Source organism: Homarus americanus, unplaced genomic scaffold, assembly GCF_018991925.1.
Source record: "Homarus americanus isolate GMGI-L3 unplaced genomic scaffold, GMGI_Hamer_2.0 scaffold16963, whole genome shotgun sequence".
NCBI classification, from domain to species: domain Eukaryota; kingdom Metazoa; phylum Arthropoda; class Malacostraca; order Decapoda; family Nephropidae; genus Homarus; species Homarus americanus.
In genome coordinates, this window is record NW_024753133.1 from 1 (window position 1) to 60000 (window position 60000).

Below are 60000 nucleotides of genomic sequence, written 5' to 3' on the forward strand. Positions count from 1 at the left end.
GTACAGCACTGTACTGAGATTAGCTAAGTTAAGAAGGCCACAGCATACCCTACCATAAAATGAACTTTAAGGACTTGTCTCAGTAATTCATAAAGCAATATCTCCATTAGCTGAAACCCTCCAATACAGAACTGTACCGAATTAAAAATGACTCCAGAATTTTCCGCAACAAATTCTCTCAATTCAGGTCTGTGAACAAGTTTCGAGTTGAAAATCAAGCAAATTTACAGAAAATTCTGAAAACTTCTAGAAACTGGGTCTGAAGGGGTCAAAATTCAGAGGATGAAATAATCGAGCTCTGACAAATTCTGGAAACTTCCCTAACTTTTTCTGGGTCTGGGAGTTAAATTCCAGAGAAATACAGTACGTTTCAGAAAATTCGAAAAGTTTCCCAATACCGAAAAAAATCTGAAATATTTCGGTCGAAGAATCATTCCCGAAATCTCTCATCCTCAGGAAGAGCTCTGAACTAATTATTCCACTAATGGGATATCACTACTGAACTGTACTAAGGAATAAGACAAATATATATTTCAAATGTTAGTGAATTGGACGATGCTCTTATCCTAGTGTTGTATTTCCCTTATAACACACATGATAAACAACTCCACCGTCCCCAGTGAATGGAAAAAAACCATGTGAGTCCTATCTTCAGAAGGGATATCGGCACTCCACTAACAACTATAGACCAGTAAGCCTACCAGCATAAATAAAGTACTTGAAATTATTATCAGAGATGCCAATGGAACATCTAATGAAAACAATCTTGTAAAGGATTGCCAACGCTTTTATGCCAGGAAACCCTGCTTAACACAATTGCTCAAGGTATTGGATATGGATATATTATGAAATGGGGTGGTAATATCTACAATATTTACACTAGATTTTGCCAAGGCTTTACGACAGAAAAACCCCATGAAGGCTGAAAAATCAAACTCAAGGGTATAATTCGGAGAAAATGTCCTTGCATGGATAGAAGACTTTCTACATGACACATAAACAGTGTGTGGTGATTAATAGCACAAAATTATCATACATCACCTGTCACAAGTGGGGTACCACAGGGCAGTGTATTAGGCCGCTGTTGTTTGTTTGTTTCATAAAACTGACATGCCCACATTGTACACTCCTCCTACAAATGTTTGCTATGACGCAAAATTTATTTCATGAAATTAAGAACCAAACTGACTGAAGAGCTGCAGGACCCCAGGGGTTCCAGGAATGGTCAAAGAATGTCTGCTGAGACAATCTGCATAAGTGTAAGAGATACCTAGAATGCCTCCTTAAGGAGGCGATCATATGTTCCAACAGGATGAAAAACTGCACTAGTCGAGACTGAATGTGAGAACAACCAGGTGTAATATGTTGACAATGAGCTGAAGTTTTGGGCCATTGTGAGGAAGAAAAAACCAGGGAAAATAAATTATTGGGTCTTATAAGAAGGTCGTTCAGATATCTGATGGTCCATCACCATTAGCGATCTTCAAGAGTGAAGCGCTTCCTCATCTGGAGTAGTGTCACATCAGTCTGGTCCCTGAGATATGCTATGGACTGTCAGTTGGTTGAAAATGTTCAAAAGAGACCACCAGACTGGTGCCTGCATTTACACAGGCACCTCAGCTACCCTGAAGATTGAGCGCCAGAACTTGCCCAGCTTGTATTACAAACGAGCAAGAGTAACCTAGCTGAGGTGTATAAGCATCTCGGGGAGGCAATAATCAGTCAGTGTCCTTTGAGCTGGCGGACGCTGCTCCCCAGAGGTCACAGCTCAAGATTGAAGAAGCGCAAGTCCAGAAACTGTGAGGGCAAACTTTTAGGAGTAGGGGTTGTAAACTCTGGAACAATCTACCAGAGAGGTGGCGGCACCGAGTGTGAGCTCTTCAAGACAAGACTTGATCAACACTGGCGTGGTTCAGGTATATTCAGGAGCCGTGCATGCCCAGTAGTGAAGAGGATAAATGAAAGGAAAGTAATCAGAGACGACCGAACGCCGCCTGGAGCGGCTAACGGTTTATCAGTGGCTAAGAGGATAAAAGTAAAAAAAAAAAAGGTTAAAAGTGTTACCGAGGGGGTAAGCTTTAGGGAGGCTGAAACTTGCAGTACATAAGAATTCTACATACAATATCTTCTCCCGACTTACGACAGGGTTAGGGGACCCAAATCCAGGTCCTAAGTCAAAATGGTCAAGTCGAATATGTTTTAAATATTACATAGAAAATCTAAAATGGGTGTCTATTTTTTCTCAGCACCAAAAAAACTCACTTTTTAAGCTAGCCAGCCATTTAAAAGTGAATTACAAACAAAAATTTTGTCTGTAATCGACGTTGGGGACTTGAAAAATACACACAATTCTAATCCAAATATTGGTACAACCGAGGCAGGTCAAGTGCGGTAATATAAGTCGAAAGTAGGTCAGAAGTCGGAGAGGAGCTGTACTAATGACAGATTAAAATTTAATATTTTCTGGGTCTTGAAAGATACCTGTACATACTGTAGAATGATTAACTTATGCCTACAAGCTATGTACATTATTGTTGGAACATAGACAAAATCCAAAGAGAGTTTGTACAGGTTTAATAGTAATCTGAAGTAAATGTGAAAATTAGGATGGATTATAGTAAGAAGTTAGCATAAAGTCATAAGAAATAAGTTGGATTAGGATAGTCACCTTAAAGTATGTTAGGGGTTGCTTCTGAACTGCTTAGATGAGGCTAATTCAAATTAAGCTTTATAAGATCAAGTTAAATTAGTTAAAACTTAGATTAGATAAGTCACATAAAAATGCAGATTAAATCAAGCTGAATTTAGTTAAATTAAAAGTAAATTAGACTATGTTTGGTCTGGATTAAATTGCTAGTGCAGTGGTGTGTTCTCTATTATCACATTCAATCAATCAAACTACCATCCTCATATCATGGTATCTTAGTTTTTAATTTCATTCAATCCTTATAATGCGAGAATGCTAAAGTTATAGAGGCTGCTACTGGTATTGCCCTGGACTGTACAACCAAAGTCATCAAGGTTGGTTGAGGATCATAAGGGAAATAGAAACTTATAGTAAAAAAAATAAAAGCTGGACTTCAGGTTACCAAACTAGAGCACTAAGATTAAAGAAGGTTGCCGATAGGATAGGAGGGAGTAGTAGAGAAAAGCTACGCCAGGTTGCAGCAGGGCCTCAGAAGGTGACACAAAGAAATGTAGGATCTGAGACAGGCCTTGCAGCAGCTAGGACTCTACAGAAGTTTTGAAAAGATTACAACCGGTAGGCCTTCTGATATGGGAGAGGGCAACATCAGATCGCTTGAGCATAGGAACAATATAACTGTGTTTGGAGTTCCTAAGAGTCAGTCGGAGAAAAGCTGAAAGTAGGAAAATACATGACAAGATGAAGGTTCTGAATATCTGTACAGAGGCTCTGAGCCTGTATACTGTACTACCCCAATGAAGTGACGATGCTAGGAAAGAAGAGGAGAATAAGTCCCATCCCTCAATACAGTATAACATGAGAATGGAGGAAAAGTGGGAATTTATCAGACAGGCAGGAACGCAGTATTTTGAGACATAGTCATGCAGATCACACAGTAGTGCAGAGAGAACAGCACAAATAACTCTTGAAGCAAAGAGGGAGGATTCAGAAAACTGGGACGGACTTGGGGAATGTAGTAGAGGCAGGTGTATTAGCACAGAACCATGGGACAGCAAGATACCCCCACCCCTCAACTTCCTATCCAGGGAGGAAGTGTGTACCATGTAAACACGTCATCTGGCCACACCCCCCAAAATATGGTGAGGTAGTCAACAAGGCAGTTAAGAGAATGGCGGAGGCCAGAGCTACTCACTAAGCTCGAGTCATAATGGTGACCTATTTCCGTGTTGTGTATTTGATAGTCATCTGACTTGAGTGACAAACTATCCAGCCTTTACCTTCCTGTTATCTCTTCAACGAGTCTTTTTGATTCCTGAGTGCTCCCTGCTGACAGAGAAGCAGAGGGCAGCGAGGATTGCTAGTATCATGAGGTCAGCCAAGAGCCCACCACCCAACACTCAAGGTATACCCCATCTTCTTCAAATCGGGCAAGTTTGTGTTCCACTGCAGCCTTCCTTTGGACACTGCCTGGTGTGAGAATTGGAAAGTCTTAATTAAATTAATATAATTATAAGACCCGCACCACACACATCTGAGTCAAATTCAAGAGATGATTCTTGTTGCCTGGGTCAGGATGCCATGAAAGCGCCCCCATACATCTCCCCACACTGGTAGCGAGAGTCACCACCAGACGAGCCGGTGACAATGTCTGGAGCCTTCAGCTGCTGCTCTTCTGTTTTATAACACTGGAGGCAATGCTGAGTCTGGCATTTTTTTTTTTTGCTGCATTTCACAACCAGATATGCATATAAAATACCTTATATTATATCCTATTACATCATCATCATATGTCCTAATAGCACAGCATAAGTAATTTTTAATATACTCTAGTAGATCTCAATACTGTACTGTGCCAGTACAGCATACCCAATTACAGTGTAATGACCACGGCCGCATTAACGCCAGTTATCGTGAAAATCAGACTAATTCATATTACGCCCATAGCCCACAAAACATGTGTAGCTATGCTTCTTTATTGAGCCTCTGGAGGCATCCTGCTTTCAAGACGCCTGAGTCCCTGTTTTCCCATTTCTTTCTCGCTTCTCCATCATTATTATCTCAGGCACAGTGTGTGTTAGCGAATACCCAGCAGCTGGCTGTATTGGACGTATGTCAGCATCTCGCAGGATTAAACTGTGCGAAAGTCCGCACTCCTGGGCCCGAACCTCACCGTAAGTGTTGACTACAACCAACCTTAACAGCGTTTCGCTTTTGTTGTTACACCCTGGGGCACTCTTTACACTTATATGGGCACAGTATTATTAGAGCCCATATGATTGGGGATTAACTAGCAGAAATATAGTTATCCCAGGTTAAGTATTGAACTCATGAATGTTGGTGTCCCAGCGTACTGTTTGTAATGATTGGTTATCAGACCACAGCTACATCGGAGAATTACATAACACATATAACATTTAGTATAGCCCACGCGGGCAAACAAACATACCAAGTCGACACATCCTACAGTCCCAAGACCTGGACCCCGCCACTAAGTACTTGAGTAACCCCATTACATAACCGATAATCTGTGTTAAGGTAACTAATACCTGGCCGTTATCTGGGGTATTAATTAGGAAGTACTACTGACCCGCGACATGACCACACCCGACAAACAGCTGTCCAGACCTAACCTAAGGAGATCAAGGACCATGAATCAGCCAGCACCCCCTGTTACCCAACCCAACAACCCGTCAAGACACACCCACCTTCAGTAGGAGGTCATCCACAGCTCTTCCTCCAATATATATAGGACCTGTAGCCCTCTCGAGAGAGAGAGAGAGAGAGTCTTGTAACCAAGGAGGGCCAGCAACGACGTCCCCAGTCCCGCTATCAAAGAAGTCTGTCACTAAGGGTAACGAGGTCTCAGCCGGGTCCATCGACAAAAAGGTCAACTCAACGCGGTAAAAAGTAATTGCTGGCTGTGTAGGCGTATAAGTGCGGTGATCCTCAACCTCCCAACATCGACTCTAGAAGTTATACGAAAATATCATAGTCTATCATACCCCAGTACGAACAATCCCATTAATTTCTACAACTAGTAAAATAAAGCTGTAACACACATTTGTGTTTTATATACTTCACTTGTACTGAGCCTGTGTTAATATACATAGTCACCCCCCCCACACCGAGTCACGCCACCTACTTCACTATACGATTCTACTACTATAAACCTCTACCTACTCTTCATATGAGCTTTTGTCTCATTATATGTTGATTATAGAGTTGAGTCCACTAACCAGGTGTACTACCACTGAATGCTAGTTAAAAGTGCCATATTGTTCATTCCGAACTAACAGGTGCTTGATACTACCTTAATTTTGGATTTTGTCGAAAGTGTGTTATGTAATCATCTGTATTGACAACAAATGAAGCAATATCATGAGTGTATAATGTTGTAATCAAGACTGATCTATTTTACTATTAATTTAAAGTAAAAACCAAAGCGTCCAGTCTGATCTGAGTGTAATTAATTAACATCTTATTCCACTCCATATGCTAATAAATATTAAATTAGTAAAACTATATATCACCATTCTATTCCTTCTACACAATGGTTCTCAGAAAATAACTAGTAACTCACGTCGAAGTTCGCGCAGTTATATACCTAACAGTTCCATGAGATATGTTATATTCTAATAAAAGTCTGCAGGCAGGCTACCGCTAAGTATAATAAGTGTTATAAAACGAATAAATATGGCTTCACTAATCCATGGTTTAGAATATAACTAGATCAAAACAGTATACAGAGGAAAACAGGACTTTTACAAATTGGTGACTTAGAAAATATAAGGCAATATATATTGAAGAATAATAACAGAAGAGAATAAATATAAGAAATATTTAAAATAAAATATAAGTATATAACTATATTGAAGAATAAAAAGAATAAGGATAAGAAGAGAGTAGTAAAGGAAACAACTCCCCTTACAATACCAGTACTTTCTAATACTTGTACTGTATACCCTAAAAACCCTAGTACAGGTAATACTGTACATCATAATACAGTCAATTTGTTTACAAAGAACGTTCATTTGCTCCAAAAATGAAGATCAGATTTGAGTAAATCACATTAAAAAAAAAAAAATAATAATATATATATATATATATATATATATATATATATATATATATATATATATATATATATATATATATATATATATATATATATATATATATATATATATATATATATATATATATATATATATATATATATATATATATTCTCATAAGAAAAAGAGCCACAGCCATTAAACGAATATTTACCCTTTTCTCTAATCTTCAGACCACCAAACTATTTTGTAATCCTCTGTACAATATCCCACACTTCTTCTTATCCTCCTTACAGTGTCCAAATGAAATTGCCAGTGGAGGATCAATCATCATCTGGAATAAATCCGAAAATATGTTGACATATAAGCCAAATTATCAGTAGCAACACCAATATACCTGTAGTGCACTCTAGTGGCTAGGTTTCTGCTGTGAGGGGAAGTTCAACTAATTATCCAGTGGGGAATTCCCGGCAGGTAGTGGCATGAATTTATGAAGAAAGTTAGATTTAAAAACATTTATACAGTGGCTACTGAAAAAAACATTGGAAGCAAGAATGAACTCGTTTGGTTTATGTATTTCAAGTGACCTAAAAACTTCATATAAAGGTTCTAGAGAATCACGAATCTTGTTATATACTATAGTGCATCTCCTCCCCGACTTACAACCTACTCGACTTACGCCCACCCGCACTTATGATCTGCCTCAGTTGTACCAAAATTTGGTCAACTTACGTGTTTTTGAGTCCCAAAGTCAGTACACAGACAAAATTCACTTTAAAATGGCTGGCAAGCTTAAAAGTGAGTGTTTTGTGGTGCTGAGAAGAAAAAGAGACACCCATTTTAGATTTTGTGTATAATTTAAGCATTTCCGACTTACGACCTGGATTTGGGTCCCTAATCCCGTCGTAAGTCGCGGAGGAGCTGTAGTTTCACAATATTCTTCCTACAATATGATAACCTAAAACAAACCTACATGTACTGTAGATAGTGTAGTGAATGTAATGTAGAGAGTGTAGTGGATGTACTGTAGATAGTGTAGTGGATGTACTGTAGATAGTGTAGTGGATGTACTGTAGATAGTGTAGTGGATGTACTGTAGATAGTGTAGTGGATGTACTGTAGATAGTTTAGTGGATGTACTGTAGATAGTGTAGTGGATGTACTGTAGATAGTGTAGTGGATGTACTGTAGATAGTGTAGTGGATGTACTGTAGATAGTGCAGTGGATGTACTGTAGATAGTGCAGTGGATGTACTGTAGATAGTGTAGTGGATAGTGTAGTAGATGTACTGTAGATAGTGTGGTGGATGTACTGTAGTGTAGTGGATGTACTGTAGATAGTGTAGTGGATGTACTGTAGATAGTGCAGTGGATGTACTGTAGATAGTGTAGTGGATGTACTGTAGATAGTGTAGTGGATGTACTGTAGATAGTGCAGTGGATGTACTGTAGATAGTGTAGTGGATGTACTGTAGAGTGTGGTGGATGTACTGTGGATAGTGTAGTAGATGTACTGTAGATAGTGTGGTGGATGTACTGTAGTGTAGTGGATGTACTGTGGATAGTGTAGTAGATGTACTGTAGAGAGTGTAGTGGATGTACTGTAAATAGTGTAGTGGATGTACTGTAGATAGTGTAGTGGATGTACTGTAGATAGTGTAGTGGATGTACTGTGGATAGTGTAGTAGATGTACTGTAGAGAGTGTAGTGGATGTACTGTAGATAGTGTAGTGGATGTACTGTGGATAGTGTAGTAGATGTACTGTAGAGAGTGTAGTGGATGTACTGTAGATAGTGTAGTGGATGTACTGTAGATAGTGTAGTGGATGTACTGTAGATAGTGTAGTGGATGTACTATAGATAGTGTAGTGGATGTAGTGATGGTGATGTATGGATAGTGTAGTGTAAATAATGTAGTGGACGTTGTTAGTTGATGTAGTGATGATGATGTAGTATCAATAGTGTACTTGGTGTAGTGCGTGGTGGAAGGCAGACAAGAGTATGGAGGAGGTGGGTTGTGTGTGTGGTGGAGGTGGGTTGTGTGTGTGGTGGAGGTGGGTTGTGTGTGTGGTGGAGGTGGGTTGTGTGTGTGGTGGAGGTGGGTTGTGTGTGTGGTGGAGGTGGGTTGTGTTGGAATAAGTAGATCTTTATGGACACATCTTAGGCTCTATCATACGTTCACTAAAGATTTTTTTTTGAACGGTTCATCATATATCGTTATTTCTATTAACATTTCTTTGGATCATAATAGAAAGCGAGTAGTGTATAATAGTGGGTTAAGGTATCAGAATACAGTTACCCAATGGTGTAAAATAATTGACAAGGTTGTTATGTGATTGGGTAGTTCCGGGTTCAACTGGCATTTGACGCGGCGCGCTGCTACTGGTAAAACCAAAATTCTTTTTTTTGTTTTATATTTTACATCGCTGTTTCTTAACTTTCACTCTGGATTTAAATTGCAAGGGTTAAGATGAATATATTGGTGAAAATCTACATGAAATAGAACAGAAAAACAAGAATAGGGAGTTCACACGTATTATTGTTGAATGCACCTTCACCAACACAACTCCTCCCACCCAAATTGCCACATTTTACTGTTATCTTTGAAATATTAGTGTACCACCAACATACTGAATCAATAAACACATGACAAAAAAAATGTCAAGTAGCAACAAGTTTTGTTCAGAAAATGGCAGCGTCCTCACCTGCAGGAGACTTGTGTACAGCCTGTCGGTGTTTGGGTCCTGTCAATTGCGATTTGTTGACACATCACCACCGTTTATATACCAATAATGTCAGTTATTTCTAAAGTCTCTATTATCATTCACTTCAATAATCCATCAAAACACAGTAGATAAGCCAGAGGCTTCAGTATTGTAAAGAAAACGACGAAATAGTCCGGCAATGAACGAGTTACTCCACCTGTTCCAACGACTGACGCTTTCTGACCACTGGCCACCACACGGCGAGTATTGTTGAAAAAAATACCACGAACGTGACTTGACGCCCTCTTTATTCTCCTATCTTTGAAAGTATATGTTACTAACTCAACGTAACTTAACCTAACAATCCTAGGGTAACTTTCTGTATATAAATAAGGATACACTGTTGATTCAGTCTCTTAGGAAAATGTACAAGAGCTTCTGTTCGTAGTACATCTTTAACATATCATCTTTGATACAAGACGCTATTTTGTCTTTAGTTTTCGAATTTATGGATTCTCTCGGATTCTATTACGCAAAAATACTACTTATATAATATATTGATAAGTAAAGGCATCAAAACTAACCTTTATACAAGTCTTATGTCAAAGATTTCGTAGAATTTACTGGAAAAGGGACCATACTGGCTCCAAGTTGCTGGTGAATGTTGATAACAAACCCTCACAGAAAACGGAATATGTTGGGGAAAACTATACTGTAGATGTTACAGCAGAAGTAAAGATAATATTTATTTATTTATTTATTTATTTATTTATGTATTTGTTTATTTATTTATTTATTTGTGCTTTTATTTTTATCGTTGTTGAATTAGGGTAAGAATACTCTTTCTATTCAAACTTCCGTCTCTACCTCCCTCACACTCTCTCTCCCTCCTGTTCAACCTTCCCTCTCTCCCACTGCCCTTCACTCTCTCTTCAAACTTCCCTCCCTCTTTCCTTCCCTCTTCAACTACCTTCTCTACCTCTCTCCCTCCCTTATCCTCACTTCAAACTTTCTTCTCTACCTTCCTCCTTCCCTCTCTCTTCAAATGTCCTTCTCTACCTCTTTCTCTGCCAGTGTGTGTGCGTGTTACTTTTACTTACCACTGATCGGCTCGTTAGCCGCTTGGGCAATCGGTCACGTCTCTGTTACTTTTCCTTTTCTTTCATCCTCTTTACCAAACGATCGGCTCGTTAGCCGCTTGGGCGATCGGTCACGTCTCTGTTACGCACTGTTGCAAGTACTGGGCATGCACCGGCTCCTGAATGTACCTGAACCTGGTCCAGTGTTGGTCAAGTCTTGTCTTGAAAGATTTCACACGCGGTGCCGTCACAACACTTTCTGGTAGATTGTTCCAAGAGTTCACAACTCTCACTCCGAAAACGTTTGCCCTCACAGTTTTCTGGACTTGCGGCTTCTTCAGTCTTGAGCTGTGACCCCTTGTGGGGCGAGCGTCCGCCAGCTCCAAGTAAGGACACTCGAATGAGTAGTGCCCCTTGAGATGCTTATACACCTCAATTAGGTTGCCCCTTGCCCGTCTGTAGTATAAGCTAGGCAAGTTCAGGCGCTCCAATCTCTCAGGGTAGCTGAGGTGCCGAAATGCAGGCACCAGTCTGGTGGCCCTCCTTTGAACATTTTCAGCCAACTGACAGTCCCAAGCATATCTCGGGGACCAGAAGGTCATAGAAGTTAACCTTAATTATCCTCTACCCGCCCTGGGCCTTAGCCGCTCAACCAACATTGCTTCACTCACAGATACAATTGAGGCTCTACTGGCCACGACTTTTCTACCGAGCCGGAATTTGACAGAGACTGAATGCAGGTAAGCAAGTCTCACCTCAGACACCAGGTACTGTCGTCACCTTTTCGGAGTATATAAGACCATTAAAGTCCAGTTAGCTACGCAAAATTATGATAACTTTACCATTTTCTGAAGATAATTAAAAATGTTGTTTATGAGGAAAAACAGTTCAGCCATTATTACATGTTTAAAGATACAGACAACTGGATTCTATTTCTACAAACTCCACAATACCAAGAAATGTTTCTATAATACATAAATAAACACAAAGTTTAGAGGTGTGATGCTCATTACCCGTTTCTTCAGTAAATGTATTGATGAGAAAATAATGTTTATCAACGTAATACAACACAAAAACAGTGATAAGAGTTGAATATGTTGGCAAACCAGATTGTGGTTCCTGTATTTTTCAGTCTTGATCCAAATAAAGTCCTTAGACCTAATGGTATATCAAATTTACCATTAAAATACGTATATGTGGATATTTTTCTGTTTCCCTCTGACGTTAATATTCCCCCAATACTCTCTCCCCGTCCTTGTTATTACTTAGTATTCAACCTCTCCAATTGTTAACCCACAGCTCTCACGTCAGTCTTCCCCAAATTCATGAAATATATCATAAACAAACACGAACTAAAACTCTTTGAACACCACCACTTTGTCTGACACTCACTATGGTTTCGGTGTTAGCTCGTCCACCACACACCTGTTGGCTCTATTTTGGCTGTTTAGTATCGTCCTTATCTTGTTTATGAGTTTTAATACTGACTATTTTAGCAAAGTGACATGTGGACACAGAACAGTTATCACGAAGCTTCACCACTAAATAGCAATACGTTTTTTTACTTTGTGTATTAACAACTGGATAGAATACTATTGTTACCCATATTGAATTCACTTGAAAACTGCGAGAAAACGAAGAAGTTCATATTTACAGGATAACTATACTAAAAATAAACAATACATTTATCAATATATTCACACAAATACAAACATTCAGTCTTAGATAAAACGCACATACATACACAAACACACACATGTCTGAATTTACGCACACAAAAATATTGCACATAACATAAGCACTAAAGAAAACACATAACTCTATGGACATTAAAATATTATCAGTGTGTGGACGTCAGCGATGTTTGTGTTGGGACGTGGGACATACCAATGTGTGGATAAGAGATCATCACACAAGAAGGACCACTACCACCATGACTCTGAGGACCACTACTTTGGGTTTAGAAGGACCACTACCACCATGACTCTTGAAGGACCACTACTACCACTATCACACACACCTCTTTTAATTTTATCCTCTTCACCACTGATTGGCTCTTTAGCAGCTTGGGCGATCGGTCACGCCTCTGTTACGCACTGTTTTCTGGACCTGCTGCTTCTTCAATCTTAAGCTGTGGCCCCTCGTGGGGCAAGCGTCCGCCAGCTCCAAGTAAGGACACTCGACTGAGTAGTGCCCCTTGAGATGCTCAATTAGGTCACCCCTTGCCCGTCTGTAGTATAAGCTAGGCAAGTTCAGGCGCTCCAATCTCTCAGGGTAGTTGAGGTGCCGAAGTGCAGGCACCAGTCTGGTGGCCCTCCTTTGAACATTTTAAACTAACTAACAGTCTCTAGCATATCTCGGGGACCAGTCGGGGTGACAGTACTTGTCTGCTTGCTCTGGATTCGTCAATAGGTTATTTCCTTACTACAGTTTTTAAGGTTCTGCTTGACAGTCCTAGATTGCATATAGCCTGTTGGTCTTGATACCCAGTAAGCAAGGCTTCATGTGTTTGTGTCTAGCTTCAAAGATAAGTGAGCAATAATCTGTCTTCAACACGTTTCAGGGTTGTGAGTATGGCAAATAGTTCAATTTGTAGAGTGGATGACCAGTTACTAATTCCAGCCCATTTCTCGATTACATTACCGTTAGGCTGAGACACTGTGCCAGCACTTCCAGCCCTCCCACAGACAGTGTTAAGAGAGCCGTCAGTGTAGATGGTCCCACGGGGACCACCACCACACCCCCACACGAGAAAGGACACCACCACCACTACACGACAGGGACCACCACCAGTACACGACAGGGACCACCTCCACCACACAACAGGGACCACTCCCACCACCACCACACAACAGGGGCCACTACCACCACCACACAACAGGACCACTACCACCACCACCACACAGGGACCACCCACCACCATCACACAACAGGGACCACTACCACCACCACCACCACCACCACCACACAACAGGACCACCACCACCACCACACAACAGGGACCACTACCACCACCACCACCACCACCACCACACAACAGGGACCACTACCACCACCACACAACAGAAATACACCACCACCACCACCACCACACAACAAGGACCACTACCACCACCACACAACAAGGACCACTACCACCACCCACACAACAGAGACCACTACCACCACCACCACACAACAGGGACCACTATCACCACCACTACCACCACCCAACAGGGACCATTACCACCACACACAACAGGACCACTACCACCACCACCACCACCACCACCACACAACAGGGACCACTACCACCACCACCACCACACAAAGGGACCACTACCACCACACAACAGGGACCACTACCACCACCACCACACACAACAGGGACTACTACCACCACCACCACACAACAGACCACTACCACCACCACACAACAGGGACCACTACCACCACCACCACCACCACCCACACAACAGGACCACTACCACCACCACCACACAACAGGGACCATACCACCACCACCACCACACAACAGGGACCACTACCACCACCACCATCACACAACAGGGACTACTACCACCACCACACAACAGGAACCACTACCACCACCACACAACAGGGACCACTACCACCACCACCACCACCACCACCACGGAACCACTACCACCACCACAACAGGGACCACTACCCACCACCACACCACCACCACCACCACCACACAACAGGGACCACTACCACCACCACACACAACAGGGACCACTACCACCACCACCACCACACAACAGGGACCACTACCACCACCACCACACAACAGGGCCACACCACCACCACCACCACCACACAACAAGGACCACTACCACCACCACCATCACACAACAGGGACTACTACCACCACCACCACCACACAACAGGACCACTACCACCACCACACAACAGGGACCACTACCACCACCCACCACCACCACACAACAGGGACCTACCACACCACACCAGAGGACCACTACCACCACCACCATCACACAACAGGACCACTACCACCACCACACAACAGGGACCACTACCACCACCACACAACAGGGACCACTACCACCACCACCACCACACAGCAAGGACCACTACCACCACCACCACACAGCAAGGACCACTACCACCACCACCACCACACAACAGGGACCACTACCACAACCACCACACAGCAGGACCACTACCACCACCACCACACAGCAAGGACCACTACCACCACCACCACACACACAACAGGGACCACTACCACCACCACCACACAGCAAGGACCACTACCACCACACACACACAGCAAGGACCACTACCACCACCACCACACACAACAGGGACACTACCACCACCACCACACAGCAAGGACCACTACCACCACCACCACACAACAGGGACCACTACCACCACCACCACCACACAACAAGGACCACTACCACCACCACCACACAGCAAGGACCACTACCACCACCACCACACACACAGCAAGGACCACTACCACCACCACCACACAACAGGGACCACTACCACCACCACCACACAACAGGGACCACTACCACCACCATCACACAGCAAGGACCATTACCACCACCACCACACAACAGGGACCATACACCACCACCACACACAGCAGGACCACTACCACCACCACCACACAACAGGGACCACCACCATCACACAACAGGGACCACTACCACCACCACCACACAGCAAGGACCACTACCACCACCACACAACAGGGACCACTACCACCACCACCACACAGCAAGGACCACTACCACCACCACCACACAACAGGGACCACTACCACCACCACACAGCAAGGACCACTACCACCACCACCACACAACAGGGACCACTACCACCACCACCACACCAGGGACCATTACCACCACCACCACCACCACACAACAAGGACCACTACCACCACCACCACACAGCAAGGACCATTACCACCACCCACCACAACAACAGGGACCACTACCACCACCACCACACAGCAAGGACCACTACCCACCACCACCACCCCACACAACAGGGACCACCACCACCACCACACAACAGGGACCACACCACCACCACCACCACACAACAGGGCCACTACCACCACAACAGAGACCCACCACCATCACCAGAACAGGGACCACCACCACCACCACCACCACCACACAACTGGGACCACTACCCACCATCACAACAGGGACCACCACCATCAGACAACAGGACCACTACCACCATCACACAACAGGACACACACCATCACACAACAGGGACCACTACCACCACCACCACACACAACAGGGACTACTACCACCACCACCACCACACAACAGGACCACTACACCCACACAACAGGGACCACCACCACCATCACAGAACAGGGACCACCACCACCACCACACAACAGGACTACTACCACCACCACCATCACCACAGAACAGGGACACCACCACCACCACCACACACAACTGGGACCACTACCACCATCACACAGCAGGGACCACTACCACCATCAGACAACAGGACCACTACCACCACACACCAGGGGACCTACCATCACACAACAGGACTACCACCATCACACACAACAGGGACCACCACCACCACACACAACAGGGACCACTACCACCACCACCACCACACAACAGGGACCACCACCACGAACAGACCACCACCACCACCACCACACACACAACTGGGACCACTACCACCATCACACAACAGGGACCACTACCACCATCCACAAGGGACCACTACCACCCATCACACAACAGGACCACCACCATCACAGAACAGGGACCACCACCACCCACCACCACCACAACTGGGACACTACCACCATCACACAGGGACCACTACCACCACATCACACAACAGGGACCACTACCACCACCACAACAGGGACCACTACCACCATCACACAACAGGGACCACTACCACCATCACACAACAGGGACCTACCACACAACAGGGACCACTACCACCATCACACAACGGGACCACTACCACCACCACAACAGGGACCACTACCACCATCACACACCACCACAGACAGGACCACTACCACCATCACACAACAGGGACCACCACGACCACTACCACCACAACCAGGACCACTACCACCATCACACAACAGGGACCATTTCCCATCACACAACAGGGCCACTACCACCACAACCGGGACCACTACCACCATCACACAACAGGGACCACTACCACCACAACAGGGACCACTACCACCATCACAGGACCTACCACCATCACCAAGGGACCAATGGTGTTGGTTCACTATAAATATGCTCAATGAAATGGAGATGTAAAGTGAAGGTGTATTACATAAATATTACAGGATATACTGATGCACATGTGGATATATTTCAGACTGGCTTAGTAAATATCATGGAGAATATTACAGAACTAATAACATGTTTTAAGAAATTTATATTGACTGGCTATCGCACATTTTATATTAATTGGAACTTATTTAACATATGCTGACAGCCTGACACACACACGTGAACCAAGTGAAAACTGTATACGAGCCCCACCAGGTATATTACGTGTGCAGATGATGAAGTAACACTTCCTCCGTGACACACCACAGCAGCAGCCACATGTTGTGTCTTACGTCAACAGGTTTCTTCCTTGTTCTTCACTGACATCAGTTTGTGTCACGAGAGTACTGTATTCACCATCTTTATTGAGGCAATCTTTGGCTTTATGATCATAGGCAGAAAAAAAACAGTATTACAGAGGGTAGTAGAGGTAAGGGGGTCGTTGTTGTTGTTGTCGTGGCAGACAGGTTTACTGTGTCGTAAGTGTCTCTGAATTCTCCAAGCTTAAAGAATTTTCCTGATTTGCTAACACACCCTCTGCCACCAATGTCGCATCGGGAAGTACGTGACCTCAGTAATCGCGCAGTTTTGAGGGGGGATTACCTTCTCTGCCAGAGAACTTAAGAACAAATAGATATTGGTCGTTGATTTTTCATGTTCTCTGCTGATTCGATTACTTACTTGAATAGCCCTCTACATTATTCATAAATTCTCGACTTGGTGCAGAGCTGATTATCGGGACGTGTGTTTCACCCCGCCGCCAACAGATGGCATGGGCTGCTCTCTTAGAGGAAGCGGCAACTCGCCTGCGGTCGTCCAAGAAATCCCCAACTTCGCACCAGGAGTTATTTATAACATTAAGTTCCACATCCCTATATCACCCAATTGGACTGACATATTTCTGTGTTTGTTTTCCTTTAATATTTATCTCCTCTGACTTAAGACATGTCTCGGTATTCTGGTTTGATTTATTTGGTCGGAAAAGCCCTCAACCTGGGGTGAAAGCTGCCTCGCTGGTGCAATGAACTGGCGGACCACAGGCCATCGCGACAGAAATAGCCTAAACAAGGGAGCACCAACTTGAGACGGAGGCCACAAAAAAAAACAACCCTCACGAAAAGACGCAAATCAAAACAAATAGTTAACCTTAATTTCCTTTCTCAGTAAAACCTTTTAGGTGAGGAAATAAGACACAAACGAATACAAAAACAAAGAGAGAGAGAGAGAGTGTGTGTGTGTGTGTGTGTGTGTCAGGGCGTGGAGGGAGCGTACCCGGAGCACAGAGAGCCGGGCTGGCTGAGTTGGACCACTGCCAAATTGAGTGCTGTGCAACGGCCGACCCCCACACCACCCCGCCCTGCTAGCTGTTTGTTGCTCTACCTCCCGCTGTCACTCTCATTTGCTGTCTGGTTTGTCTGGCTAAGCTGGCTGTCTAGAGCTGTCTGATTGTCAATTTGCGTGTCTGTCTAGCTACTGTCTTCCTGAGTTTAGGTCTACGTTACTCTTCCTGGCATTTTCTTTGGTCGCCTGGCTGTCTGGAGGTGCCTAAGGCTGTCTGATTGTTAATTTGAGTGGCTGTCTGTAAAGCTGTCTGGGTACTGTCTCTCGGTGTCTGGCTCCATGTCCTTGTTCCATTAGTTGTTTGGTTGTCTAAGGCTGTTTTATTGTCAACTTGATTACCTACTTGGCTGTCTGGATACTGTGTCTGGGTCTGTCACTTTAACTGTCTGTCTAGCTATCTGTCCTTTAGTTATCTGGGTGAGCGTCTCTCTTTAGTTGTCTGGCTGTCTGTCACTTTAACTGTCTGGGCATGTTTAATTGTCTGTCTAGTTCGCTGTCTTTATACCATCTTAGCATCTGTATGGCTGTCATTGTCTGTCTATCTGTCTTATATCTGTCTACATTATATATTTATCTTTACATTATCTGGGCATCTGTCTGTGTCAAGCTGGTCGTCTTTACAGTTATCTGTCTGTATGTCTGTCTGTGTCTTTGCAACTGCATCAGTGTCTGTCTGTTACTCTCTGTTTAACCTTCCTGGTTGATTTTCTGGTGATTAAACGTAAGCCCTTGTTAACATGTCTGCCTGTCTGAATGTCTTCCTGTCTATCTAACTTCCCGTCTGTCTCTCTGGGCCGCTGTCTGTCTACTTGTGACGGCCATTTAGACAGTTCCAAGTTTTCCATATCTGTTCTGAAGTCATTTATTTTAATCCCTGTAGTCCCCTCGTGTAGGATCTTACTATCTGATGAAATGGTTCTTCTGTCTAGCCATCACCCTGTCTGTCTATTGGCTAAATCTGTCATTTTGTCAAATCTCTGTCTGCGTGTGACTGTCTAGTTTGTTTGTTTAGTTCATTAAATTCTAGCGTTTCATACCATCTCCCCACATAGTCTGTCTATCTGTTAAGCACGATTCTTTTCTCTAAATCACCCTGTCTAAGCTTACTTGTCTGTCAGTCAGCCTGTTTAAACACACCTGTCAATATGCCTGTCTACACACACCTGTCAGTCAGCCTGTCTAAACACTCCTGCGAATATGTCTGTCTATACACACCTATCAGTCAGCCTGTCTAAATATACCTGTTAATATGCCAGTCTAAACATAACTGTCAATCAATCAGGCTGTCTAAATCTATTTGTCAGGTTCCTGGGCCTTCGGTTGTATGCTTTTGTTTGTTTACCCAGTCGAGTGTTTGCCTCGATGTCTACCTTCCCAATTATCCATCCTTACCTGGAGGGCCAATTAGTCCCCTTCATTATAGTCTCTTGTTTACTCCCGAGTCATAAGTCAGGAAAAGAAATACTGATAATACCTGCCATTGAGTACATTAGAAACGGATTACTTTACCTGAAGATGAGGCACCCTATATCTCTCACCTGATGATTAAACAACCTAACACTACTTGGAGGGTTGGGTTGGGTTGGGTTGGGTATTTCTTCTCTATTTCTATTAAAGGTGAATCTACTATATTGTTTCTATTCATGTATTCTGTATTGCTATTAACACCTCTGAACTGAATAAAATCGTCTAGAGTTAGTGAAATAAAATATTAAAACTGGCGCCCCTGTAGTTAAGAGTTTAAAATGTACATGACCTTTTAACTTAATTATCCGGTATTACGAAGCCTTAACAAATGATATGTTCTCATAACCTTCAACACCTCAGTAATAATCAAAATACTTAGTAATATCAAAATAAACTAGAATTAAATTATTAACAAAATCAAAACCAAAACTAAGGAAATTTTGTGTTTGAGGAAGAATATTTTCAACGAAGTAGTTCACCTATACATTTTGGACAATGGAAAGCACATTTGCAAACATCCGTGTTTCAGAATATTTTTTAAAGTAATCGTATTATTCTGGGAGTCAAAAAATATTTATTGGAACAAATGGAAATATCTGAAAATTTGGTACCCCAGCTTATTTCACTTTAAGATAAATCATGCTGACCTAATCTTTATCAATAGAATCTCCCAGGTAGTAATGTGGCGCTTAATCTTCAAGTGAAATAAACAGGGGGTAAGGTCCAAACACACTATAACCCAACATGTGCATGACAGAGGGAAAGGTTAGTCACTGAACCTGAAGTAAAGATGAAGAGCAGGCGGGTCACCATGACGACCAGGTGACTTTACAGGAAGAAAAGCGGAGGAACGAGAGTTCAGAGTTTCACTTTCCTGGAAATGGAGAAAATCGTGCCGTTAATTCTCATCACCAATATGAAAAGAGAAACATTGTCATATATTGCTGACTTGGTCACCCCAATTTAAATGAAGTATATTTGGGAATGACACCAAAAACCTCACAAAAAATTTACCTTCTAAAAATTATTAGATTAAAAACGTGACATAAATTTTAAGGGAAAACAGATATCAGAGTGAGGGTCTTACAGTACTGAACACATGTTGCATTACTGAAACATTCTTGTGTACAGAATAATGTGCTAGACACCGTTGTAATACAATACGAACGGGGGATCGTATTGCATCAAGCTGTTACTTAGGTTAAAGTCACTTGAAGTATATTAATGAAGCTAATAATCTGACCCCGGCACAGCCTCCCGACTTAACCATTATCTCTAACAGTGTTCAAGGGACCATCTTCCAAACAAAACTTCCCCTACTTAGAATAAGTACTGTACATAGTAAGTCAAGTTCACGTGTATGTGATGTGTTTGAGATCAAAGTCATAGCAGAGTTGTTATTTCTAGAATATTTTCTTATGTGTATGTTTTAGGGTCTTCAACAGTCGTCTCAGGCTCTAAGTCTTAACATGTACTAATGACGAATCTGTACAACACCTGACGATTATTTCATTAGTAATGTTGTTATGTGCTCGTGCTTCAACAGCTGGGGTCTGAAGCATCTGTCGTTGTATCATTGTTTACACTTAACCTTAGGTAAGATATTATTGTGTTTGATAACGTGAAGAACAGCGTCACTACCACGTGGGCCACCTCTCACCTGCAGACAAATTAAGGAACTAATATACAAATTAGTGGCCCTTAATTTGTACTTGCGACGGTGACATTTATTGACATATTGTTCCTATGTAAATAGTTTTATTTAGAATTTTGATATATTATACACGTTTATTGAAATATTGATATTGTATAAAATTATTGTACACTGAACCATTTATGTATTTTTTAAAGAATATAATCAGATTTGATTGTGAAGTTCACCAGGGCATTCCTTTCAAGAACCAAAACACTGAAATAAACGAAGCAATGATAATAAAATATTACTATTCGTGTTAATAAGTAATCATGGAATAATTACACTAGTTTCTGCACAAACACGTAATGTACTCAAGAAATATTCCCAATTCTAGTTATGATCACAAAGCCGGATTCTTCTGTTTGGCAATCTGACTTTTTTTTTCTGGTTGTCCCCTGTTATTTTACTCTTCAATGGCCAGTAATGTACATCTAAATGGCTTCTCCTTCAACAATTTACATATCACAAAGCAGGAATAGCGTGACACCACAAGTATAAGGCACAGTGTTGGAGGACCTATATTCTTATTAGAAACTAAAGATAAGATACAACTAGTTATGGTTCACCTATGATTGTGTCTCACTTTTTATCAGTTACATAATTTGTTAGGTATTCTCATATTTTTATCTGTTGTTGAGAATGAAGTGTGTACGTACAGTGTTGTTGACCAGTTATACAAGAGGAGTAACTGTCAGACTGCTGTGTAATAATGCCCAGCTCTTATCCTTTATACTTTGTGATTATTTTAAATATATATATATTTTTGCTATAATTAACAAAACTTTTTAAATTAGACTTATTGTGAGAACAGTTTACATTAACTGATCATTTCCGGCACTCAGTGCACGGAACACCTATGATCTTGGTTTATATATATATATATATATATATATATATATATATACACTATAGAGTAAGAATTAGAGCCGCTCACTGACTATTACACACTTATTCATCATTAAATTATTATTACTACTACTGCTACGTGGCCTCCAGCCTCAATAGCCACACCTTCGCCGCCATTTTATTACCGTAAAATTAAATATCCTAATAAAAAAGTAGCTACCCTAGCTGTGTTCAGTTAGTTGAGAAGCACATCTACTACTACTACTACTACTACTTTTTTTTACCGGGGCCTCCAGCCTTCCCCCAATAGCCACTGCTACTACCCCCAACTTAAAATAATTTGGTCATTAATACTCCAGTCATATATTATTCCCCCATATTAAATTTTTAAACTAATCCAACACTCACATTCCACTGTTACTACTTATGTCACCTATATTACACTTAATGCTACTTATGCTTTACTTCATCTAAGACAAAACAGAAGCTTGTTATACGTTTGTTTGTTATTATTGGTCAATATCAATGAACATAAGAACATAAGAAAATAAGGAGTCTGCAATAGGCCGGTTGGCCTGTGCATAGCAGCTCCTGTCGAGAGTTACTACCACTCTCTATCATTCATGAATCTATCTGGCCTCCTTTTAAAACTTTCCAGCATTCCAGCACTTACTACAAAGTTGCTAAGCTTGTTCCACTCGTCCACCACCCTATTTATGAATCAGTTCCTTCCTATCTCCCTCCTAAACCTAAACTTATCCAACTTAAATCCGTTGCTCCGAGTCCTATCCTGCTCGGATATTATAAGAACTTTATCTATATCCCCTTTATTGATTCCTTTCACCCACTTAAATACTTCTATCATATCTCCCCGCACTCTTCGTCTTTCTAGGGAATGCAAGTTTAGTTTCTTTCACCTATCCTGATATGGAAGGTTTCTAAGTCCCGGAATCATTTTCGTCATTCTTCGCTGCACCGACTCCAGTGAATTGATATCTATTCTATAATAAGGGCACCAGAACTGAACCGCATAATCGAGGTGCGGCCTGACTAATGCAAGATATAGTTGCAATAAGACCTCTGCACTCTTATTACTTACACTTCGAGATATAAAACCTAATACTCTGTTTGCCTTATTTCGAACATTAACGCACTGTTTTCTAGGCCGTAGGTGCGGGCTTACAAGTACCCCTAAGTCTCTTTCACAAGTCGACTTCTCTAGGTTGATGTTGTTAAGGCTGTATACATTGACAGTATTTGTTCTTCCAATATTAAGTACGCTGCACATACACATACACACACACACACACACACACACACACACACACACACACACACACACACACACACACACAATTAATCAGACCTTGTTAATTTGAATGTCAACTCAATTATTTTTTTAAGACTTTCAGTAAACAAAACACCGGTACCGTTATGATGACAGGTAAACATTTAAGGTGTTTTAACCAGCAGTGATTAACATCTGTAATATCTTGCATATACAGTAGTTAACACCTATACTATAATGAACACCAACATTTAACAACTGTTATACCTAAACTATCAGTAGTTGCCACCTGTTATATAAAGACTATGTATAGTTAACACCTGTAATGCCAATTATCAGAATTAACACCTGTCACATAAAACCAACCAATAGCCAACACCTGTAACAGAGTCCGCCATTAGTTAACACCTGTTCTGGGGACACGTGTGATGCACCTGTAATACGGTTTATAACACTTAATTGAGGTTAACCATATAATTGGGGGCGCAGGTCAGGTAGCCTGCGGTTGGCTGGCTGGTGTGGTCGTCCTGGGAACTGCCAATTACACTTCTCTTGGTTATCTCTCTCTCTCTCCTTACCGTTTATTATTGGTGATGTCCTTGTTATTCTGTTTGTATTATCTCCTTTGTATTGTACATATGACTCGTTTCCTGAAGCTGTGCAGCAGCAGCAGCAGTAGTAGTCCCAAGATAATATCCAATAAATCTAAATAGTTATATAAAACCTGGTCAACCATCTCTGAAATACGATTGTTCTTAACACCCACACAACAGACAGCCACACCCCTTCCCCCTTCACCAGTAACCTTGACAATACTTTTGACCTCTGACCTTGAGTGTGTACCTTGCCGAGGCTGTCATACACAACTTCTACTTGTATTATAAACATATAACACAGATCACAGGTCACAACATTTCTAGAATTTAATTTGACCTCTGACTTTAACTAACATCATATCACTCATGGAGGATTTATTTTAGAACTTAGACTGAAACCATAGTACCAAATTCTTATTCTTTAACGTGATATTTCCATAAGGACGAAAAATCAACAACTGATCCGACTAGCGAACAACACTTGTCACCCACACACCTTGGCACTAACTGTCGCAGCTGTACTGTTATAATACAGTGTCAACCCGTGCAGAGGTCAAATTTGAAGGTTATGGGGTCAACATTCAGCCTGCCAATCACCATTGGACACCATTAGTTGCAGGAAACACTTGGTATCATGACTCATGTCGCGTACACAGATTTCATATAAAAACTCAAGAAAGATCCTTATTAAAGGATAAACTATCATCTCGATGGTCTGGTTAACACCTTGACTATTTGGCTATATTCTGACAGCAGCAACAGCAGCAGGATGTTAGGTCAAGTCATCTAAATATCGTATATTGTATCCAAATATAAGATAAAGAATGAAGATTGCAGACAATGACTAACATATAAACTATTAAAGAAAAGAATTGATAAGAAAGAACGACTCTGGACTGGTAGGTAAACACAAACACCAATATACAAGCTCATACCTACCCACACGAAGATAAAATTTTACACGAGTACACAAACGCCTACTTTTCCTAGATATTTACCTCGGTTAGCAAATTAGGCAATATCACCTGAAAACATAAGACAATATACGATTAGATGTGGATAAGTTCAACAGATAGGGTCCGGTGTTGTTGTTATAATGCTATTACTGCGTTTCAACAAGCAAGGTCTTTAAGCACGTAACAAGGCTAGCAATTACACTATTCCAACAAGACAAAATCATTGGTAAGAAGCCCAGTTAGTGAGGTAGAAACCACGCAGGAGGAGGAGGAGACAAGTTAAGAAGAAAAACAAAAACAATTGAGAAAATGCAAACTGGGCAAAAGAATATTATAACATCATAAAAATAGTTATTGATGATATGGCTAAAAAAGATACGAAGATAAAGATTTAAGACAACATAAGATAAAGGAGAGAGAATATACTGAAAGAGGAGATAGTAGTTTAGTAAAGTATGGATACATCAAAACAGTTTGACATTTTGTTCGTTGGTGATTTAAATAAGACAAAAAGTCATTGACGAAAGAATGAGAATATCTGATAAACAATAATGGTAGCGTGTTAAGAAAGACAGAATAAATCAGTCAAATAATCAATATAAAAGGCCGTCTCCACGTTTATCCTGAGAAGAAGAAATAGCAAACATAGGCTAAGAAAACGTCCCCGGGTAAAAGGCCAGACTCAGCAGGGCGCTTGAGAAGTTCTTTGATATTTGTGTTGAAAAAAATCCCTTGAGGAAGATCCACACTCAGAAACACGGATACGTACTCTTTCATTTCCTGCATATAACTGCATTTTTCACCTTGTTTACGGTTGTATTTTGCGTGCTGCATTATTTATGAATCTAAATTACAGTGTAAGTGGTAAGAATACAGGTATGTGTAGAAAATTATTTGGGGTGTCTAATCTTCAGGTGCAATGATGGGATCCCGTGAAGAGGCATCCCCGTTTATTTCACCTGATGATTAAATACCTTAACGCTACCTGGAGGATTCGATTAGGTTTAAGTTGTATTAAGTTAAGTTAGTTTATGTTAAGTCAGGTTAACTTATGTCAGGTTAGGTTAGTGTTATGGTATTTAACCCCCCCGGTGAAATAAACTAGGGTGCCTAATCTTCAGGTGGTCCAATGATAGCTACACACTCAATTTTGTATACACAACTTCCTCAGGAAACTCTGTAAGCACAAACATCAAAGGACTTTATAAACACTATGTAATCTGACACCTCGAAGGCAGATGAATTACCTCTAACCCCACAGCCTCGATATATGATCCATGGCGACCAGATACAAGAAACTCAAGGGAAGACACTTAACAAATATCAAATAAGAAAACCTGAAGATATTTAGTAAAGAGCTTGTTGTTGTTTAGTCATTAATATTCCTCAGGGTAACTCTAAACTGGAAGGTCAATAATCACCTTCTGCCTAACCTTGACCGAGCTCCAACAAGGATGACACTCAGAAAGTTATTGTGTAATTCTGAAGACATTCGAGACCTATAACTACCATAAACATACAAAATAAGTCAATGTCATCCCTTGACCCTGGATCATTAACTTTGATAGTGATCTTTAACCTATGACACTAAAACCTTTAACCAACCAGTTCCGTAAAAAAGAGGTCTTCCCGCGATGACCAAATTACAACTAGTGTGAGAGCTTGAAGACAAGCTCATAGGTCTCGCCGACAGCGACTGACACATGGATGACATCATAACACTGACGAATTGTCAATGGGATGAAATAATTTGAGGAAGATTTTATTGGATGGGAGTCATATTATTGCTCCAGAAAAAGTATATAAGTTAGGTTAGGCTACGATAGTTTAGTTTAGGTTAGGTTAAGTTGATTTAGGTTAACTTAGGTTAAGATAGCATAGGATGGGTTAGAATAGATTAAGTTAGGTAGTTTAGCTTACGTGAGAATAGGTTAGGTTAGATAAGGTTACACGCACACATACATACACACACACTGGAATAAATAATACTATGGAAAAATACAATTAAGTATTGATAACATACATAAACTAACAACAACAAAATAACAGTGTAAAGAAACGGAAGAGGGAGATGAAAGGGCAGAACAATAAAGACTAAAGAGAAGAGAAGCCAATAGTTAAGAGGAGGAGAAATACAAAGATAATAAAGAGGAGAAGAGAAGAGGAAGTTAAAGAAGGCAAAGATGAGGAGAGAGGGTGATAAAGAAGAGGAGAGGGAGGGGGGAGGAAGGGGGAGGAGGGGGTGTTCCAGCTGGTCAACAAAGAGCGAGGTGCGGGGTTGGAGGAGTGTGTTGGCAAGTCCCAGGATGCCGCCCCACGCCCTTGCTCCAGTTCCTCCCCCGTCCATGTCCTCCCCCTCCTGAAGAGCCGAGCGACACCAGCAGCAGGCAGGCAGGCAGCGTCACTGTCTTGGTCAAGTAGGGGTTAATGCACGCAATATGTGTCGGTAGGCGTCGGTGGTCGTCACCTTGGCCATGGCGGCAGTGTAGGGACATAGGACTGGCCGCGCCTGCACCTTGGGCCCACACTGGCCGCCTACAGCTGGTGCTTGCCGACCATCTGCACCCAGGCGTGCCCCTGCCAGCCAGCAAGCCTCGGGGAAAGGTTTGTTACACTCGGCAGACTAAACACAGACTTCAGACGGGTCACATTTGGCAACGTTGCACTGCCCAGACGTTCAGACGGACGCTGAAACGTGGCACCGCAGCATATGACGTGCATGGTGTGGCCGTGAGCTGCGTCAGGCTCCGTCTAGGCCACCAGCTTGTTACTTTTATATTTATTGAAGTAACGGGGAATATTGAATGTCAATCATGATAAAGGAACAGAACCCAGGACAGAAGAGTGAAGCGAAGGAAGCAATATCGAGACTCTGGGAACCGACACAGTCTCAAGTCATGAACTCTGGCTGTAACCACAGCCTAAAAAATATTCCAGAGAGCATTGTTGCATTTCTTTTGCAACCCTGAATGATGAACGTAACTCAGACGCCAACTAACTCACCATTAATGGCGTCGTAATATGGTGTAGGCTGTAGCTCACCGCCAGCACAGACACAACACCACAGATCACCGTAAACAGTATAAATGAGAATGTAGGGGATTGTTTTGGTCGTGAGGCAGGTCCGCAGAACCCCCAAAATATTCCAGTGACTATTGTTGCATTTCTTTAGCCAGCCTGAAGGCTGAACGTAACTCAAACCACCAATAACACACCCCCGAGGTCGTTCCTCTATACTGTGTACTTTAACTAACCATCTACGAAGACGCAACACACTCAAAACACTATTATCACACTACAAAAAGTGTAGGGGAACCGCCTAGTGGGTGTAGTAAGGTGGGCAAGGGGGTGTAGAAGGGGGTGTACAGCGGCCCTCACAATGACAAGGACACAGGCGCGGGCCCGCCAACACTCCTGGATAATTATGATACTGCACAACTTTTCTTCACTAGATAAAAAATAGACGCCACAACACTGTTGAATAACGTATACCGTTCATCTGGTGTATGTCCATGTATGGTATATGATAGGGTGATGTATGTTCATGTATGGTGTATGATAGGGTGGTGAATGTCCATGTATGGTGTATGATAGGGTGATGTATGTTCATGTATGGTGTATGATAGGGTGGTGAATGTCCATGTATGGTGTATGATAGGGTAATGTATGTTCATGTATGGTGTATGATAGGGTGGTGTATGTCCATGTATGGTATATGATAGGGTGGTGTATGTCCATGTATGGTGTATGATAGGGTGGTGTATGTCCATGTATGGAGTATGATAGGGTGGTGTATGTCCATGTATGGTGTATGATAGGGTGGTGAATGTCCATATGGTGTGATAGGTGTATGTCCATGTATGGTGTATGATAGGTGGTGTATGTCCATGTATGGTGTATGATAGGGTGTATGTCCATGTATGTATGATAGGGTGGTGTATGTCCATGTATGGTGTATGATAGGGTGGTGTATGTCCATGTATGGTGTATGATAGGGTGGTGTATGTCCATGTCCATATATGGTGTATGATAGGGTGTATGTCCATGTATGGTGTATGATATGGTGTATGTCCATGTATGGTAATAGGGTGGTGTATGTCCATGTATGGTGTAAGGTAGGGTGGTGTATGTCCATGTATGGTGTATGATAGGATGGTGTATGTCCATGTATGGTGTATGATAGGGTGGTGTATGTCCATGTATGGTGTATGGTAGGGTGGTGTATGTCCATGTATGGTGTAAGGTAGGGTGGTGTATGTCCATGTATGGTGTATGATAGGGTGGTGTATGTCCATGTATGGTGTATGGTAGGGTGGTGTATGTCCATGTATGGTGTAAGGTAGGGTGGTGTATGTCCATGTATGGTGTATGATAGGGTGGTGTATGTCCATGTATGGTGTATGATAGGGTGGTGTATATCCCTCCATGATGTATGTCTTAGTGGTGTATGTCGATGTGTGGCGTATGTCTCAGAGTAACGTGTGTGTTAGAGAGGTGTATGTCTTAGTGGTGTATGTCCATGTATAGTGTACGTTTTAGTGTGGTATACTGTATGTCTTAGTAAAGTGTACTCGAAAACATTGTAACTACTGTATGTTATCTTTGTCATAATAAATACTAACAGTATATATGAAAAAAAGCGGAAGAACTAGTGTACAGTGTTTACACTTTGCGTATATATTCACAATGACAACCTTAAGATTTAAGATTCGCCTCACGCAGCACAGGGGCTACTTCATCGGGCACCCCCTTACATTCTGTGTAAGGTGAACCGCAGAAGCATTACAGCGCCCAACAGGGAGATGGTATGTTTTGAAGGTCAAACGGTCAGAGTTCAAGGCTACCACCCGCCGCGTATGACTTTAAAAGGTAAGAGAGTAACAATATTCACACTTACTGTATATACTGTATGTTCACCATGACAACCTCTACACTTATTATGTGCTGGGGTCTAATGGTCGACTATTAAGGTCACAACTTGGAAAACAGCAGCAGCCGGCGTGAGTTGCCACCTCGTTCAAGTGCAGTCCATATATTTGTCGTAGTCACATCTTCTGCTGACGAGAAAATGTTGAGTTTATTTTGTTATTAATTTCCCCTCTCTCTCTCTCTCTCTCTCTCTGAACGATCGCGTGAGTGTCGGATGAAGGTAGTAAGGCACATGACACAGACGAAGAGAAAAAACCGGAGGAAGAAAAGATCAGACGAGAGGTAGAGAAACTAAAGGAGGATAAATAATAAGAAAAAAACGAAGAGGGTGGACAAAGAAATGAACCATCTTTTTGATGATGATGATGATGACAGTCAGGTCTCGTACCTCTAATCTGAAATTTTGAAGAAACCAACCTGATGACTCGTAGATGCATTGTTACGTCTCATAGCTGCCTCTCAAGTTGTGAAGCGTCAGGGACTACCTATTTAAGTGCGTCAGTGCCTCAGTAGTTCGAATGCCAATAAGAAATGTAAGATTGCATGCATGGAGGTCATTTGGCCAGACAGGCGTGTGATTATGACCAGTTGTGCTTGATGGCAGGGAGGCTTCTGGCGGCGTTCCTCAGGGTAACTTCTTGGGTCTTCATTTATTTATTGATTTTCTTTACACTTGAATTGGTAATTTTTCTGTATTTTACTTCTTTAACATTTATGTCTGTTAGTGTCTCTTTCTAGGCCACTTGGCTAGACAAGGTTATTATTTTGATGAAAGGAAAGCTTCAAAGTGATTGTGTTTCTCATGTAACTCTTTTGTGAGTCGTTTTATTTTCTTTTTTTCATATTTACATCGTTAATTTTCCCTATCTCTAATACACTTTTTGTCTCTCTCTTCCGGTCATTTGGCTAAACAATGTGTCATTTTGATCAACTGTTCTTCTTCAAACCAGGAAAGCTTCCGAGACGGTGTTGTTGTTCCCTAAGGTAGAGTTGTGAGTTTTATTATTTTATTCACTTTTAAACGTTAATCTTCTCCGTCTCTACCTCTCTTTATGTCTTTATCTTCCTCTGCGTCTACTGTACTTGATGTAGGAAAGATTCTGAGCTGGATGGCGGTATTCTTCAGGGAAACCTTTTGGATTCTCTTAATTTATTTTCCACCTTTTTTCTTGTAGATGCTCATACCGTGACGTTTCTGCTGGTGCTGTTGTAGTGCTGTGGCGGACTTGATGCTATTAATGTGACGCTACTGCCGTTGTTGAAATGATGTCATGCAGTCAATACCTGGTACGGTGACCCTACTGAAGCAACTTCTGTGGATCGGTGACATTTTATTCAAATAAAATGTTGTATGATCTGAATGTAATAAAAATGCATAATATAAGGATGAGTGAAGACAACAACAGGAAACTCACTATGACAGACACGCGCGAGTCAGAAAATATGCCAAGAGGAAAATTATGGACTTCCTGGAGTCAATGGAACATATAAACACACATTATACTAAAGTTATGGTCGACCAAATACCATCATTGCTTGAGTGCGTTTACCTACCCCAGTGCACGTCCTCTCTGACCTAGGTGATGGTCAGATAGATAGATAGATAGAAAGATAGAATGTTTATTTCAAGGGAAATTTAATATACACAATTGCCAGTTTCTCTCTCTCTCTCAGTTCTATCTCTTGCCTACACTTTTGTCTCAGTTCCCTTTATCTTTCACTGCAGTTAGTATATCATCTCATTTTTCTCTCACTTCTCTATATCTCTTACCCCAACTTTCGTCTATCTCTCTCATCTCAAATTTCTTCCCTCTATCTCTCACCTCACCTTTCACTTGCCTCATACTTCACTTTCCTCACCTCTCACTTCCCTCATTCATCTCTCACCTTTCTCTGCATCTTACCTATGACTTTATCAATGCATTTACCTGGCAAGTACCATAAGTCACCTTCCATGTAACTATAAACACCTGTAGGAGTCTCTAATTGGATAATAGGGTAGATAATGGGCTAATGGGTAGAGGTAATAGAGTAATGTGTGAAGGTAAGGGAGTTAATGACAGAGGGTTGGGTGTGTTGAGAAGGAAGGTTATTTCTTCTTGGTATAGCTAATGCCCGAGGCTACTGGCGGCTACCTGTGACCGGGAGCTGCACACACGCTCACCTACACACGCTCACCTACACACACACACACGCACACGCGAGCGGAGGCTATGTACACACGTTTATACATATATATATATATATATATATATATATATATATATATATATATATATATATATATATATATATATACTGCTTTATGTACTTCTGGTGATTTTTCTTTGTTATTATTATTAACGATGAAATCCAGTCCTGTATTGTGTTGATCTCACCATCGTCCTTCAGTGGATCCCCAAAGGTACAGTACACAACATCCCATCTTTGGAACACCTGTCGAAGGCTGCTGCATCTTGTAGCGGCCACACCAGCTGTTGAAGACTCTCTCCCAGTCTTTGTCTCACTTTTATTTTCTCTATCTCTCTATTTATCTATCTGTTGATCTCCAAGTCTGGCAGCACCTCAGCGTCTGGTACAACATTAGACGGGTGCTGCAGTTCCTTGTTGCAGCCACACAGCAGCTGTTAAGAGTTGGACGGTTGAAAAAAGTGATAGGATGGGGAAAAAGAGAGAGAGAGAGAGAGAGAGAGAGAGAGAGAGAGAGAGAGAGAGAGAGAGAGAGAGGAGAAAAATGCATTATAGAAAAGAATACACAAAGGAAAATAGTAAGACGTCAAACATCAGTGTGTCAGATGTCCAGTTTTCTCTGGGGTTTATATAGTGTGTGTGTGTGTACATGTTATGGTGTCGACGGTAAAAAAAATACAACTTGTGGTCTTTTCTCAGAACCTAGAAGCTAATTTTCTTTTATGTAACAAAATTTCATAATTTTTTTTTTTCGTTTATAATTTTTAAGCAAATATTACAGTCTTTTGAGTTTTTCTTTATTGCACTGAATATTCCATTAAATTAAATCTTTTTTGGTAACTTAGATTTTTGTTGTAGACGTGACAAACTTGTGATCATTGATTATACAGTAACATGTCTGGTGTAACAGCCGATGTACGCTTAGTGAATATATATATATATATATATATATATATATATATATATATATATATATATATATATATATATATATATATATATATATATATATAATTAATTAATTACACTCGTTGTTTCAGAAACACCAGTAGTTGTTATTTGTACTGATGGTGCTCCAAGGTAATGCAAGCATAAGACAAAATGAATTTTCATGAGAGTTTTAGCGACAAAACACTCACTCATTTTACCTGAGCGTAACAGTTAATGAACTTTTGTGCCTGATACAGGTGTTACAAGAGGCTTAATACAAGCTGTCTGCTTTTTGTTTCATATATTTTGACTTGATGCTTTCATCGCTAATACTCTCTCATCTACCCAACATATTTACTCTCTCTACCACAACAAGACTCTACCACAACAAGACTCTACCACAACAAGACTCCACCACAACAAGACTCTACCACAACAAGACTCTACCACAACAAGACTCCACCACAACAAGACTCTACCACAACAAGACTCTACCACAACAGGACTACCACAACAAGACTCTACCACAACAAGACTACTCCACAACAAGACTCCACCACAACAAGACTCTACCACAACAAGACTCTACCACAACAAGACTCTACCACAACAAGACTCCACCACAACAAGACCCACCACAACAAGACTCCACCACAACAAGACTCCACCACAACAAGACTCTACTACAACAAGACTCTACCACAACAAGACACCACAACAAGACTCTACCACAACAAGACTCTCACCACAACAAGACTCCACCACAACAAGACTCCACCACAACAAGACTCTACCACAACAAGACTCTACCACAACAAGACTCCACCACAACAAGACTCCACACACAAGACACCACAACAAGACCACCACAACAGGACTCCACCACAACAGGACTCCACCACAACAGGACTCTACCACAACAAGACTCCACACTACAAGACTCTACCACAACAAGACTCCACACTACAAGACTCTACCACAACAAGACTCTACCACAACAAGACTCTACCACAACAAGACACCACCACAACAGGACTCCACCACAACAGGACTCCACCACAACAGGACTCCACCACAGCAGGACTCCACCACAACAGGACTCCACTCCACCACAGCAGGACTGCACACAACAGGACTCCACCACCACAACAGGACTCCACAGCAGGACTCCACCACAGCAGACTCCACCACAACAGGACTCCACCACAACAGGACTCCACCACAGCAGGACTCCACCACAGCAGGACTCCACCACAGCAGGACTCCACCACAGCAGGACTCCACCACAGCAGGACTCCACCACAGCAGGACTCCACCACAGCAAGATTCCAACATATAATGAGGTAAAACTCGTATAGAAGATATAGGAAGAATTTATAGTTGTGGGATTGTAAAGTGAAGAAGTTTGGTAGCGTGGCCGATAAATTATTTAACTGTTAATAGATTCTTAGGGGAAATCTTCTAAACACCAATTCTAAGTACCGCTATTTATTATTCAACTCAATGACACAGACACATTAATAGATCATTATATTTACGTAACTGGATAATGACTCTCGGACACAAACATGAAATGGATGCACTTCCCACCGTAAGTAACTCACCTTAGGGATCGCTCTCACAATGACTCACGCGTGGCCTGAGGGAGGCCCAGCAGATGCTGCTGAAGAGAGTGCTGGACTATGTCTCCTGTGGGAGAATCTGCTAGCTGGGGCTCGGTGCTGGGGAGGGAAGTTTCCCTTTGGGAAGGAGCTGTCGGTCCCTTCCCTGTTACAATATTAATCCGAATGCTAATGCCCGTGGAAGGAGCTGCAGGCTCCTTATATTGGCGATGACAAGCCGGCAGATGACCTCTCCTAATTAACACTAAACTGGTTAGATCTGGACAGCTGTGTTTGCCCAGGTGCGTGGTAATGTTGCCGGTGGGTAATGTTTCCTAATTATTACCACCCGGGTGTGTCTTGGTCAGGTGAGTTTCTTTAACACGGTCATAATGCCGGGATAACTCATGTACCTTGTAGCCGTGACCTTTCCTGGGTCAGGTCGTAATCTCACTGTAGGGTGTGTCAATTTGCGTGGGTGTACACCTGCTTATCTACTTACTGTTATATGTGCTGTTCTTTCTGGGCTGTAAGCTATGGTCTAATAAACAATCATTACACCTCCCGCCAAGACCAAAGCTTCCATACCAGAGAACTGATGACACATACAGACAGTGATCAAGGTAATATCATGTGCAATATCAAGAATAGCCCCTGAGGCGATAATGCAATCTCACATTTTCCAAACAATAACCTCATAGATACTGGCATGTATGTTGTTCTACTGGCTTGGTTTGATCTGACTATAACCACAACAAGACTCCACCACAATAGGACTCTACCACAACAGGACTCTACCACAACAGGACTCTACCACAACAGGACTCCACCACAACAGGACTCTACCACAACAGGACTCCACCACAACAGGACTCCACTACCACAACAGGACTCTACCACAACAGGGACACAACCACCACAACAGGACTCTACCACAGGACTCTACCACAACAGGACTACAAGGACTCAACCACAACAGGACTCCACCACACAGGACCTCCACCACAACAGGACTCCACCACAACAAAACTCCACCACAACAGGACTACCACAACAGGACTACCACAACAGGACTCCACCACAACAGGACTCTCTACAACAGGACACAACAGGACCACCACAACAGACTCCTACCACAACAGGACTCCACCACAACAAAACTCCACCACAACAGGACTCTACCACAACAGGACTCCACCACAACAGGACTCCTACCACAACAGGACTTTACCACAACAGGACTTACCACAACAGACTCCACCACAACAGGACTCCACCACAACAGGACTCTACAACAGGACTCCACCACAACAGGACTCCACCACAACAGGACTCTACCAAACAGGACTTACCACAACAGGACTCCACCACAACAGGACTCCACCACAACAGGACTCTACCACAACAGGACTTTACCACAACAGGACTCCACCACAACAGGACTCACCACAACAGGACTCTACCACAACAGGACTTTACCACAACAGGACTCCACCACAACAGGACTCCACCACAACAGGACTTTACCACAACAGGACTCCACCACAACAGGACTCCACCACAACAGGACTCTACCACAACAGGACTTTACCACAACAGGACTCCACCACAACAAAACTCCACCACAACAGGACTCTACCACAACAAAACTCCACCACAACAGGATTTCACCACAACAGGACTCTACCACAATAGGGCTCCACCACAACAGGACTCCACCACAACAGGACTTCACCACAACAGCACTCCACCACAACAGGACTCCACCACAGCAACACAGTTAGAGAATAAAGAAATTGAGATTGTTGAATGATAAGTATGTTTATGCTGGCCGACTGGCAACAGTGAAACGTGATCACTCAGATGAAATAACGAGAAGAATAACTGCTGGCAGGGCTGGCCTTAATAATGTGAACTATATACCAACAAGCCAAAGAAAGAGACAAACATCATTAGTGTGTTTTGGTAGTTGTTACTTACGGCGCTGAAACATAGTCGCTTATAGCACAACACTGTAATGGAGAGATGCTTACTTAATGATGGTCAAAAACTAAGACATAGGTAAACCCAGAAATGGAATAATGTCAGTATGAGGAAGATAATAAATACAAGAACAGGTGAGAGACGGAACACACAACACAACTAAATGAGAGACCAAATATCGTGACAAAATATTACCTGAGACACAAACACACCAAGACATAACTTTTAACAGTGCAATTGTCTCCAAGACTCAGTGAGCGACCCTCAAACACCCCGGGCCCCGACGCATCTAAATGTATTAAAACAACAAGAACAATATATTAATCAAGAGGAAGGAAAAGAAACAGTTGGTGCGATGACATCCACAGGTTTGGTTAGGTGACAAACTTACTGCCAGGTGTATGACAACACCTAAGACACGAGTATCTGGTGTCATCGTGGGGAAGCCTCAACCACTACTGTGTAAATTTTCACCATTGTCTTAGTCTATCTTCTGAATGTCCACCTACAAGCCTCTAACTTCATTATATTCTATATTCTGTATTAGAAACATCTTTCTGAAAGGTTGGCAGACTACACATGTGATTGATAGTTATATTTCATAGTTAAAACCGAGATAAGGAAAGCCAAGAGGAATAATGAGGTAAGGATAGCAAGGGAGGCGAAGACAAACCCCAAAGGATTCGACCAAATGTATCAAACTAAAACACGAGAAAAGATTGGACCAATATGGTCAGATACCGGCGAGCTCACTGATAACGACGGAGAAATGAGCAATAATTTCAATAAATATTTTTCAACAGTTTTCACCACTGAAAATTTAAACATGATACCCGAGGCACCGACTCAATTCAGAGATAGTGAATAAAACAAATTAAGCGAGATAGTAGCGACTAGTAACGATGTCAGAAAGCAAATAGACAAACTAAAGCCTAATAAGTCACCTGGTCCCGATGAGATATTTGCCAGAGTATTAAAGGAATGTAAGGAAGAGCTCAGTATGCCCTTAGCAAATTTGTTTAACATGTCCTTAAAAACAGGTGTAGTACCAGAATCCTGGAGGATAGCAAATGTAATACCGATTTTCAAGAAGGGGGATAGATCACTATCCTCTAACTACCGCCCAATCAGTCTAACATCAATAGTAGGCAAATTACTGGAAGCAATCATTTCAAATTCTATACGAAATCACCTGGAGAAGCACAGATTGATCAATGAATCCCAGCATGGCTTCACAAGCGGACGTTCTTGTCTAACTAATCTATTAACATTCTTTTCCTCAGTTTTCGAATAGGTGGAGGAGGGGCACAATTATGATGTGGTATATCTCGACTTTAGCAAAGCCTTCGACGGAGTCCCCCACGAAAGACTAATTAGAAAGGTAGAAGCACATGGCATCAAAGGTAACATCCTTAAATGGATTAGGGCATGGTTACAGGACAGGAAACAGCGAGTGAGCATTAACGGCACTAAGTCCCATTGGAGCAACGTCACAAGTGAAGTTCCCCAAGGCTCAGTACTTGGACCATTATTATTTATTATATACATAAACGACATAGATATCGGCATAGACAGCAACATAAGTAAATTTGCTGATGACACTAAAATAGGACGTGTTATTAAATCTGACGAGGACTCGGCAAAACTACAGGAAGATCTAAACAAATTTTTCAAATAGTCTGAAAAATGGCAGCTGAAATTCAACGTGGACAAATGTAAAGTACTCAATATAGGAGATGTAAACAGGGAAACCAGATACCAGATGAACAACGATGCCATAGAGAAATCCGACTATGAGAGAGATTTAGGAGTAATGATAAGTAGGAACCTCAAGCCAAGTAAACAATGTGTTTTTGCTCGTAACAAGGCTAATAAAGTACTTGGATTCATACAAAGGAGTGTTAGTTACAAGACTAGCGCTTGTGAGACCACACCTGGATTACGCAGTTCAGTTCTGGTCACCGTATTACAGGATGGATATAGAATCATTGGAAAGAATTCAGAGGAGAATGACAAGACTAATCCAGGGCATTAGGAACCTTGAGTATAGAGACAGGTTAAAGCATCTTAATTTGCACTCCCTCGAGAGACGGAGAGTGAGAGGCGACATGATAGAGGTGTATAAGTGGAAGTCAGGGCTAAACAAAGGGGACATTACAAAGGTACTCAAACTATCCAACCAGGAGCAAACTCGAGAACAATGGTTTTAAATTAGACAAATTTAGATTTAGGCGTGAAATAGGTAAACACTGGTTTGGAAACAGAGTAGTGGATGAATGGAACAAGTTACCAAATATCATCATTAACTCGAATACGCTGAATAGCTTCAAACATAGGTTGGATGCTTATATGAGCAATAGGGGTTGGGTGTAAACGGGACTGCCCAGTATGGGCCAATAGGCCCGCTGCAGTTTCCTCCATTCTTATGTTCTTATGTTCTTATAAGACATTGGAATTTACACAACTAAGTAAAGTTACACACACACACACACACACACACACACACACACACACACACACACCCACACACAGTCTCTCTCTCCCTTACACAGGTATAACATTACAATACGAACAAAACACCGAGTAAATGAATAAGTATTTTCCTGAAGCGTCACAAGACTGAGTGTTTCAAAGACATTTTTTATTACTTTGTACAATAACCCCTCTTGGCCTTTAAGACAAGCATCACATCTACTACACATTATATATACAATAAACATACATATACAGGGTGTTAGAAAAGTTCCTGTACAGCTGTGATTATCAATATAGTTGTTCCTTGTTATATCCACTTCCAACATTAACTGTGACAATATCTAGTTTTATTGTAAGTAGAAAAAGGTAAATAACTATATTTTTAATTATTGTAAGTGCACAGGAACTTTTCTAAAACACTGTATATAATGTATGTAATGTATATGTCTCATGTATTTTTGTGTGTGTATACAGTATGTGGGTGTATGTATTATAACAACACATAAGCTTATCAAGGTTATATTTTAATATCAGCCGGATAATTACAGGTAAAATTACACCTCGTGACAGATGTTTGAAAAATCTGACATCCGGTTCTTGTCTAGTGACGTGACAAAATCGCTTTCCTTCATATTCTTCCTTTTCCTCGTTTTAGTGTTATCAACATTTTCCTTAGTATTCTGGTTAATTTTCCCGACCATTCGATCTCATTTTCTGAACATTCAATTTAGTTTTCTGGTCAGTCATTCCACCACTTCTTTTTTATATAATTTTAGCCTAATTGCCTGGTCATGTTTCATATTTTCTAAACAATATATTAGTTATTTTTTCATATTTTATCAATATTTTTCCTGGTTATTTCTTCTGATCTTTTTAATATAAATATAGCTGATCATTTCCTAAAAATTATGATCGTCATTTAACTTAATAATTCTTAAAAATTTTCCTAGAGGTCATATTTCCTGTATGATTTTTCTTCCTTTTATTTAGTAATTACTATATTTTCCTGGAAGTTTCACCTGTGTAAATTAGTGAGAGCATTTTGTCTTTATTAATAAATTAATTTTCTTCTGCTTGTGCTAAATGTTACAAATAATTCTTTCTCTTTTTCAGATTAATGGAAAATTTCTTTTTTATTTTCCCTGAGTAATGCAAAAATTCAATTTTTTCTTGATTATTGCAAAGGATCCGTTTTAAGCCCTGATTATTGGGGGGAAAATATTGCTTTCTCCTGATTATTGTAAAAATCCAGCTGTTCTCCCCTGAATAGAAAAAAATACTTTGTTTCCACGAATTATTGCAAAATTATCTGCTTTTTTCCTCGGATTATGGCAAAAAAATTGCCATTTTCCTTGATCACTGCATTTTCCTACTTATTTTCCCAAATTATTCCAAAATTATCAGTTTAATTTACTTCATCATTGCAAATATTCTCAACTTATTCTATCTACAATTGTCGTTTCCTCTGCATGCGGTGTCTACATCACCTGAGTGTATAGTCTACATGTATGTGTATAACATATATATATATATATATATATATATATATATATATATATATATATATATATATATATATATATATATATATATATACATACATATATATATATACATACTTAGAAATATTACTCTTCTACTTAAATCTATATATATTTACTTATTTCGTGTTTGCTGTGTACTTACTCTTACCATATTATATAAGTTTTTCCAAGTATTATATCAAAATATGTTTATCAGGTGCTCTGAATATGTACTCATTACGTACTATATATGTACTAATATCTCCTGATTATACAAACTGTGTTCTGATATACTGTACAACTCTGAATATATTTATCAGGTGTTCGTAATACAATATGTACAGTAATAATCTTATATTCATATTCTTACCATATTATAAAATGTTATTTATATATAATTCTACCTTCACTAGGTGTTGTACTGTAAATACGCAATGATTATGTATTTCTATAGTATATGTCTTAAACATTTAGTTGTAACACCCAGGTAGATACAACCACACCACAACACCCTTACCTCTGTAGCTATCAGTTATATGACAGTCTTAATACACTTGAATATCTCAACAGATATCGATGTTTTTTTTCGGCATCTCAGCCACTTGAAGGTGTGGCTATGGTCTGTGCTTACACAATATTCTGTATGTGACTACCCTTCAAATTTCACGGGATGGATAGATAGATAGATAGATAGATCGATGAAGCCAATTGAGAATCAAATTTATTAATGTGAAAAGATTAGTTATGATGTCAACCAATCAGCAAATTTCCTTTTCTTTAACCTCGCCTCCTTCTTTCTCTCTTCGAGTCACTGTTCATTGTTATAAGTTTATCTTTGTTGTTTAATAAATTAACGTACGTATTTAGATTCTCATCGTTAATTACTGTTAATGTGTAATAAATCAACATAATTTTTTATCAATTATTGTCAAACAATGTGAAAGTGTGATAACAAACAACTTGTTAAGCTTTACTCCTGTCAATACCTGTATACTCTGGTCAAGTTAACCCACATGTTGTTTACCTACTCCTTCCTCCTCTCTGTTTATGTTTGATAAATAACTTACAAGGCCGGAGAAAAGTTAACATCTGTAAATATATAATGAACCATCACCTCCACCTGTGTGTGTGTGTGTGTGTCTTGGGGGTATACTTTTATCCCACAAATTGTACCCAACAGATAAATGAAATAGTACAGCATGGTACAGGAATCAGTTTCCACGCAGTAGTATATTATGTACACTTCTTGGGCATATTGTACACCATAAATTGAACATAATGTCAGGTAAATAGCACAATATTGTACTTGTGCCAGCAAGCAAGAAGTAGTAGATGAGTACACCGTGAGGCACATAGTACACCACGTAGCAGATTGATCTTCATACATACATAAAGCAATACAACAGGACGATTTATATGTTAATTTATCATTATATGCAAATAATACGACAATTGGTCAGTTACAAGTAATTTTCGGTGTTTTTTGATGGGTCCTAATAGCAAGGTGACCTTACTAGTACCATGGCTTAATGAACCACACCCTAAACTCTTACCTTTGTGGCAAAATATTATGTTTAGTGATGATCTTGGCTAAAACATGCTGTCTTTGTTGCAGTGTTCAGCACTATAGATCTTATGAATTAAATAGTTTAACAATCATTCTTCAAATTAGTTGTGTAATAATTATTCTTCATATTAATAAATAGTGTAATAGTCATTGTACATATTAATAACTAGTGTAGTACTCACTGTACATCTTAAATAAGTGATCTACAAGTCAGGAATGGCAATGAGGAGAACAATGGATAAACCAGTGAAGGATAAACGAAAGAGAGAAAGACAAAAGATGTAGAGACGAACAAGAGTAAATTGGGAATAATAAAAGACTGTGAACTGTGAAGAAAGAAACTAATGGAATAAAAAGAAAAACAAATATGAGACGAGAGTAACAAGAGAGAAGGGGATTGAGACAAGAGACAGTGATGAAGAAGACCCACCAAGCCACCACCACTACCTGTACTATAACACCTACTTACTTACACCCACTATCACAACAAACTAGTCACGGAACATTTGCTATAAGTGGTGTGAGGAGCGGTGCCTTGTGTTCCTCCTCAGCAACACCTCCATGTTACTTATTTCTTATTTATTGTAAATACTTCTGGAGGCTGTCTTATGCTGGCTGTGTCGTGGATTTGGGGCTGGAACTTATATTTTGGATATAAGCGTAATGAAGGAACTATTATGTTACTTAGATATATATTTTTACTATATCAATAGCTTATATATACTTTTGCTTCCTATTGATTAACAGCTAGTACATATATAACAGTTAAAATCAGTAAATAAATATTATAGAATGAAAATATGAGAATGAAAGAGAAAAAGAAAGAAAGAAAGGAAACGTTCATAATAATTTATCACCATAAAAATTATTCACCAGTTACAGCTACACCTTCCTGAACCACAAAGTACTAAAGTGGTACAAGCGTCCGCCATTATACCGTCACCAGAGCCCCCCTGCTCTAACCCCACCCACAACCCTCAGCCTTCCCTTCACTCTCAAAACCGAGGAATATATCGTAATTTCGTGATGTTTAAGAGAAAATCAAACACAAATTTCCAAATATTACCCAGAAACACGTGTACAAGGAGAGGCAGAGCGTCGTCAACAATTATCTTATTACTGGTATCTTACTTTACATACAATATAATAGAAAAAATTAATACCTCAAGTCAAAAATGCCAACACTATCATAAACTGGTACCTTGAACTAGATACTTTCCTTAATATATATCAGTTAACACATTTAATACAATATCACATCACTATATGGCAAGTGAGAAAATTAATTAATATTTTTTTCTTGTAATATATGATCATTAAGTCACTATATTTAATATTCCCTTCAATATATATGTCAGTATAGACACTGCACTAATTTCTGTTTAAAATAATTAGACATCACTTTAATTTAGAAACTATATTTAATTTTCCCTCAGTGTGTGATCATTTTGGCACTATACTAATTTTCCCTTTAAAACACTGACACTAATTGTACTTGTATATTATTTTTCCATCAATATACAATAATGTAAACACAATGAAGACTTTTTCAATAATATAGTACAGTTTACAGCTCCCTTATTACTGTTAGAATGTATATGGTAAGTTACACTCTGCAGGCCGGAGGTAACACCACCAGAATGTAACTATTAAACATTCTAGACTTATTTCTTCCGAGAAAGTATTACAGTTCAGTCACTTTTTTCTCTAGAAATTTAGGAAATTAATCTAACTATTTTCTCAGTCTAATAGATTGACTTATTTTACACTTCTCACTTTTTTTTACCTGAACTGTAATTTTTTATACTATATATATATATATATATATATATATATTTATTTATATGTATACTATTTTACCATAAACATGTTACAGTTCACATACTATGAGTATATTAAACATTAAAAATTATTTTAGTTTTTACACAACTGTATATACATTTATTAATCCTCACATACCATTATAAAGAATTATCAGAATTCTTTAAAGTTATCTGTTGTATAAAGTGATACATAGTGGACAATGCTCAATACCCTGACAGCTGAAGCACCTCAGACAACAACAACATTATGACAGGACTGAAGACAAATCAACAAGCGGTGCGTCTTAAGAACCTCAGGTATCGTAATCCAGTCACCGGATTCTCAGAGGCATGCAAGTCATTTTTCCCATAAGAGGATATGTTAGAACGCACTTAAAATACGACACATAACTCAGGGTAAAAATGTGCTCCAAATTACCCTAAGACTGTACACACTAACTAGCTGGGTTACCTGGCCAGGTTAAGGAAATAGAGTCAAGGTACGAGTCTTTAAGCATCCGGCCCAACAACATTAAAGAAGATAAGACATTATCACAGACGGTAAAAATAACCTTGACTGCTGAAGCTCCTTTAACAAAACAAACATTTTCTTTTCTTCAATATGAAAAAGAATAATAATTAATTTTCCTTAAATAGTTCCTGTTAAAATGGAATAATTTCGCCCTCTTACGCCAGTTTTAATAATTTACTCAAAAAAGACAATAAAGGTTCTTTAGTTTAAATTGGGAGTATATTAAGTGTCATATTTTTGTTTTAAATATTAAATGAGTTACCTGTTTCTCCTAAAATAATACACAGCAGTTAATGGTGTTGTCATGTTTCCTGTTACCAACACAGACAGATTTGTCAAGTTTTCTTGAGGACAATATAAGGTACACGTTGTCGTGGTGTGGGGGGACATTTAGTGCAGATTCTAGTGTTTCGAATATTAATATCAAAATTAGAACTAACTGCCCAGTTTTGATTTGAAAATGCGTAAAGAATCTAGAATTCTTAGTTTTTGATACAAAAACAAAAAAATATTCAAATTAGTCGAATATCACAGAAAAAAATAAATATATAAAAATAAATTAACATATTTTGATAAGAAAGGGACAGTAAAAATCTGAAGGAAAATACGAGTACAAACATTTGTCAAATTACAAATTTTAACATCTAAATTTCTCTGGTAAATTTTACTTTCATGATCATCATCACTAAGGGTTTTTCTGTGATAAAAAATGATAATAATAATAATGATAATAATTATAATAATAATAATAATAATAATAATAATAATAATAATAATAATAATAACAATAATAATAATAATAATAACAATAATAATAATAATAATAATAACACCTATACATGGGATTATTTACGACACAGATACAATACAGTAAAAACAATGATAATAATTGTAGTAGTTATTCACATGATCACTTCATCAATCCTTTCCTTTTGTTCCCTTTGTTGTTGTGGATGTTTCCTTTGTCAACTATAACGATCGTCTCCAATTGAGTGGTTTACACGGCAGTTAAATATTACAACAATTATACCTCGTCTTTTGTTCTTGTGACAATTGTAATCTCTCTCTCTCTCTCTCTCTCTCTCTCTCTGCTTATACTTCTATCTATCTATCTATCTATCTATCTATCTATCTATCTATCTATCTATCTATCAATCTATCTATCCTCGTACACATAAACTCACCAATGCACCACGGTACCTAAATATCCTCCTCAAAATGTCATCTACAAACTTTGCATTTGTAATTATTTAATGTACTACAATACATTACACGATTTTTCCTGAACGTTTCTAGAAGGAAGTAAATGTGTACATAATTCTGACAATAAAATTATATCGCTATAAAAAAAATTTTGGAACTGTTCAATGAGGTGGATTACATATGGCTGACGCCTTTGGGAGCTGCTGGTGTCTTGGAAAGGCTCCTGAAAACCATATTTGGAATATTATTTTGGTACAGTGTGTAATATAAACAGGTTGGGAATACATATCGCAAGTATTAAGTTTAGAATAAATTTACGGTTTTATCTAATGGAAACAGTACATATGAAATACAAGGAGAACATTACAGCAAAGTTCACCTTCGTCAGATTAGTTTTAAGGTACATTTTTGGGGTTAAATTGTCACAATGTTGTGTGTGTGTGTGTGTGTTCTAGAATCAGTGTCACATCAACATTCTGGTGGCTGAATTAATACAGTAGCTAACAGTGGTGCCATCGTACTTGAGGTGATCAGTACATTAATTTATTACATTCAGAAGGTTAATTTTTTGTTTGAAAGAGCAGGTACTTCACTGATAAAAAAAACTTATGATTTACTGGCAATAAAATTAAGATTTGGTTAGAATAGGTTAGGATAAAAGTCAGGGAAGGTTTAGTAAGGATAAGTTAGGTTTAAGAGGCATTAGTATGTGTGCTTAAGTTAGGGACGAAATTCTGAGAAGAGTGTATTATTTATCAGTAAGGAAGATGAATGTATTTTAGATAAGAAAGTGTTTCTGTTTCCATGACAATGAACTGAATGAGAAAAGTGAGATAAGGTTAAGAGCAAGTTGATACATGAAAAAAAAAATATACAACACCCACACACATAATAAAATGAAGTGAGAGGCTTCATACACAGATAGATAGATAGATAGATAGATACAGAAAAAAATAATAGATAAACAGAGACAGTACCAGATATCTACTGGCAGAAAGACAAGTAGACACACAGATTTTTTCAAGAATAAACGTACATACACAGGTAGGGTCACGTGAAAACTTGGGGCGACCATCTTGTGTTAGAGGCCAGTTCAGGGGCTGATGGTCGACACGATACTGTTCGTGAAACCTGTGTGAGTAGAAGACCCGTGTGTCCAGAAATCTGTGTGAAGCCCTATGTATGCACAGGACATGTTAATAGTGTATTTATGAAACCAAAAATCTGTTTCAAACCTTAAGTGAGTTGAGGAGACATTACTAGTGCATCTATGATCCATCAAACCCCTGACATAGCTTGTGTAAAGTATAGGAGACATTAAGTCTATCTATAGGTCCAAAAAATTATATTTTACAAAGTTTATATTAAAAAAAAAAAAACTTAATTGCTTGTATGGAAGTGATAGTCAGCGTCACGTCCTGTGTGTACGAGAGACGGTGACGGTGCATATGGTCTTAAAAAAAGGGTCATCCTAACTTGTATAGGTGCCTCCTAAACATTGCTTGGGACCATCTTACAGGTGTAAAGTTAGAAAGACGCTGACTTTTGGTGCCATAGACACACCATTAACGTCTCCTATACATACACAGGCCCCAGTAAGTGTCGTGCCACCCCTGTATCTCTGAATTGAACCTTTACCTGTGGGGAAACTATTATTGTGAGAGACAAATAAAGGTTCTTATTGACCGGGAAATGAGAGGTTATTTATAGAGAATGAATCCAATCATTATGGACATTAAGGTACTCCATATCATATGGCTGATTGAAATATGTATTTGTTGACAAGTAGTTGATGAATATTTTGTATGCCAGTGTTTGTGCCTGTGACCTTCCCCGTCTTTATTCTGTGTTTTTCTTAACCTTTAGCAGTTTTCTCTTGTGTCTCATTAGTGCACATCGTTGCCTGTGTTGATATACTTGAGTATTTTTTAACTTTTTCTGTATATTTGATATTGTATGAATTTTCTTTCTCGCCATATAATAATAATAAAACCACCATCAGTTCATAAAGGTTACTTCATAGCTATTTTTATTATACAACGTTAAAGTTATTTCGTTAGTTTTGTGCTCATTATTATTCCCATATGCCAGGTGGTGTATCACTGACCACTGTGTTCGTCAGTAATATTATCAACCTACTAAAAATATTTGATGGCTAACGCATCATCATATACAAAAAAAAACAATAAAATATTATATGTGTTTCTACCTATCATATTTTCACTTAAAAAAAAATATATATATTATATTAGGAAATAGTGTAGTTTCGTACCTTGGCTCTACCCTTCGTTCCCTATGTGGTGTACAGGACATCCCACGATCAATATGAAGACGATCTTACTACTTAAGTAAAGAAGCTATTTCACAGGTAAATAAGACAAACGTACAGGTGAAATACATAATATTTCTTTATAATAAACAATATCACGATGGAGACGATAAGCACACGACGCGCAACAAGCAATAAGCAGCGACTGAGTAATGATAATTTCCACGACTTTGAACTTGAATTGGCAGGGTGCTGGTAGTGCTGCCCACACTCAAGAGATGGCGCGCGAGGCACCATCTCCAACCTCAGGTGAGGCGCGCCTCTGTCCGATTCACTTCCTCAGCTGGTGCAAAATTTTCCCACCAGCAATTTGCTGCTCAGAGGTAACATAAATAAGGCATACAGCATTTAGAATCTCAAAGAAATATTGTAGAAAGTGTGTATGTCCGACGAAGATGTTGTTAAGGTGAAGGTAAGTTGGGTGGCAAGAAGGTGTTAGAGTGTTGTTGTGTGTTGAGAGACATTGGTGAAGTCGTTGACTCCCTGGTGTGACGTCATCGTCGGCCAGACAAGCGCCTGCCAGACAGCTTGTCCGAACTGGGCTAAACCAACAACAGATGACGAGTATTATTTATATTTAGCACCCTCAGAGTTCATTGTCACATAATGTTGAACGCAGCTCCTCCCTTAACTTGCCTAAGAGTCAACATGTTTTTGTGTACACGACGAATTTATAAAGTTTATAGCCGGGGTCCCTCCCTGTGTGCCGTAAACCCGGTACTAACACACATTTATCATCAAACATTCTCTTATGAAATCCCATGGTCTATTTCTCTCACTGCTCTCCTTCAAGATTAAAGTCTACCCTTCCCCCCAGGATACAACACAAGCTGGGTAAAGTAGGTAAACAAGAGGGCGTCTTATCCCAGGAAACACGAAGGGATAGTTCCCCTGGTGGACTTACCATTATATTGGGTGACCTTGACGTAGGCCTTGCTGCCCCGTCTTTACCTCTCAGGGGTTAAGGTGCCCCCTTCTACCCCTCCTCTCCCTCCCTTCTTTTCTTTCCCCCCTTTTTTACTCTCCTCTCTCCCGCTCCCACTTTTCAACTTTTATTCATTTGCTCTTCCATTAATTTCGTTCACTTTCTTCTGTATGTAAATTTTGTATCTATCTATTTATCTATCTATCTATCTATCTATTTCTACATTCCTCTTTCTTCATCCAACAATCTCTTCCTATATCTATTCATTCAAAACATCTATCATTATTTCTCTATATTACCCTCTCTGTTAATCTACCTATCTCTACCTTTATCTACCTGTCTGTTTTCCTCTACCTCTACTAATTTACTTAACACTCTACATCTATTAATTTAACTCTATCTCTATTCATCTCTAATTCTCTCTATCTCTCTTTACGTTTGTCACTCACTCTTCATACTCTCTTACCATTATTCTTCACATGTAATCATAATTTCTCCCCCAGTTGTTATTTCACTATTTTTTCTCACCTTTCTCTATTCACTTATTTTTTGTTCTCTATTTCTCAACATTTCTCTCCTCATTTGTGTCATTGTCTCACTAATCCTTCCTCTTTATGTTTGTGCTTATATTTTTCTTACATTTTTTATTGTATAGATTAAACCATTTTTTGTTACTATTAAATTAAAAAATGTTTAATAGAAATACAACACAACAATAGCTACTAATGTTAAGAATAAAATATAACTATAAATGTTAATTGTTTCTCTTATGATTAAATGCTGCACTGGTGTGACACAAATGTTTGCTATTAATGTTAAGCTAAACATAGAATCCCCATAAATTCTCATTAATTTTCCAGGTAAAACAATCATTGATTCACTCTAAATGGTTATCAATACCATGTTGAAATCAGCAAGGATACACCAAAAATGCCTTTCAATTCTCCTATGTTAGAAATATAATTAGATTACCATAAGTATTTATTTATTCCCAAACGTTAAAACAAATATTATCCTCCCAGAAATGTTTGTTATTTCCTCTACCCTTACACAACACCACACAGAACCATATTATTACTGAAAAATATTATTATTATTATTTATATACGTATTATTATCATCATTATTGGCTTATCGTTTACTATTATCAATATTATTTATATACCGAGTAATACGAGTAATATTATCATTAATTACATCCGTATTATTATTATTATTATTATCACCATCATCATTATTACAGTGTATTACAACCTGTTGGCAGCAGCCTGTGTGTCCATTCCCAATTGACAAGTCAAATGGAATTCAGTTCTAATACTAATCCCTCAACTATTCTTGCCACGTGGATTATGTCGAGGTCTACTAGAAATGGAGACCAGTTAATGTGGTACTTTTTTAAACATTGATGTGTGATATAATCTTGTGACCTCCAGTACCTTTTCCACTAGAGGATGAAGACTCTCCTATAAGCCTCTGTCTCTGCTTATTATACTCAACATACACAATTCAATGTTTCTTTAAGTCAGTGTAACATTCTAACATTCAGTCACCGTGTTTCACATTCATCAGTCAGTTCTGGTAATATACGCTGGTCATATACTTAGCTTTTCAGGTAAAGGAAAGTTGTTTTGATACGGGATTTAATTTTATAAAGATAACTTAACTCATTTTAATCCCCCTTTTGATAGTGTTAAACTGAGTCACACTTAACGATAACAAAGGCTGTACCACATTTTATAATTTTCTCTAGTTTATTATTTTCACCAACATAAACTAAGAAATTCTGATATATTGGCTGTTTTATTTTATTGATTTATATTTATTTTCAGATTTTTTAAGTCCAGGTTCAATTCCTTCTGGCAGCCGTGTTGAGCTCCTCTCTTCGTATTTTTTTACTTCTATTGAGTTTGTTACATATAATACTATCACCAACATACATCAGGTGCAACGAATACAAATGTTTCATCTTAAATAACAAAAACCTTCTTCTATTGATGTTATAAACAGCTGGGGAGAGAGAGTGCCACCTTGACGTACTTTTCCCTGACTATTAATCTGTCATTGTGCAACCTCTTAATAGAAACAGACTTCCTCCATATTTTACTAGTAATATTAATAGGTTTCCTCAGTTTCCTATGGACAAACCCTAAACATAACAGTAATTAATATTCGTTGCATCTCTGGAGGACTTGTTGATAAGAGTTGCAGTACCTTCTAAACCCCAACCCCGCCTCTCCCCTCCACTGAGAATTTTACGTAGAATATCTATACAATTGGGAGCTGGTTGATTGGTCTATTTAAGCTGTTTCTACTAGAAGACATAACAAGACGTAAAAGGAAAAGAGAAGAAGAAAACACGATTACATAAAAGACGGAGCAAAGAGACACGTCAAAGAAATCGATGAATAAAGAATAGGAAGAAACGGTAAGAGAACTGAAAGGGTAAAACAAAACAGGAAAGAATATGGAATGTTAATCGACCTGCCTCTACTTTTATCTATCTGTCTGTTTTCCTTTACCTCAACTAATTTACTTAACACTACATGAATTATGAAAATAAATAGAAGAAAAGATACATGAATAAGAATTTAGATAAAACGAAAGCCCGATTAGAGAGAGAGAGAGAGAGAGAGAGAGAGAGAGAGAGAGACAATGAATGGGAGACAAGATGAGGACGTAGAGAGTAGCTTAAAGCAGAGTGAGAGGCGGAGGTGAGAGGAAGAGAGGATGAGGAGGAGAAGAGGAGGGGGAGGGAAGAGATAGAGGAAGAAGGGAGACAGGGAAAGAAGAGGAGGGGGAGGAAGAGTAGGGAAGAGAGAGGAAGTAGAGGAAGAGGGAAGAGAAACAGGAATAAGTGGAGAAAGAGGAAGGAAGAAAGTAAGAGAGGCTAAGGAGGTAGAAAAAGACGAAGGAAAAGAGTGGGAGAGGTAGAGGCATGGAAAGGAGAGAAAGAGCGGAGAAAATGAAAAACAATCGAAGGAGAGAATGAAGAAAGACGGAAGATAGAAGTTAGAGAGGTGGAGGAGGGAGGAGGGAGGAAGAGAGCCTGAGGGAGGAAGAGAGGTGGAGGAGGGAGGAAGAGAGGTGGAGGAGGGAGGAAGAGAGGCTGAGGAAGGAAGAGAGGCAGAGGTGGGAGGAAGAGAGGCGGAAGCACCTCTCACGCCGTCTAGACCGACCTTAAAGGGAAGATGACGAAGGCTGAGGAGGAGGAGGCAGCCTATGTCTCACTCTACCAGCCATAGTGGTCCTATATGGCTGGTGTGGGAGTAAGACATCAGTCATAATGGTCTAAAATGGCTGATGTGGAAGAATAAAACATCAGGGACAGTGATCTAATATGGTTGGTTTAAAAGACATCACCCATAGTGGTCTAATATGGTCGACGTGAGAGTAATCCATGAGCCATAGTGGTCTAATATGGTCGACGTGAGAGTAATCCATGAGCCATAGTGGTCTAATATGGTCGACGTGAGAGTAATCCATGAGCCATAGTGGTCTAATATGGCTGATGTGAGAGTACAGCACCAAGATAGAGTACAGTACAGCAGCAAGATACAGTTAAGATATGAGTACATGAAATTGACAGAGCTGTAATGTACTGCTGGTAATGAGTACTACTTCTTGTGTCACAGTCCGCCACGCTGGACCACCACCACTAGCAGCAGCAGCAGCCACCCGAGTGATGCTGTACACACACACACACACACTCACACACACACACACACACTACACACACACACACACACATACACACACACACACACACACACACACACACACACACACACACACACACACACACACACACACACACACACACACTCACACACACACACACACTCACACACACACACACACACACACACACACACACACACACACACACACACACACACACACACACACACACACTCACACACACACACACACACACACACACACACACACACACACACACACACACTCACACACACACACACACTCACACACACACACTCACACACATACACACACTCACACTCACACACACACACACACTCACACACATACACACACACACAGTAGCAGTAGTAACAGCAATAGACAGGAATACCATTTAAAAATACTTCATAAATCTTAGTATTTCTTTTAGAGTTTTACGATATTTTATTTTTATGTTGATTTTAGCCTTTACCTGGGGGGGTGCTCTTAGGTTAGGTTAGGTTAGGTTAAGTTAGGTTATAAAGGCTAGTTTAGGTGTTTTAACCATCAGGTGAAAAACAGGAATAAGCGGGTGCCTAATCTTCAAGTGATCCGAATTTTCTTGAGGACAAAATGCCTTCATAATAAAGATGGTTAAAATCTCACCAGGAAAAGTTTTCTTTAAGTCTTAATACCCACAACCCATTTCCTCCTCCTTGTTTTTCTTCATATGTGTCTTATTAATCCTACGTTTATTGTGAGGTGAAGGAGGGCAGCTCTGGCCTTCCTTCCTTCCTTCCTCTCTCCCTCCTCTCAAACATGTACCCCCCCTCCCTCCCTCTCTTTCTCTCTCTCGTTCTTTTCAATCCCATCTCTTGTTATTATTATTTCTCACCCTCTATTTCTCCTTCCATAATTTATCTTGCTTTATTCTTCACCTTTGGTCATTAATATATTATTCAGATTCATGTTGGTACCCAGTTAATGACGTCACCCCGATCTGTGACGTCATTCTGTGATTTTTTCTCATATTGTGACGTCACAACTCATGACGATACTCAACTTGGGGTGTCGCCAAATTGTGACTTCACCCACTTACTGACTTCTTATTAAAATGGTGTGTGTGTGTGTGTGTGTGTGTGTGTGTGTGTGTGTGTGTGTGTGTAAGTGTGTGTGTGCGCGGTGAAGTTTAAGGTGAAGTTTGTGATGACATTGAAGGATGAAAGACAATGAAAAAATTATGTAAGAGTTACCTGTGTACGTAGCGACATGTACGTGAATATTTCCGTACACAAAAGAGGCGAGACTCGGGAACGGACTTACACACACACACACACACACGAGAGTGGTGCCAAACAGGACCGTAAAACATAAAATAAATAAACAAACCCAGAGAGATCCACAATTGTCAGCATGAGCGAGACTTCGTCCTTAACATGTACCATAGCGCCCCGCTACACCGCCAAGATCTACTCTCAACCCTCGCTTCCTTCCTCTACCTTACTCTCCTCTCCAACAACAATACCTCAACACAACCATAAATACGAATGAAAGATATTTAGAGTGATAAATTGACCTACTATGGAATAAGAAGATGGCTTGTGGGTCGTTATACGGAGGTCGACTCGAAACAAAGAACTTGCAGGGTCGATATGTCTAGACGGAGGTTACAGCGTTGCCACTTCTCTCGCTCTCTTAGCCCAAGGTGATGGCTACACTGTTGCTCAGCTGAATATACATTAGAGATTAATTTAGAGTCTGAGGGTTATCACCTGATGTGTCTTACGTAATTACACATCCCATAGACGCTATTTTAATACCTGGTGGCTCAATACAGGTGAGTTCTCTTACCTTTTCTGACAGTTTTTGTTACTAATATATAATTTAGTTAATTTTTGTTCCTTCATATTGTGAGAAAAATGTATTTATGAGTTCGTAATAATAATAAAGAAATGGAACACCAGGAAGATAAAAGCAAATTGAGAGAGAAAGATAAAATGAGATAAGAAAGAAAGAAAGAAAGAAAGAAAGAGAACATTTGGCCTACATACCAGGCTATTTATAACTGAGCTGTTCCTCACTGGCCAAAACAAATAAAACACTGGTGAAAAAAACACCCACAAAACAATAGTAAATGAGAGGAATGAAGTAGAAATAAATAGAAATGTGAAAACAAAGAAAAGATTAAAGGAAAATAAATGAGAGAGAGTGTAAGAAAAGAGAATAATCCGGATGAATAAAAGAAGTGAAGACAAGTTATGTTTTGTATACAACTGTTAATGACCTTCAACCTGTGTGTGTGTGTGTGTGTGTGTGTGTGTGTTACTCATAGGTCATTGGCACAGCTCAAGGTCAAGCACTTACACCTCCCTCACAAAATATATCAATAACAGGTGAAAGTAAAAGTGTGTCTCGTTGGCTTGACAGTCAGGATATAGAACTCTCTCTATTTCTTCTATTACCCAAGGACACACTATGGCCGGGGCACAGTACTCGACCCCTTTCATTTTCCCCAACTGTAAAATCAGGTACCACTTCGCAATTAGGTGGACTGCGGGTGCCCTGGTCAGAGTAGTAATGAAGGCGAAAAAAATATACCTGGCATAACTAGGTCAGATGTCATTGTTAGAGGTTATAGGTCAAGGACATACGTCGAAGTCAAAGGTCAATCCTCAATTGACTAAACAACTAAACAATGAATATAAAACAAACACACGCCAAACAAAAAATAAAATGAATAAACAGTCAACTAAACCTCTAAACAAACAGACAAACAAGTAAACAAACTCAGAATGATGCCTTCGCGAGGGAGACAAGACAGATTATGTAAAAAAAAAGTTAAGAAATATTGATAACAGATAATGAAGAGAGAGAGAGAGAGAACTGTGTCGTATTGGGTCAAGTGGCTGGCTGGCTGGTTGGTCACCTTTTGTACGAAACTTCCTCCTTCGAACCTGTCCTTCCCTCCCCTTCCTACTTCCTCCCCTCCCCTCTCACCTCTAATCCTCCTCTCCTACTTCCTCTTTTTCTCCTTGTCTACGCTCAACCATCCCACTTTCATTTTCTTTTTACACCTCCCTCCTCTCTTCCTTTCCTCTAACTCTTCCTACCTCTCTCCTCTCCCCCCCTCCTCCCTCCAACCTCCTCTTCTCCCCCTCTCCACCCCTTCTTTCCTGTCCTCTCCCTCTTCCATCATTACCCCCTCCTCCTGCACCTCTCCATCCCTCACCTCTTCCTTCCTGCCTAACTCCTCCCCTCCTCCTCCCCCCACTACGGGTTACTTGTTCCTTTGAATAAATTTAAAAAGAACATAAAAGCGTTAAGTCAAGATTATCTTCAGCTAAACTACAACAAGTCAGGAACTCGGTCAGTCAGTGAGTCACCCAGTAAGTCACTAAGTCAGTAAGTTACTAAGGCGGTCAGTCAGTCAATCAGTCACTTCTACAGGAAAGTTATTCATATAAAATTTAGCTGCGTTATTCAGCTCTAAGGACGCCCTTCCTGACTGACTGACTGCGTGAGAAATGTTCCTGAGTCTCTGCCTAGTTCACGCTAAGGCTTGGGGTTGCACAGCACAGCACAGCACGTCACAGTACTTACATAACCTGGCCGGGGCCGTGAGTCAATATTAACTCTACATTTCTACTCTAATCTAAAATTAGAATGTTACAATAAATAAACCACCTGAAGATTAGACACCCCACGTTGCGTTAGGTAAGGTGAGGTAAGTTTAGGTTAGATTGGTTAGGTAAGATATAACTTAACCTAACCAAACCTAACTTAACCAGGGGTGTCTAATCTTCAGGTAGTAAGTTTCTCTTACATTTTTACTCCAATAAAAAAATATTAAAATAAATAAAACAACTAGACACATTATCTGTCTCTCTCTCCTCCTTATATTTATCTCTTTTTCCTTATATGTGTCTATCTCTTTCTTCCTCTATCTCTTTAACAGTATTCACCATCAGTGCTTAATATCTCTCTCTTTGTCGTGGACTCTTCAGCTATCTCTCATTTCCTCTCTATTTTGATCATCTCTCTGAATGTCTCTCTGTACTATCTACTTCCCTGGTTCTATTATCTCTCTATTTTCCCCACTTCTTTATCTCTGTCTCTCTTCCTTTCGACTTCACTCATGTCTCTCCACTATCTCTCTGGCTGTCTTCTACTCTCTTTTCACCCCTTTCATGTCTCTCACTATCTCTCCACCTCCCCCAAGTCTCTCACTATCTCTCCACATCTCCCAAGTTTCTCACTATCTCCCCATCTTCCTCATGTCTCACTATCTCTCCACCTTCCTCATGTCTCACAATCTCTTCACCTTCCCCAAGTCTCACTATCTCTCAACCTCTCCCAAGTCTCTCACTATCTCCCCACCTTCCCCAAGTCTCACAATCTCTTCACCTTCCCCAAGTCTCTCACTGTCTCCCCACCTTCCTCATGTCTCACTATCTCCCCATCTTCCTCATGTCTCACTATCTCTCTACCTTCCTCATGTCTCACATTCTCTCAACCTCTCCCAAGTCTCTCACTGTCTCTCCACCTTCCCATGTCTATCAGTATTTCCCTTTACTCTCCCCTCTACCTCGTCCACGTCTCCCAGTGTCTCCCCACTATCTCGCACCATCTGGCAGGCCGAGAGAGAGGGAAGGAAGGAGGGAGTTAGAGAGAGAGGGGGGGAAGGAGGGAGTTAGAGAGAGGGGGGAAGGGGGGTGGCACCACATAACAGCTAGCAGGAGTGGTAAGGGGGAACTCTACCAGGTATTGATCGCTAAAGCATCTATGGTACGTATTCCAGAAGAGGACCTGCTCAAGGGTTAAGTCCAGAGCCAAGGGAGAGTTAGGGAGGGAGAGGAAGGGAGGGGGAACGAACATTATAGACGATGAGAACGCGCGTTTTCACCCACTGTAACTTCTAATTGCGTTCAGATTTCGAGATATTTATGTAATTTGTTGTAGTGGGTGTAGGTAGAGAGGGTGTGGGTTTAATGGGTGTAGGTAAAGAGGGTGTGGAACTGTGGGGGGTGTAAGTGTAGTGGGTGTGGAACTGTAGGGGGTGTAGGTAAAGAGGGTGTGAAACTGTGGGGGGGTATAGGTGTAGTGGGTGTAGAACTGTTGGGGGTGTAGGTAAGTGTAAGTGAGAGGGTGAGTTGTAGTGAGTGTAGGCGTAGCAGGTGTAGGTGTAGTTGGAGGTAAGTGTAGACAGGTGTAGGTGGAGGTGAGTGTAGGTAAGCATTAGGGACAACCTTTATACCTAGGAACGTTTGTGTGTGTGTGTGTGTGTGTTGGAGGGGGTGGGAGTTTTTGATGGGGAGGCGGGGGCAAAATAATGCTACACTGCAGAAAGGAGATTGCTTCGGAACTCAGGAGTCAACGACACAAAGTCGATGATCCAACGCTAAGTGAAGGGGACTGTGGGTCTTACGGCCCCCTGCAGCTTCTGGGAGGAGAATCTGTCCTAGTCTATCTCGGCCGAGAGAGAGAGAGAGAGAGAGAGAGAGAGAGAGAGGAGGAATTTAGAGGGAAATAAGACTGACTAATCAAGATAAAATCGAAGAGAAAACGAAATAAGACGATAAAGAGGAAGAATATCAAGCAAACTTGAGGAAAGTATACAGTATATGAGAGAGAGAGAGAGAGAGAGAGAGAGAGAGAGAGAGAGAGAGAGAGAGAGAGAGAGAGAGAGAGAGAGAGAGAGATATCCTCTGGTAGTAGGTACTTCACGACCCGCGGACAATAAAGGGACCTCCGGGGCCAGAGTGATCACAAGATTAAAATTCTTTTCTGGGCGTTTCCCCGTGTAGGTCCTGCCACCCTCACCTTCAAGGTCCACCTTCTCCAAGACTCCCAAGTCAAATTTTTTCCCTGAACTCGAGATGTAAGGGACACAACTTACGACACAAGAAATTCCATAGTTAAGTTTGTCTTTGAAATGGAGATGAGAGTCGCTGAAGTAATCTATCATGGAAAGATTCCTAGTTAAATTTAACCAACTGTAAATGTGAAAACTATTACAATTTAACCTATGATTAAAAGACCAGAATAATATTGTGTTTTCCCTGCAGATAAGAGAACCCATCGGACTCAACTTACAACACAACGGTTCCTATTTTTAAGTTTTTCTGGGGATGTGAAGATGTGTCTGTCTCACTTCTCCTACGACAAACACTCCCACATTAATATTACCTGGGGTTGATTTTTGAGAATACATTTGTTTCACGTAATATTTTCCCCAGAACTGCAGATGGAAGAATGACTCTAACTTACGACATAAAACTTCCTATCCTAAATATTTCTGGAGATGTGAGAAAGCATCTAACTGGCTCACATACACAAAGGCGTCTCCCTGTTACTGAACCTTCTACACAAAGGTGGCTGGTCCAATGGTCGTCAGTCTAACAGACACTTAACCTAACTTAATCTAGCTTCTCGAAGAGGTCAAGTCCTACTGGGCCCATTACATCTCTACCAGTCCTGATGGGCCCCAGTCCTAATGGATATATTGGAGCAACTTGACACAAAGATGAGCACTAAAATTACGTCACTAACCCCCACCCCCCACACTATAACTACAGCAAATTTCTCACAGCCAATTAAGGAAACACAATAACGAATAAAGTCTCCAGACTCAGATTATCAAAGACAGACACACACCAAAGTGACTGTGATACAGACACACCACAACACTCGGGATCTCCTGTAGGTTAATGGAAATTCTTTCATATCTCAGTTACTAATAGACAAGTACAGACGAGAGAGAGAGGACATCCACACATACGTGCACGATATAACAACAGCCTCCAACATAACAACATACTCTTGGAGGAGAGTGTACACTTGGCACCGCCGCCCCTGTAAGAGACTTGGCACAGCCGCGCCTCACCAAGCAGCAAGGCCAGTGGTGCCCCGGAGTCTCAAAGATTCGGACCTGAATTTTTCCCTGAACTTGCGATGAGAGAAGTCATCTAACTACTGTAGAGACTCGGGAGATAATTTGGATACTTTTGCGGCTATCAACTTTAAGTCGTATCTTAAGTGAGTCAGTTAGATACGTTCTCGTATCTGAAGTTTGGGAGAAAATTGAGAATATGATGCTTATAGGATCCATATCCCACTAAAACTGAGGCTAATCACAAACTCTGCATCTTATTCCTACTGAGAAAAAAAATAAGACATACAACACCATAAACGACACAAGGGTGAATATCCCTGGTCACAACTTCTAGAATAGCACTTTATTGTCTCTGTTAAACTTAGGAACAAAAGAAAAAGCAGTTGTTTACATACGACTGATTTTATTTAAAAGAAGATTTTAGACGAGTGTT

At 40.3% G+C, this 60000-nt stretch overlaps 2 protein-coding genes and 1 long non-coding RNA gene across 3 annotated transcripts; 2 read left to right on the top strand and 1 right to left on the bottom strand.

The window, feature by feature from the left end:
* Window positions 1–4074: 4074 nt before the first annotated feature.
* Window positions 4075–9738, bottom strand: LOC121855288. The gene is made up of 3 exons (XR_006086764.1): window positions 9408–9738; window positions 6917–7036; window positions 4075–4114 (listed from the first exon to the last, which is right to left on the bottom strand). It is a non-coding gene; the product is annotated as an uncharacterized LOC121855288 (long non-coding RNA).
* A 23630-nt stretch (window positions 9739–33368) lies between these two features.
* On the top strand, window positions 33369–34412 carry LOC121855287 (ataxin-2 homolog). The gene has a single exon (XM_042350164.1). The coding sequence runs from the start codon at window positions 33369–33371 to the stop codon at window positions 34410–34412; it is 1044 nt and encodes a 347-aa protein (XP_042206098.1).
* Window positions 34413–35364: 952 nt separating this feature from the next.
* On the top strand, window positions 35365–36468 carry LOC121855280 (proteoglycan 4-like). Its single transcript, XM_042350162.1, has one exon. The coding sequence runs from the start codon at window positions 35365–35367 to the stop codon at window positions 36466–36468; it is 1104 nt and encodes a 367-aa protein (XP_042206096.1).
* The last annotated feature ends 23532 nt before the right edge of the window (window positions 36469–60000 follow it).

Excerpts from the sequence above, each read along its gene's own strand:
- LOC121855287 (XM_042350164.1), top strand. The coding sequence starts at position 33,369 with ATGCTTTCATCGCTAATACTCTCTCATCTACCCAACATATTTACTCTC.
- LOC121855280 (XM_042350162.1), top strand. The coding sequence starts at position 35,365 with ATGTATGTTGTTCTACTGGCTTGGTTTGATCTGACTATAACCACAACA.